The 72,089-nt window shown below is 38.0% G+C and overlaps 2 protein-coding genes, 1 long non-coding RNA gene and 1 pseudogene across 3 annotated transcripts; all 4 read left to right on the top strand.

The window, feature by feature from the left end:
- Positions 1–35,934: 35,934 nt before the first annotated feature.
- Positions 35,935–38,816, top strand: LOC110870264. The gene is made up of 5 exons (XM_022119455.1): positions 35,935–36,052; positions 36,167–36,415; positions 36,810–36,925; positions 37,721–37,763; positions 38,518–38,816. Exons 1-5 carry the CDS (start codon positions 35,935–35,937, stop codon positions 38,814–38,816), a joined length of 825 nt encoding a protein of 274 aa, XP_021975147.1.
- A 10,334-nt stretch (positions 38,817–49,150) lies between these two features.
- Positions 49,151–65,571, top strand: LOC110870265 (annotated as a pseudogene).
- On the top strand, positions 51,039–52,875 carry LOC110873234. The gene is made up of 3 exons (XR_002554984.2): positions 51,039–51,293; positions 52,408–52,457; positions 52,609–52,875. It is a non-coding gene; the product is annotated as an uncharacterized LOC110873234 (long non-coding RNA).
- Positions 65,572–68,567: 2,996 nt separating the features above from the next.
- On the top strand, positions 68,568–69,868 carry LOC118489149 (senescence-specific cysteine protease SAG39-like). Its single transcript, XM_035986794.1, has 2 exons — positions 68,568–69,023; positions 69,151–69,868. Exons 1-2 carry the CDS (start codon positions 68,591–68,593, stop codon positions 69,741–69,743), a joined length of 1,026 nt encoding a protein of 341 aa, XP_035842687.1. The 5' UTR covers positions 68,568–68,590; the 3' UTR covers positions 69,744–69,868.
- Positions 69,869–72,089: the final 2,221 nt, after the last annotated feature.

Below are 72,089 nucleotides of genomic sequence, written 5' to 3'. Positions count from 1 at the left end.
AGGTGCATAGACTTCGTTATAGTCGATTCCCTCTATCTGTCGAAAACCTTGAACGACTAAACGAGCTTTGTTTCGAATAACCACTCCACGGTCGTCTTTCTTGCATTTGAAAACCCATCGAGTGCCAATTTTCTTGTAATTCTCAGGTCTTTCAACAAGCTTCCAAACACCAAGCTTTTGAAATTGCTGCAATTCTTCCTGCATGGCTTCAACCCAAGCACTATCTTTCAACGCTTCTTTCCACGATTTTGGTTCTTCTTGTGACACGTAACACGCGAAGGACCAGTCATTTTGTTGGCCAAATTCTCTTATAGCTGAATACAAACCAGCATTCCGGTTGTTTCTCAGCTGATTACGCGTCTGCACACCGCGATGGACATCTCCTATTATGTTCTGCTGGGGATGGGTATCATGAATTCTCATTTCAGGATTATCTGGCACACTTGCATTGATACCCAAATTGGTAAGATTAAGATCAACAACCAACTCCACACCAGGAATGTGGGTAGAGGTGGATGCATTCCCTTCAGCAGTGTCTACATTCTGCGTATGAGGTGTATCACCAGAGGCACCTTGAACAGGAGCAGCTGGAGCCGAAGATCCTTCAGCTGCATCATGATATTCATCATCTTCAGAAGAGTCATTATAATCAGCAGCATCTTCATAAACCTCATTTTGAACCATATTGTTGACAGACGAAGAAGCTTGAGGGTCAACAACAATAGGTCTAACCAAAGGCGAGACAGCAGCGTTGTCACTTTCCAACAACATCCTAGCCGATGCTGATTCTTCGTCAAAGGTTGGCAGATTGAAGGAGTCAAATAGCCCATCATAATCGAACATCCACGGATCACCCGGAGCCCTAACAGGACTCGTGTACCTTTGAACCCTTACTTCACTCCATAGCTCAATCTTTTTGGTAGCCAGATTCCAAACACGAAAATTCGGAGTAGCATATCCAAGGAAGAAACCCTCGATAGCTCTTGCTCCAAACTTTCCATCCGGTTCAATCATAGTACATGGAGCACCAAACGGTTCTAGGTAAGAAAGATCCGGTTTCCTTTTCTGAAGGAGTTCGAAGCAAGTTTTGCCATGTCTCTTTACTGTAAGAACTCTGTTTAACGTGTAGCATGCAGCCGATACAGCCTCCCCCCAGAATTGAATAGGGAGTTCCGACTCTACTAACATTGTTCTTGCAGTTTCTATAATCGTCCGATTCTTCCTCTCTGCGACACCATTTTGTTGTGGAGTATAACAAGAACTGTACTCATGAAGAATGCCTTTAGAAGTACAAAACACATCCATAACTTGATTCTTGAATTCGGTTCCATTGTCGCTTCGGATCCTCTTCACTTTCAACGAATAGAGATTCTCCAACATTGTAAGAAGATCCTTGAGGATGCCAGGAGTTTGACTCTTGTGTGCCATGAAGGATACCCAAGAAAATCTAGAGTAGTCATCAGTAACTACTAAACAATAGGCATCACCGAACGTTGTCTTGTGCTTCATAGGTCCAAAAAGGTCTATATGAAGACGTTCGAGAGGCATGCTGACAGTGTTGATTTTCTTCAAAGGGTGAGACTTCTTTGTTTGCTTCCCTTTTTGGCACGAGACACAGATATCTTGTAAATGAAAACTTCTCACAGGCACACCATTCACTAGATTATTTTTCACCAAATGGTTCATCTTTCTCAAGTGAATGTGTCCCATTCTTCTGTGCCAAGATAGAGACTCCTTTTCCGTGGCTTTTGAGACAAAGCAAGTGACTTGTGCAGATGTTGTAATCGCTTGGCTCATGTCGAGAATATAAAGATCATTAACTCTCGGAGCCGATAAGAGAATCCATTCTTGTGGAATTTTGAATCCAGGTTTCAGCACATAGCAGCCGGCATCATCAAAATGCACTGAGAATTTTTTATCGCAGATTTGCGACACACTGAGAAGATTATGATCAATTTGCTTTACATAATTGATCTTATCGAAGCACACAAAACCGTTTGAGATACTTCCCTCTCCAGTGATGAATCCGCCTTTGTCTCCCGCAAAAACAACATACCCTCCTCTAATGTTTCTCACGTCGTATAGGAGCCGTAAGTCGCCAGTCATGTGCCTGGATGCTCCACTATCAACAATCCAATGACTATTAATAGTTCCTCCTAGAACATCCTGCACATGTCATAAAAACATCAGTTGAGGATGGGGACCCAAGCCTTAGTGGTCTTGGGTCGTCCCTGAGCATCTCGAAACGTGAGCTCGATCTGTTGATGGTTTTCAAACACATTAACTCCCCCTGAACTATCACCCTCTTTAGATCTCCAAGTTTGTCTTTGTTTACCAGATTGTGTATTTTGTACAGTTTCTGACTTTAATGGTTGTGACAAACTAGGTTTTCTTTTAACCGTTTTGACTTCAGATTTTAAAGCTTTTTCAACAGCTTTGATGTTATGACGTCGTTGTTTCGTTTCTTGTTCCTTAACAGTTCTTTTATCATGTTTTGGAGAAACAGGACGACGTTGTGAGTGACCTTGTTCAGAAGGGGTTCTTTCAACAAAATTTGGTTTGGGCAAGTTTGTGTAGTCTTTAATGATGTGCCCAAACTTCCCACATTTGAAACAAGTTCTCCTTTCAACAAACTTAGAAGAACTTGATCGACTAGCAGATGTCGAACCTGTAGAACCTGAGGTACTTGCTCTTTCATCACACCCGTTTGTGTGTTGGGTGTAATTGTTATCACTGTTACGTTTCAAAATCTTGACTTGTTGTACAAAATCAGTGTTTGATTTGTTTTCAAAAGTCTCAATTTTATCCGTACCTTTTGATGCTACAAACTTAACATCTTTTGCTTTCTTCTTGTAGCGAGCTCCTTTTGATTCAACCTTAGCCTTTGGCTTTGGAGCTCGTTGTTGTTGTTTACCCTTAAAGGCAATTGGTTGTTGCTTTGTCGGTGACTTTTGGTTTCCAAATTGTTTTCTAATTTCTGATTTTGGAACAGGATCACATTGTGTTACCACAACTCCTGGAATGGTCTTTCCCAAAAATTTATTCGTAGTATCTTCAAACACTTTGTCAATCAAAGATTGATTGACATTTTTGATTGGAAAAACTTTGTTTGAATAAATTTTACTATCCCCGACCAAGGTATACAACACATTATCACCTTTAACGGCAGACATACTTTCCTTGTCATTCCTGACATCTTTGATAGCTTTGACAGGATCTATCACTTGCTTGGCAACAGGTTGCACAACAGGAGTAGGAGGATCACAAAGAATATGATTCTCAATTGGAATTTCTACTCCTCTCATTTCATCAAGTGATTCATCCATGTCATTCACATCTGATTCATCATCTGAAGAATCATAGTCCTCAATGGATGGAGGACTTTGCTTCACGGATGATGACGTTTCTTGTTGCTTAGAGGATGAATTTTCCGGTTTGAACCCTAGGCCAGTAGCAAATTCCTCAACATCTAGAGGCACACTGGGTTCATACCGAGGCATTTCCTCCTCATCAGGCATCTTGGTATACTTGTTCATCAAAGGGGGCGGACATTTCTTGTACCCTTTGCCTTTCTGATTTCCCTTTGGTTGTTGAACATCGATGATGTGATCAAGCACAAATTGGGAGTTAGAATAACTATCCAATTTCTGTTTGATCGCATCATGCTCGCATTGGGCTATGGCTAATTGCTTCTTAGTTTCTTCCACAATGTTAATATATTCATTTATACTTACTTGCTTGTGGTAAACTACTTTGTTAACCTCGGACACATTTTTCTTTAATGTTTCTATTACAGATTTAAATCCTTTTTCATTCCGAGTTAAAGCCATGTTCGCCTCTTTGCATTTCGACAGTTCAATAACCAAATTCTGATTATGACTATGAAGCTTTTCTGATTCAAGCTTCATATCAGCACATAATTTACAAACACTAGGAGCAGGAGGTTTAGAATTTACCTGACTAGAAGAGGAAGAACCGTTTGCCATAAAGGCAGTTTGAAAAGAAAAAGCTCCATCTTCAGAAAATAACTTCTCCATTTCCTTTGATGCAGTAGCCGCCTTCCTAATCAGAATTGATTTCTGACATTTAAGCTCATCAGCTTCATTCAGTAGATCTTGAATATCATCACCTCCTTCCTCATTCACATCAGACTCTGAGTGATTATCCCCAGAAACAGAGCCTTCTTCATCATAACTTCCTGAATAACCAGAACTGTCATCACTTCCAGAGGACTCTTCTTTATGAACCTGCTCGATGATCTTTGCATAACAAGCTGTTCCACTTCTCTGATCATCTTCACCAAACTGCACTGACCAGTCACATCCCTCATCAGCTTGTACAGCCAAAGCCCGATTGGGATTTGAAGTTCCAGGCTGGCCCTGATTGTTATTCACTGCCACCATCCTCCTCTCACGGTTTTCTTGCTGGGCATTCACATTTGTAGTACTCGTCTGATTTCTGAAAGGGTTGTGATTGCCATGTTTTGTTGGTAGAGTGCACTCACGTTTGAAGTGCCCTTTATTACCACAGTTGAAGCATGTAACGGCGTTGATATCAAACCCATACTTCGTATCCTTCTTTCCTTCCAACGAAGTTCTACCAGTACGAGCCATGAAGTCTTTGGCCCTTCTAACCGCACTAGCAAAAGCCCATTTTATATCCATCAACTCCATTTCTTCCTTGTCGATCTGTTGATAATCTTCATTGGTCATGTTGATGTTTCCAAGCTGACCTGCTACCAAACCACAGTAAGCACTGACCATGGTGTTGATAATTTCCATATGCTCCTTAGCAACTTCAATGCTAAGGTGTGAAAGATTTGAATTGTCGACTCGGATTGTGTTAGGATTTTGGGGTTGAGGTTGAGGATTGCTTGTATAATGAGCTTGTTGTTGTTGTTGTTGAGGTTGGACTTGTGGCTGTGTTGGAACAGGAATGTAAGACCTCGGATCAAATTGAGGTTGTGGTGGAGCAGCTGTTGACTGAGGAAACGGAAAGGAACTTGTGATGGACACAAATGCAGTCTGCATTTTAGGTTGCTGAGCTGCAGCGGATCTTGCCAAAGCATCGAAACCTGGAAGGTACATTTCTGTATTCTGAGGAGCAGGAGCTCGCTTTGCTTTCCTGATTTCTTCATCATTTTTATGTTCCAGTTTCTGAATGAACTCATAGATGTTAACCGTGTCTAGAGTTCCAGTATGCTTCAACAGCTCAATAAAGGAACTCCACTTTGGAGGTAAGGCGTCAGCAAACCTATTCACCATGTCTTGTTGAGTAGAAACAACCCCATAAGCACACATTTCACTAATCAGATGATAGAAACGTGTTGTCATATCATTTAGAGTTTCGTTTTCCAAAAACTGAAACGATTCAAACTCTTTCTTCAACAAATCATGACGAGACTTTCGAGCAGCTGCATTGCCTTCTCCTCTAGCTACTAAGGCATCCCACAACGTTTTCGTGGTCTTGCAGTAGGAGAACTGATGATAGATATCTTTGTTGAGTGCTTGTGTAAGTGTAGCAAAGGCCTTTTTCTTCAATTCATAAGCCTTCTTGTCATTTTCGAGCATGTTAGCATAACCTTCTGAAGTGGAAGCTGCAACTTCAAGATTAGTATTGAACGCATTGATGAAACATGTCCAAAGATCGGTGCTTTGCCCTTGAACATACGTGTGAAAACGGTTTTTCCATGATGGAAAATCGTTCATATGGTTCAACTTCGGTGGACGATTGTTGCTTCCTGTTTCGCTTTCACTAATCAAAAGGTTTTGAATGCTTTGACTTTGATTGGATACCAAAGCCCATTGACTTGGACTGATTGATGGCGGTGGAAACATACTTTTTGCCCAAGCTGCAGCAGACGTTAGTTCTTGACTAGATTGTGAGTCCAAACTCCAATCCCAAGGACTTGTACAACTCATTTTGATCAAATACTAATAGATAACCTACACAAACACAAACTGTTAAATGCAAACAGACACGAATTGAAAGATACAACCTTGTTCGAAAGATCAAGATTTGTTCGAAGGATCAACAGTGTTTGAAAGATCACTGTTGAGTTTCGAGCAAAGACTTCGAAAGATTGACTACACGAAGGATCCTTATCTTTCGAAAGATGATTTCGAAAGATTCTCCTTATATTTCGAACACAGATCTCGAAAGATTCACCAACACGAAGGATCCTTATCTTTCGATGAGTAACAGTAGCTCGAAAGATGTATCCTTCGAAAAGATTCCTTGGCTCGAAAGATAGAACACAGGCTTCGAAAGATATTCGAAGGATGGGTATCTGTCGAGCCTCCTTAATCGAAAGATGATCTTTCGATGTCGAAGGATGTCTTTCGATGAGCTCTGACACAACTAACACAAAGTTGACGGGTAGGTGGGAAAGGTGATGGGTTGGTGCACAACTTTCGGCAGAAGGTATGTGCAGACACAACTTTTCACCAACTTTGAAAAGTGACTTGAAAAATGTCCCAAAAAGGAAATATCTTATCCAGAAACCAGTACCGGAATTCAGCCGGAAGTTTGGCCGGAAAACAACAAACTTTTTAGAACAAGATTTTAAGTTACCCAACCCAACCTTGAACACTCCCGAAAGGTTTAGAACGCGTTTTTCAGTTTAAAGATGCAAGAAAACCACCAAAAACGGGTGCTAAACCAAGTGTCCAAACACACCAAGAACTTAAACAAACCCGGTTTTAAACAAGGTAAAGAGCCACGGCTCTGATACCACTTGTAGGTCCCTCTCGGAGGATGACGAACCTAAACCTTGTTATACCAACCCACTAGCGAGTGCGGAATCCAAGCTAGCAAGCAAACCGAGATGAAACAAGTATAAACACAAACACACAAAGGTTCACCGATTAACACCACTGTATTAATACGAATGAAGGTTCCGGTTACAAGCACAATGTTCACAAATGTGTTTTGCAAACTCTCTAAGTGTGTGTGTGTGTTTCGGACAGAGTGCTCTCAAAGTCTCTCTATCCTTCTGTGTGCCTCTTTTTTTTCAACATACACTGCATGGGTATATATACCCATACACAGCAGGTCTGACCGAAGGATCCGATAGATGTCACGAAGGATCATCTATCGATGTTGAACCAGTCGAAGGATCAGGAATACTGATCGAAAGATCATCTTTCGATCAGGCTTCCATCGAAGGGTTCACAGTGACCTTGAAGGACTATCTATCGAGGTCCATCCATCGAAGGTTCAACTTTCGAGCTCATCGAAGGATCTAACTATCCTTCGATGAAATATCCTTCGAACCAGACATGTTACATAAACAAACTGTTTGGCCAAGTCAAACTAGGAGGATAGTTGACTTGGTCAAACTTACAAGCCTAACATAGACATCGTTTTACATCGAGACTGGATACAGACAAAGTACAGACACAAGTGCACCAACAGTATTAATGTTGGAAAAAGCATGTTTCTTTGTTTACTTTTAATTTACATGATCAAAAGAGCTTAAACGAATAAAAGGAACAAATTAACAGCTGAAACCAGCACAAATACAACGAAGAAGATTGACATGACCCGTCGAAACCCCATCCACATCCAAAACAACAAAAATAACAAAAAAAGAAGCTTAGGCACGGGGTCGTGCCCAATCAAGATTCTCTGCAGAAAAAGACAACAACAAAAGACAAACTAACACGGGGCCGTGCCAACTCAACATGGGCCATGGTTAACTCTAGGATTCGCAGAATCTGTGATAGTACACTCACCACGGGGCCGTGCTCTGTCACCACGGGTGTGTTAGTACAAAGACCTGACATCTGCAGTTAATGAAGGGAGAGAAAGAGAAGACCATGGGGACATGTCAGACCTCTGTTTTCAACTATAAATAGAGGTGCTTCAAGAGAAAGATATCCCTTGGCAAACCACTTCTCTCACACTTGCCATCAGTCCACCACCACCACCCACCACCATCATCCATCTTTCATCTTTTAGAGTGTGTAGTAGTCTCGGGATCTAAGATCGAAATTGTAAGAGTTCTTGTCAAACAAAGGTCATGCTTGGCTAAATCTCTTACATCACTTGGTGAAGACAAATCTTTTATGTATTACTTTTGATTTCCAATCTTTGGCAACTTTTTAATTGGGTATGTATTTGTAACAACTGCCACTAAAATCAATAATTAGGACAATAATTAGTCAATAAGAAAACCCTAATTGAGACACCCAAGTAATTCTGCACTAGCCCTAAAATTTTCAGAACAATCAGAATCAGGATCGGGGCCCCTAAAACTCGAGGGGGGCAAACCCTAGTCTAATATTTATCTAAAATGAACGTTGCATAATTCTGATTTGTTGAAAAGTTGAGTCACCCAAGCTACAACCGAGTCTAGGCAGCTTATGAATTAGACTGCTTAGCTTACGGACCGTAAAGGTTCGGGCTTACGGTCCGTAAGGGAGCCTCAAAACTTGCTATAAATAGCCGACCTTGGGACTTGCACATGGGAATTAAAACGACGTAAATAGCTGCTGTAGACGTCGAGTTATAGCTGTTATATCACAATTAAACACACACGATCACGAGGTGCTGCCGCAATCAGGGTAATAACTCGATCGCTATTATGATTCAACGTCCGATCGATTATAACTATCCAACGATTGTCCGAGTGCTGCTCAAATTGAGCTTGTACTTTGTTATTCATTGTGATTTCAACTTGAATGTTTGAGTGCTGTTCGAATTCGGACTATGCTCTGTCATTCGTTGTGAATCCATTGAATTGTTAAGTATCGCACTTGATAATAGTTGTGAGGGTTTAATCTCGTGAATTGACGTAACTGCTGAATTAGTTACTAATCCCGTTTGTGTGTGCATTGTTATTTAAATTAGGTTAAAAGGCTAATCAGTAAAGCTTATACTCTGCTCGTAAATCTGCAAAGTGAGTCATTCTCTTTTTATCAACTGTTTTACAAAACTCCAAATTATTTTCAAAGGTTATAATTACAGGGATTAAGTCTATGTAATCACCAAGTTACAGCCGGTATGTGGGGTTTTGTATACATTACTTATTTCCCGTCACACTTGGACAAACGGGTGGCCAAGGGGTGATCTGACCACAGTCACAGACACCATTGGACAAACAGGCTAGCCAATGGATGGTCGAGTGACAAGTACTGTGGGTAGTTGGTTTGATATCAGAAACATTGTAATTCCCCTTAATACTGTAGATTATAACAAATGTGTCGTTTTCAGTAAACTGAATGATTCACTCAGTATTTCCCCGCTGACAAAACCTTTTTCAAACATGTTTCAGGTGATATGATATGAGCAAAGAAAAGTGCCGTGGAGCACTCCCAGCTTAGAAAAGTGGCTCAATGTAAATAAATAAATGAACATGTTTTGAAAGTAAAGATTTCCCTGAGAAATCACATTATTGTAAATTTCGGGAATTTATCCCTAAGTTATGAAACGGGCAGTTTGAATTATTGAAAGATCCTGTTTTAAAAAGACTTCCGCTGTCGCCTAAATTGAATACCACGGGATTCCTGTCCCGCGGCTCCTGAAACGGGTCAAACCGGGTCGGGGGCCGTGACAGTATTAATGACTTTAATAACTAGTTTTTTATATTGAATGTGAATTTTATTTAATCATTTCTACATGTTTTGTTGATTCACTCATTTGTGTCTTTACGGTTTATATAAAGCGCGTTAACTGCCTGGAAGGGGGTTAGAAGGGTGATGAGGTAAAGTTCTTGCCTCGTTCAGTATATAGAACATGCGAGTACTTGATTCAAGCTTATTAGGACTTCCCTTGAGGCAGATAGCATCAAATCAGGGGAAGTAAGAACAGCTTGTAAGCCCTTATAAATAAACTACTATTAAAACTTTATCCAGCCTTGCGGGACTGTATCCATGTTGAGTCAGACCAATATGGCTGAGGGTAACGTCGCCTTCACAAGAGGGGCCTACCACTTTTCGCATTAATAACTTATTTAATTATCTTTCAATAATCCGGCCTTATGGGACGGTATCCCTGCTGACTCGGACCAATATGGCCGAGGGTAACGTCCCCTTCACACGAGGGGCCTACCACTATAACTAAGATAATCTTTTAAAAAGCTCAAAGTGCGGAAATCATCAAAGGATGCATAAATAAGGAGTTAGAACCAAGTGATTCCTTCTTGTCTATTTGTTTTTTCCTTTCATTTACGTTTTTATTTTTAGTTTATCTTTTAAAACTTTCAAAATTTTTTATCAAAATTTGGTTAGACTAGACGTTAACGTTAAGGTGGTATTAGAAGTTATTGTTGTCACACCCCAACCAATGGCGGAAACATCGGGATGAGACGAAGTGTGAAGATTGCTAGAGACATCATAACGCTATTTGTGACAATATTTAATAAACCGATTTCATTTCATAATTCATTTGTCAACGTTACAAAGAAATCAAATAACGTCAAGTTCAAAGGAATTAGAATACAACATAATCAAAATTGATACAACGATTAAACCTAAACGTCTATATGTGTATCTAGGCATCAACGCTACTTCATTTCATAGCATCATCATCCTCAACCTGTAACATGTTTAAAATAAAGTTCAATGCAAAAGCAAAGGCGAGTATACAAGTTTAAGCATAAGTATAAGTATAAGTATAAAAGTTTAAAACGAATCCACATGGCAACTTAGTTTATACGAGATCAACCTATCGTGGCATGCAATATTTCTAGCCAACCTCTGTTTACGCAAGTAAGTTTAATTAATTCAACATGACCCAAGTTTAAGGGGGGCGGTGCGTTACTCCTATAGCGCTATACATGTCGAAGGGAGGCTCGTGAGAGCTAATGACTAAAACATATCACATAAGTATGGTCCACGTAAGCATCAAGTATCATAACATAGTATTCATGTATAAGGATTGTTTTGTGCATTGCATAAAGAATAAGTTTAAGTGTAGTTTAATAGTAAAACATGTTACACCCCAAAAAGTGGTAAACATAAAAAAGGGGGTTGCGAGTATACTCACAAATTTGCATATGCTTTCCGATTATCCAGTGTGACGAAGTTGATGGGGTTAGAAAGTTGAATGTGTAGGGTTAAAGTTCTAGTATGCTTAGAGTCGAGATTCGGTATTTAAAACAACATAAAAGTAAGATATGAGAATAGCATGTGAAAATAATCATCTTCAACACTTAACCCTTGTATGACACTTGGTAACCACAAGGGTTATGATAATGTTTTCATGAGTTGAACACGCATAAGAATCACAACAAGGTTTAGGTCTTAGGTGATGTTCTACTACTTTAACATATAAACACAAGTTCAACATCAAAGGTTCGAATGAGTGTATATATTTACTTAGGTTAGGTACTACATATTATTTAGTCCAATAATTCAAGTAGGAGGTATAAGATTAGGATCTTCATTTAGGCACCTCGTATTATCATAGATGTCATGTATGGGGTAGAAGGACATGCTTCCATTTAGGAACCCCTTGAATGTTCACCACTTCACTTGGTGTAACAACAACCAAGGAGGGTCACGAACTAGGATTTGCACAATAACATAAACAACCTAACTATAGAGAAATCATCAAATCATGTGAGGATTGTATGTAGGACAACCCAAGTCGTTCCATAATCACTCATGTATCAAAGGCTATGTTTGACATGATTTGTGGGTTGAAACCCTAAACAAAACACCAAGTTTATGAGGTTTAATCCTCTGATTTTAAATGTCTCAACCTTGTTTTTAAGCTTAACCAACCATGGGATAAGTTGTAAGCATTAGGACATAGGTATGAGATGTGTTGAACACAAGTTACATAGGTTTAAACAAGTTTTTGATGAACATAAAAACAAACAGAAAGTTTATGGACGATTTCAGGGCATTTCCAGGTCTGATTTCTCCAAGGAGAAGTCTAGGAATCGAACCCCATGATTATCCAAGTAAGTAGGAAAAAGAATCAAGTGATTTCGTTAAGAAATGAGTGAGTTATGCTCATTTTCGTGAAGGGGTGTCAATCTGCTCGAACCCTTGCTTTCAGCTACGGTTTGGAGGATGTTTTGAGAGTTTTTAGTGTTGCAAAAGTGGTAGGGAGGCTGGTTATAAGTGGTATTTATAGGGGGAAGGATTAGGGTTTCAATGGGTTGGGCTTTGGAAGTGTTTAGAAGGGGTTACACCTTGAAACTAGCCCACAAAGCCCAACTATATGGGGCTGAATTTTGCTGAATTGGGGCTGCCATATTTCTTTATTTTTTTATTCTTTTAAAACATTATAATGAGTAATTTTGTTAATTAAGTTGTGTAATAATATGCAACAATGTTTCCCCTAACTTGTAACAAGGTGAAATATGAAATAAAACATGATTTAACTAGGTAAAAAGTGTAATGTACAAGTATGTAACATGTTTGTAAGTGACAAGTATATGTCACATATTAGATGATTAACCGTTGTATAAATAAGCATATTATTAGGGGTTTTTAGGTAACAATTTGAGGACAAGCATGGACATGCATCGTGAATAAGTATCGTATAAGTATGAATTACAAATAAGGATTCGATGTACAATGAATTCCAACGTATGAACATGTATGAATATGTAGATGGCGAATTTAAAGAAATACGAATTTTATTTATGATCCAAGTCTCGGATTTTACAACGAAAAGACGACTACAATAATACAAGATTTCCAAAAATAGCATTACAAGGCGAGCTTTCTAATTATGGAAAGTATGAAAAAGCAGGGCGTTACAGTCTCCCCTCCTTTAGGAAATTTCGTCCCGAAATTTATTTAAGAGGTAGATTTAAAGAGTTTTGGTAACAGTTCGAGACTTGAGATTTTGAAACGTTTTGAAAAGTACGAGGTTTTGGGAAGATAAAGATAAGTTTGTAAAATGATTTGTCGAGCCGAAATGGGTTTGAGGCATAAGCAGGGGTAAACAGGTATAGGTAAAACGATTTGTAATGGCTAATAATTAGAAAGTTCTAAGGGTAATAAGATAAGTTAGGATTTGAATGCTTAAACGAGCTTGATTGTGAACGAGGTTCGTATGAAAGGAAGGAAATAGGAGCATGGGGCGAACAATTGACACTAAATGAACGCAAGTATACGAATGATATGGGCATTAGATAGATGAAAGTAGCATGTTAAGTATGAAGTCTCGTCATGGATAATCGGACATAATAATGTGTTTGTGAGTTGCTTAAAGCTTGTATTAGGTCCAAGAGGTCTGTAAAACACTGAATTTCCCATGGCACGTTTTACAAAATTTTGGTAACATGGTGAAAACACTTATATATAGGAAGTACCAGCGGCGTATCCACCATGTTTTGACCATGTTACGTCCGTTTCGTCTTCGGTGTCATGTTACGTTCCGTGTATTACCATACGCAGTAGCACACTCTATGGTTCTCATACGCCTATCACTATAATCCCGTGTGCACCCGTGATTATTTTGATCGTCGCATGATCCGCATAGCTTGTACTAGTTGTGTATGCATCGGGGTATACATAAAAAAGTTTAGAATGTGTATGTACAAGAATATAGTATATAAGCAAGTCCATGTTTAAGTATGTGTGGGACCCACGCAAGCGAATCCCTCAGGTTACGCTCGCGTATAGGTACGAATGTATGAATCATGAGTAAGGATGAAAGTATGAGCATAAGTTTAAGTATGAATACGCATGTATGTATGAGCATAAACATAAAATGTGTAAGTAGTATGTGTACAAGCAGAAGCGTAAAACGTATAAGTAGTATGTGTATGAGTACAAGCATAAAACGTATGAACATAGGTGTAGGCATGAAAAATAAATATTGCGTATATAGTGTTCGTTGGGACATCACGGATCTAAGTGTAATAAACATTCAAAAGGTCGAGTACGTAGATACGAATGATATAAATGATGTTATCACGAGGTATCGACCAAAATGTGTACGATGATATGCATGTATAGTTGTTTAAACGAAACGTTGAGTTTATTGAATCAAATTTAGATTGAGCTTGGTTTGAAAGGTAGAATATAGTTTGCATATGTAAGAGGATATAAAGTACTTATTGATCATGCATATCGTATTTTGTAATGAATGGAAATGCTACCTTTGTTTTAAAAGAGTTTACGAAATCCGAAGATGGTCGGTCCCCATGGAGTCTTCTTGCCCACGTGTTTTGAAAAATAGGTGTAGAAAAAGGTAAGTTCGTTTCATCAAAACAAGAAATTTTGGAGTTTTTGTGAATACGTTGATCCTTGGAAAAGGGATTTATCAAAGGTCTTAGTGTTCATTTTAAAGGGTTTTGACAAATGGTTCGTTGATGTTGGAAATATTCTTTGGTAAAACGATCTCATAATATCTATAAGATCCTATAGGTAATTGAGAAAGGTTGGTTTGGTTTCAATTAAGAATGGAAGTCTCTAGTATGACGATATAATGTGAGCAAGTTTTAGTGATTAAGTCGAATACGAAGTTCATGGGCAAGAGTTTCATTGGGCCGATTAAATTGATAGGTAGCATTTCGTAAGGTTTTGAAGTTTGCGTAATAAAATGTTTTAAGACATGATTAAGAATCTCGTGTATATGAATTGAGTACGTTTTGACAAATCAATGTATTTTGAAATTGGTATGAGTGTGTATTTTGAATAATGATAAACAATTTGGGTATAAAATATGATCGAGTTTGCATAATAAGATATTTTGAAGAGACGTTTTGGTAACGATCACCTAGGTAAGGGAATCACCCCTAACTCATTGGTGAGGTCGTTTTTAAGAAAAAGGGAGTGGAGCTAATCGTCAAGGTAAGGAAGTCACTCCCATCTCGATGATATTTCTCCACTTGTCGTTACAAGGAAAACGAATTTAAATTATATGAAATCATGCATATGTATAAATGTATGGAAAAGGTTCAATATGTTGTGTGTGTGAAAAGAGAAATCGAAAGTAAACTCGAGTTTGAAAGATTGCATCGTATAAATAAATAATAGAAACACATTTTGACCAAAGTTTGGAGTGTTCCGAACGGAACTTTGACTAACCAAAGTGGTCGAAAAGTCTTTTGAATTTGAGGAGCATGCTTTGGCCTAATAGGTAAAATACTCTCGCCGACAAGTCGGTTAACGGTATTTACCCTTCCGGTTACTACATGTCCCAAATCAATCGAAATTTCGAGACTTGGCGGGATTTATGAAAAAATCAAGGAGTGGAACTAGTCGCCAAGGTGCGGGTTTCACCCCTAACTTGACGGTTTCGTATCCTAAGTGTGGTTGGTACTCGTCGGGTCAAAATTTAATTTCAACACTTTGACGAGGGTCCACTAGAATTTGAAATTTGAACTTCTCCATCAAGGTGAGGATTTCACTCCTAACTTGATGGTGAATTTCGTGTAAAAAGAAAAGGAAAGTGGATGGACTGAGAGTTGTTCACCAAATTATGGGTTTCACGCCTATTTTGGTGAACTCGTCTCGTTTGTGTAATATGTTTGTTGTCGGATTTAGAATAATCGAGTAAAACGCGTGAGGAAAAGTGTATATTAAAGATTAAACAAACAAGTATAACATGTCAAGAACATCACAATAAAAGTGAAATGATGAAACGAATATTAACGCATAAAAAGTATGTCAAGAACACACATAAAGGATAAAATGAAGAAACAAGTATTAACACATAATAAAATCAAGTATAGCATGTTAAGTGTTAACCCACAAGTGACACATATGCTTACAAGATCAAAAGAGAATAAATAAAAGCAAATAAGATAGCATGCTAGTAATTTCAAGTAAAACATACGAATAAAGCTCTAGAACTATAGACTAGGTTAAAGCATTCCTACTTTTCCTAATTCCCTATAGTTATGGCTCTGATACCAATCTGTCACACCCCAACCAATGGCGGAAACATCGGGATGAGACGAAGTGTGAAGATTGCTAGAGACATCATAACGCTATTTGTGACAATATTTAATAAACCGATTTCATTTCATAATTCATTTGTCAACGTTACAAAGAAATCAAATAACGTCAAGTTCAAAGGAATTAGAATACAACATAATCAAAATTGATACGACGATTAAACCTAAACGTCTATATGTGTATCTAGGCATCAACGCTACTTCATTTCATAGCATCATCATCCTCAACCTGTAACATGTTTAAAATAAAGTTCAATGCAAAAGCAAAGGCGAGTATACAAGTTTAAGCATAAGTATAAGTATAAGTATAAAAGTTTAAAACGAATCCACATGGCAACTTAGTTTATACGAGATCAACCTATCGTGGCATGCAATATTTCTAGCCAACCTCTGTTTACGCAAGTAAGTTTAATTAATTCAACATGACCCAAGTTTAAGGGGGGCGGTGCGTTACTCCTATAGCGCTATACATGTCGAAGGGAGGCTCGTGAGAGCTAATGACTAAAACATATCACATAAGTATGGTCCACGTAAGCATCAAGTATCATAACATAGTATTCATGTATAAGGATTGTTTTGTGCATTGCATAAAGAATAAGTTTAAGTGTAGTTTAATAGTAAAACATGTTACACCCCAAAAAGTGGTAAACATAAAAAAGGGGGTTGCGAGTATACTCACAAATTTGCATATGCTTTCCGATTATCCAATGTGACGAAGTTGATGGGGTTAGAAAGTTGAATGTGTAGGGTTAAAGTTCTAGTATGCTTAGAGTCGAGATTCGGTATTTAAAACAACATAAAAGTAAGATATGAGAATAGCATGTGAAAATAATCATCTTCAACACTTAACCCTTGTATGACACTTGGTAACCACAAGGGTTATGATAATGTTTTCATGAGTTGAACACCCATAAGAATCACAACAAGGTTTAGGTCTTAGGTGATGTTCTACTACTTTAACATATAAACACAAGTTCAACATCAAAGGTTCGAATGAGTGTATATATATACTTAGGTTAGGTACTACATATTATTTAGTCCAATAATTCAAGTAGGAGGTAGAAGATTAGGATCTTCATTTAGGCACCTCGTATTATCATAGATGTCATGTATGGGGTAGGAAGGACATGCTTCCATTTAGGAACCCCTTGAATGTTCACCACTTCACTTGGTGTAACAACAACCAAGGAGGGTCACGAACTAGGATTTGCACAATAACATAAACAACCTAACTATAGAGAAATCATCAAATCATGTGAGGATTGTATGTAGGACAACCCAAGTCGTTGCATAATCACTCATGTATCAAAGGCTATGTTTGACATGATTTGTGGGTTGAAACCCTAAACAAAACACCAAGTTTATGAGGTTTAATCCTCTGATTTTAAATGTCTCAACCTTGTTTTTAAGCTTAACCAACCATGGGATAAGTTGTAAGCATTAGGACATAGGTATGAGATGTGTTGAACACAAGTTACATAGGTTTAAACAAGTTTTTGATGAACATAAAAACAAACAGAAAGTTTATGGACGATTTCGGGGCATTTCCAGGTCTGATTTCTCCAAGGAGAAGTCTAGGAATCGAACCCCATGATTATCCAAGTAAGTAGGAAAAAGAATCAAGTGATTTCGTTAAGAAATGAGTGAGTTATGCTCATTTTCGTGAAGGGGTGTCAATCTGCTCGAACCCTTGCTTTCAGCTACGGTTTGGAGGATGTTTTGAGAGTTTTTAGTGTTGCAAAAGTGGTAGGGAGGCTGGTTATAAGTGGTATTTATAGGGGGAAGGATTAGGGTTTCAATGGGTTGGGCTTTGGAAGTGTTTAGAAGGGGTTACACCTTGAAACTAGCCCACAAAGCCCAACTATATGGGGCTGAATTTTGCTGAATTGGGGCTGCCATATTTCTTTATTTTTTTATTCTTTTAAAACATTATAATGAGTAATTTTGTTAATTAAGTTGTGTAATAATATGCAACAATGTTTCCCCTAACTTGTAACAAGGTGAAATATGAAATAAAACATGATTTAACTAGGTAAAAAGTGTAATGTACAAGTATGTAACATGTTTGTAAGTGACAAGTATATGTCACATATTAGATGATTAACCGTTGTATAAATAAGCATATTATTAGGGGTTTTTAGGTAACAGTTTGAGGACAAGCATGGACATGCATCGTGAATAAGTATCGTATAAGTATGAATTACAAATAAGGATTCGATGTACAATGAATTCCAACGTATGAACATGTATGAATATGTAGATGGCGAATTTAAAGAAATACGAATTTTATTTATGATCCAAGTCTCGGATTTTACAACGAAAAAACGACTACAATAATACAAGATTTCCAAAAATAGCATTACAAGGCGAGCTTTCTAATTATGGAAAGTAGGAAAAAGCAGGGCGTTACAATTGTGTCCTTGGATGACCTCGGTATCTTACCATCACTATCCTACGTCTACGATGGGTGCACTTGCCCTAACGTGTGTAGAGTGAGAGTATTGTATCGTGTTTTATAAATTTAAAGCTTGATCTACGAGTAAAAAGTGCTTAGAATATTCTAAAATTTACACGCACACCCCACAAACGTCAAGTTTTTGGAGCCGTTGCCGGGTACACAAGGATTTTGAGAAAGCTTAAAATTAGTGGCCTAATCAAATTCTGTACATTTTTCAAAACTACGTGTAACAACTGTCACTAAAATCGATAATTAGGACAATAATTAGACATTAAGAAAACCTTAATTAAGACACCCAAGTAATTCTGCACTAGCCCTAGAATTTTCAGAACAATCGGAATCAGGGCCCCTAAAACTCAAGGGGGGCAAACCCTAGTTGGATGTTTATCTAAATAAAACGTTGTTGAAGGCTGATTGGCCAAAATTCTGAATCAGCAAGCCTAGTCCCGTGCATGGCAAGTCTAGGACATTTAGGTGTCCCTTACGGACCTTAAGGGACCAGGCTTACGGTCCGTAAGCGAGGCCAAATTTTGGCTATAAATAGCCGACCTTGGGTCTTGCACTGAACAATTGAAACGACGCACAAATTCTGCCTGTTCGTCGAGTTAGAGCTATAATACCACAATTAAACACACACAACCACGAAGTGCTGCCACAATCAGGGTAATAACTCGATCGCTATTACGATTCAACGTCCGATCGATTATAACTATCCAACGATTGTCCGAGTGCTGCTCAAATTGAGCTAATACTTTGATTATTCGTCGTGATTTCGACTTGAATATTTGAGTGTTGTTCGAATTCGGACTATGCTCTGTTATTCGTTGTGAATCCGATTGAATTATTAAGTATTGCACTTGTTAATCATTGTGAGGGTTTGATCTCGTGAATTGACGTAACTGCTGAATTAAGTTACTAACCTATTGTGTATGCATTATTATTAAATTAGGTTAATCAAGGCTAATCAGTAGGCTTATACCTTGCCCGTTAAATCTGCAATGTGAGTCATTCTCTTTTTATCAACTGTTTTACAATACTCCAAATTGTTTTCAAAATGTTATAATTACAGGGATTAAGTCGTGGTTATCTTGACCGCTGGTTACACTACTACAAAAAGAGGTATTTGCTATGAAATTTTGCTATGGAAAAAAATGGTGGCAAATTGCTACGAGTTTGCTACGAATTAGCTACGAGCACAGTTTGCTACGAATTAGCTACGGATTAGCTATGAACTTCCGTCGCAAATGAATTTCGTAGCAAAACTCATAGCAAATCCGTAGTAAAATTAATGAAATTAATATAAATCATATAATGTAGCAAAAACGGTAGCAAAATCCGTAACAAAACCATGAAAATAAGTATTAAGAAATAAACTAAAAAAAGTAAAATCAAATTTGTAGCAAAATCGATAGCAAAATTGTGAAAATAAATTTAATAAAAAAACTTAGTAAAATTAGTAGCAAAGTCCATAGCTAAATCATAAAAATAAATATTTAAAAACTAACTAACTGGGGTTTAATAAGAATGGTAGCAAAATTGGTAAGTAAATAGAGTCCGCAGAGAAATTGGTAGCAAAATCTAGAAAAATTCTTAAAAACTAACGTAGCAAAATTGGTAGCAAATCCATAGAAAATTCATTGCAAAATAAGAAAAAGAAAGTATTCCAAAAATAATTTACTAATATCCATTGCAACATCCATAGCAAAATACGGTGCAAAAAAAAAAAAAACAATCAAAATTAATTAATAATAGTGGTAACAAAATCCATAGCAAAGTAACAAAATAATTATTCAAAAAACAATAAAAAAGACGCGTAAGAAAATCCATAAGAAAAAATGGACAAAAGAAATATTAAAAAATAACAAATAGAGTAAACTGCAATTTTACCCCCTAAGGTTTAGGGCAATTGGCATGTCTACCCCTAAGGAAATAATTGCAATTTTACCCACAATTTAAAATTACGATTTTCCCCCATTTCAAAATTAAGATTTTGCCCCTAATTATAATTTATATTCTTGCCATTTTTTAACTTTTGACAAATTACGATTTTACCCCAGTTAAAAATTATGATTTTGCCCCCAGTTCCAAATTACGGGCTTCCCATCGTTTTAGTTTTTTAGCAAAACTATGGTTGTGCTTTATTTTAATTGGTTGACTCTATATAATTTATATTCGTGTCTGGCAACTCCCTTACACTCGCTCATTGTTTTGACAAATTTCAGTTTTGTGTCAGCTAAAAATTATAGCCTTGCCATTGTTTTAGTTTTTTTATCTAGCAAAGCTATGATAGTGTTTTGTTTTAATTGGTAGAGAAATATTTGGTCTAGCCGCCCGCAATACGGGCAGGGCATAAAACTAGTTCATTTACATATATAACTAGTGTTAACCCTGCGTTGCGGGGCGTGGGTCGTAATACCATGATAAGTAGCAAGCAAACAACGACCAAAACCTGGAAAATCGTAAAAGAAAAACACGAATTTATACCGCCACGTTACATTCAACACTAACATAGCCAAATGCAAACAACGACTAAACTATGGAGGACTGATATATAAGTCTCGGATGCATGGTATCTGTGACTAATTTAATTGTTACAGATTATATTAGAGACTGATTTCTTTGTGGTTGATGTTTGTGATTGATATTCAGTCACTAATATCTATACACCTAGGGACTAAATTATGGAGGACTGATCTATAAGTCTTGGATGCATGGTTTTCGGGACTAGTTTATCTGTTACAGATTAGGGTAGATTACATTTTTCGTCCTTTATGTTTGTATCGGATTGCAATGGATAGCCTTTAACTTTAATAATTACAGTCACAGTCCTTTATTTGTAAAACTCGTTACACCATACGTCCTTTGGCCCTAACCTGGTTAAATCTTTTAGTTAAATATGGCATGTGACTTGCACATGAGGGTAGATTAGTAATTTTAGTAATATATTTAAATTAACAAATAAACAAAACACATGTCTTTGTTTGAGAACTCCCCTCTCTATCTCTCCCCAACCAATCCCCACTATCACTGTTAGAGCCACCACCACCGTCACCACCATTATTGTCACCTCTCCACTATCCTTTTGTCATTGTTCCTCTTTTTCCACTAAGACTTGACTTGGAACATAACGATGCTTAATATCAACCCAAAAGTCAACAAGCCAACATAACGACATTTGTTAGAATATTATGTGTAGGAACAATCTTGATCAGATTGGTTTGTGTAGGGACATGTTGCTAATTGTGAGATTGTTGTGATATATATATGATACTATGATAGTGTCACACCCCGATTTCCACGTGTCTCACCGGTGGGCCCGGTGGGGGATTACCGTGACGATGTTGGCAACAATATAGTCAAACCACACAATTATATAATGCACAGCGGAAGCTTAAAGATAAATAAATATATTTCAACCTCTGATTGTAATATCAAATGTATTACAGAAGTCGAATGTATCCACAGCGGATCAAAATAAATAAATATTGTTCATTCAGATACGGCATCGAGTTTGCGAGACTATTCGTGATGCTTAGGCAGCTAATACCAGCCAATTTCGTCTAGCACCTGCACTTAATCTTTTTTGGGGAAAATACGTCAGTTTACACTGGTAAATACATTCAACTGACACATTTGAAAATGGTTATTAAAATTGATTTGAATGCACAAGGCACAAACTCTCTTATAACTTGGGAAAATTATAATAAAATCTTGTGAACGTTTTACATGTTCTTTTATGCGTTCAGTAGCCCGGGTCGTGCCGGGTTAAAGATTTATAGACACACCACGTTTGCGTAAAACCGTAGTATAAAAACCAACGGCTACGTCTTTTAATTTAATGTCGACACTTTATACCGGGTGTACGCCTACACCGGGATGTCGATGGTCGTGGCCATTTCGTAAAATGATGCCAAGGATATCCGGGACAACGGTCATTAACCCCCCAAAGGCTTTTAAGCAACAAAACTGTTTAAATGAGCCGATCATATTATTTAATTAACCACCTAAGCGATGGAAGAATATAATGCTCAATCAAGCGGTATTAATATACCGTAACCCAAGCCCATATAGGGGAAACAAGTTAAAGTATTTACCTTTGCAAGTATATTTCCTTAATTTGGATTAAATCACCGATAGCTTTTACTGGGGCTCCTAATCTGGAACGAAGGTTTTAATTAACCTCTTAGAATCCTAACGAGTCTTTATAATGGCCGTAGCCTAGACCGGTTGGTTCCGATATATATAGATATGGTTTAATCGCGCGAAAAGGCAAAAACCGAGAATGGAGTGTGATTCTGTCCCAACAAGTTCAGAGACTTGTTTTATATGGGTTAATGGTTCACACTCTGGATTTTGGGGTTCAAATGATATTATTTGACCCGTATTGGCTAAATTATGAAAACTAGTTTCATAAGCCGAACCGTGCGCGCAATAGGCGAAACGGTTAACTATGAGAGTCATACGCTTATTTCCTAAGTCAATATGCCTTAAATGGGTTGCGGTATCAGTAGGATACCTTCCGTGACGCCCGTAACGAGTTTAAGTCAATATTATGCCCCGTAGGGGCTTTCCGGTCATTTTAAAGACTTTTAAAAAGGGCTTTTCGAGTTCTACAGGAAATCTGAGTTTCCCGAACAGCTTATAAAGCTTAAAATACTTTATTTATTATTTAAAATCAGTAGCAACTGGAATCGGGTCAAAAGACCTTGTAGAACTCATGTTTTGGCCGAAAAGGGCATATTCGGTATTTACCGAACCGTAGCCATAACCGTAGGTTATGAGCGGGGTAAAAATTATTAAAAATCTTTAAAATTCCCAAAATATTATTTTAATACAGTGGGTAAAAGTTTTGGTGACGAAATCTTGGTTTAGATAGGTGTTATGCTAATTGCGCCGTTTATTACAAAAATTTATTTAAATTGCGCTAATTAGCATAACTCTCATTCTAGACCTCGGATTGACGTGAAACTTTAAGGACATGCTCATAATTTAATAAGCAAGGTTTTGGTCCGTTCACGTGTCCGAAATACTCGTTTTAATTTCAAAAGGCCGTTACGGTCAACTTTTAGGCGAATGACGGAAATGCGCAAAAGACTCGGATAACTCATGAACCGATCACAGAGGTTGGTACCATCATGTAACCTGGTCCTAAGAGAGTCCTAAGGTATATCTATACCTCACTAAAACGGGTCAGAACTGAAGTCAAAGCAAAAGTCAAACTTTTGCGACATTCGGCTCCGAACCGGGTCAATATAGCAAATGATCGATTCAAACGAGCGCAAACAAGTTTATATACTTAATATCATGTTTTATAAGTGTCAAAACAGGTTTCATAACATATACATTACAGATTATGCATAAATCGCTAAAATAGCTTTCTGTTGACTTTTTAACCGCACGTTTGACTCGATATTTGACATAGTTAGAGTGGTGATCAGGGGGAACCCTTTTAGAGGTTTATTACCCACATAATTACCTACTCAAAACCACCTTTGATCCGTCATAAGACTGAACCATTTGCAAGTTATTGTAATGACAACCGTTAGTTACGACGGTTGTGTTTATGAGCTATAACTATGGAAATGCATGACCAAAATGGTTGTGAATGACTTACAGAAGTGTGTTCTTGCTTATAGAGCAGAGAAAAGGACTTGAGAGCTTAGAATGATCAGTAGATGAGTTGTTTGAGGTGTGGTGAACATATGCTCACAATGTGGCTATTTATAATGTTCAAAAGGCCTTTAGATCATCACAACTCATGCTACAACTGATCATGGATGATGGGCAGGTGTCCCTAAGTGTTATGGGTCGAGTAGGGGGCACCCATGCCTCATTGATTGATGTTTGGTCGTTCAAATGCTCCAAAAGGCAAGTAGTTACAAGTATTCTGCATCTGGGCGTCTAATGCGGCCCGCATGGAAGTTCCATGCGTTTATAATGCGGGCCGCCTGGGATTTAAATACCAGGCGAGTAAAAGAGGAGGCTCGCGGCCCGCCTCAACTTAACCACAAATGCAATGCGGGTCGCGTGGGGCCTGTTTTTCAGATTTTTAAAATCTTTTGAAATGATTACGAAATCCTGGTAATTAATAACGAAATCTTTCGTAATGATTTACCTGACCTTTCGGGTTTGAAGGGGTAACTTTGCGGTTTGGCCCTCGGTTATTTACCGATAGGGGCCTCGTGTTATTTACTCGCATTATTAAGTCCCCGGTTAATTTATTAATTATTTGGAAAGCCTTAACTTTCACTGTTGACGCTTTTAACCCTTCTCATACGAATTCGAGTATAACTCTTTCGTTTTAAAACGGAACTTCGCGGAATTTATACAGTATATTCTAGTGAGCGTATAATACTGTTACGAAGTTTTGGGAACGTTAAAGGGTCACTCAGAGGTAATATTAAACATGTTGACACAGTTAACCCCTGTAGCTCGTAACCTCTCACTTTCTTCCGCGTTTCGCTTCCGTACGATCTATGATTTATTCGTTTGAAGGTACAAGCGTTATTTAGGGTTACTATACAGCATATTTACCCTTGTTGACATTTATAACCCTCGAATTTGCATACTTTCAAGGTTTGTCAAAATTAGCCCTTTATTTATTATAGATGCCACGTGTAATCAAATGACACGTGTTAACACATCATTGGACACAAAAATTCGAGGTGTTACAGATAGGCACTTAATATGTTGGTGTGTGTAGGTACTTGTTACTAGCTGTTTGATTTTCCGTATGCATGAAAACACATTTAAAATGTCGATGTGCGTATGTAGAGGTTGTTATATATTGGAATGTTGTCTGTGTAGAAAAACACACTTGGCATATTGGTCTGTGTAGGTAAATACACATAACAAATTAGTGTGTGAATGTGTGAACGTGTAAAATGATATAGAAATTTCATGTGAGATATCAGTTAGATATTAGGGGTTAAATTTGAAATCAATATTTAATTAATTTGAATAGCTTAATTATAGGGTAGTAATAAATTAATTAAATTGTTCAAATTACCTTACTACCCTTATAAACTAAAACATTCTAATTGGTTGATTTTGTTCTTTTTATTCTTAAGCTATGTTTTCTTCTCATTTGAACCCTCCACTCTATAACTATGGGTATAATAGCTTTTATTAGGTTATATTGGGTTATAATATGCTATAATGTGTCATAACTTATTAGGTATCATAATGGATATTAATGGGTTATTTTTTCTTTTGATGTTAATGGTGGAACGGTTGAAGGAAAAAATAGCGGAGTTGGAACAAGATAAGATAGAGAAACATGCTATGATGGAGAAAATTGAAGAAGGTGCGAGATTGTATGCCGAAATGAATGAGAAAATTCAAATGTTGTCGCAAAACCCGCCACCAACTTAAAATGCGTTGAATTTTATTATATTGCTTTTAGATAATTTGGATTTCTATCGTGTCAGGTTTGGTTATGTTTGAATTAGTTGGATTTTTATCGTGTTGCATTCGGTTATGTTTGGATGATTTGGATCTTTAGTATGACTTTAATATTTATTGTTATGTTTGAATTATTATGTTATATGGTTTGTGTATTTATTTTTAGTTTCAATTTTTTATATTTATGAAGTTTGAATATAATATTTATAAATGAAAAATAGAAACAATATAAAAAAATTATTTAAAAAATTCCAAGCAAATAGCGTAGCTAAATTTGTTGCAAAGACCTTCCAAAATTAATAGCTATATCCGTAGCAAAGACAAGCGAAATTCGTAACTAAATTCTGTTGCAGAATCGCAGCTTTGTAGCTAAAGTTTGTAGCAAACCCAATAGCAAAAACGTAGCAAGTTTCGTAGCAAAAACAAATGTAAAAGGTAGCAAATTCTTGTAGCTAAACGATAGCAAGTTGGTAGTTAAATTTTGTAGCAAAAACATTGCAAATTATCATAGCCAACCCATTCGTTGTAAATCTACTCCGTAGCTAAAAACAACCGTAGCTAAAAGTACTCGTAGCTAAAATGTTCCGTAGCTACAAGTATCCGTAGCTAAAAACAACCGTAGCTAAAAACATCCGTAGCTAAAAAACCATAGCGAAATTTCGTAGCAACCTTCTTCATAGCAAATTCGTGGCTAAAATACCGATGACATTTTTTGTAGCTAAATTCGTCGCAAACATAATTTTCGTAGCTAAAGTTCGTAGCAAATAAATTCGCGACGGGACTTGTAGCTACGAACCAAATCCGTAGCAAATTCGTAGCAAAAAGGGTGTTTGCTACGGATTTGCTACGGATTTGGCCGTAGCAAATGCCTATTTCTGTAGTAGTGTTAGTGGGGTATTGTGCACATTACTAATTTCTCACCGTTAGGCAATAAGCCCTAACATGGATTAGGCTGTTAAGACCTAACAGTGACAAAATGTCACTAATTGGGTGACTGGACCCAATAGTGGTATGACCATCGTCACACGGGTGGCAAGACCAGATATTAATTAAGATACTGCCATAGTAATCGCTCTTATGGTGTAATTTATAACTATGTGTCGTTTTTATTAAAATGAATGATTCACTCAGTATTTCCCCGCTGACAAAACCTTTTTACAATATGTTTCAGGTGACATACTGTGATTTCAGTACACGTGCTACGGAGCACCATCAAGCTTGAAATAGTGGCTCAATTAAATAAATAAACATGTTTGTAAAATAATGAAATTATGAAGTTTACGGGATTTATCCTGAAATGTAAATAAATAATATTCGGGCAATTTTTCAAGTTTAAAACGTTCCTGTTAAGACTTCCGCTATAAAAATAAATACCACGGGATTTTCTGTCCCGCGGCTCCCGAAACGGGTCAAACCGGGTCGGGGGCCGTGACAGAAATAGGTGGTATCAGAGCCACTGATCAAGCCACTGATTTAAGCTTACTATTGATTTTAGCTTATTAAAGTAATTGAGAAATACTTAGGAATTTCTAATTATTATTAGATGATTATGTGTTTTATTATCTGACTAATTATATACAGCATAGGACAGATCTTTATATGCTAGCCAACGTAGCAATTAACACAAATTTTAAATAAATTAGACCAAAGTTTTAGTACACTTTATTATTCATAGTCTAGAAATCTTATTTGTTTTGGTAGTTAAATAGTATGAAATGATATTTCAAAGTTGTTATAACTTCTGACTTAGTAACCATGTTATGTTAAACAGCATGAGTGACTTGTCTGACGTCCTTCAGAACTTAAATCTTTATCCAGTAAGAATAGAAGTTTCCAGAGATTTCAATAAATATATACCAGACATAGAGGAACCTATAGAATTCAACACTGTACCTCTCGAAAAACCTACCCCTAAGAAAATAGAAATCGGGGAAAGCTCTAGGCAAATTGAGGGGTTACCATCCTAGGAAGAATTTGATTTTTCATTGACAGATTATAATTTTATCAAATCTATTAATGAAAAACAACTAGTAATAGATGTAGAACCAGCTATTTCAAACCCTTCGATCCACCCGCAACCTTTAGGAATAGACGAATGGTTGACCAATGAAATACAGATTCAAAACTATCCCTATAAGCTTTTTCCTCAGTTCGATCCAGAACCAAAATCCACCAATAAGTAACCGAGAATACAGCTAAACTCCGCCATTTTGACTAAAGAATTAATGAATATTTGGAATAGGATCCAAGAGATTGAGAAATAGATCTCATAGAAATACGATTAGAGGGAACACCATTACTAGAATATCATTTGACATAAGGATAGGGAATTTATAAAATTGTGGTTGTGTAATAGAAATAGTAAAACCAGTATGTGTAAAATAAATAATAAAATGGCTATATATAGAAGCTTGATATAATAAAAAAAAAATTTAGAAATTTTGGTTTATTTACATAATTATGTGCAATTAAGGGTGACATTGAAATTACTTCTGGTATACTAATTATTTATCTATAAATTAGTTATCTGATGGAAAACACTAATAATGAACCTATCAACGAGGTCAATCAATCCGAGCAACAATCAGGGGATCAATATATGACTAGGCAGGATATAGAAAATATTGTTGCTCAAGGGATAGCTGACACTATTCCAACAATGATAGCTCAAGGGATAGCCAACGCTATTCCAGCAATCGTTGCTGCTGTTAAAAACCCAATAGAACCACAGCAAATCGTTCCTAGCAAACGTATTTCTGAAAATAACTTCAGTAATAGCGTAAACGGAGGCAATAATCATGTTAATCATGATGAGGAATTACGACAAGCTCCGCTCTCTAAGAAAAAGAAAGTTGCAACGCCTGGTTGCACTTACAAGGAGTTCCTTGCCTGTAAACCTGTAGAGTTCGCAGGCAATGAAGGGGCAACTGCGGCACTGTGTTGGTTAGAGAAAACCGAGGCAGTGATCAGGATAAGTAAATGTGTTGAGGAAGATAAGGTTATGTACGCTTCGCACCTTTTCAAGGAAGAAGCGTTAGAATGGTGGAATACAGTGTTACAAGCTAAAGGAAGTGACGTGGCCTATGCCATGAGTTGGGAAGAATTTAAGCAAATAATAGAAAGAAAATTCTGTCCCGAATATGAAAAAGAGCAGATGGCGAATAAGTTTTTAAGTCACCGAATGGTAGATGTAGATTGTCGAGGGTATACTGCAAAATTCTTTGAGTATGCCAGAATTGTACCTACTTTGGCTTCGCCAGAACCGGTACTTATCTCTCGCTATATCTGGGGTTTGATTAGCGAAATTCGTGATATTGTCAAAGCTGCGAGACCCCGCACGATTGATGATGCGGTAGAATTAGCTAACACTTTAACCGACGGACTGATATGCACTCGGGAAGAAAATAGGAGGAAGGAATTAGCCCAGAAAATTTCCCAAGAATTTCATATAGGTACTAGTAACAATTTCAAGAAAAGAGAAAACGGGCGATTTTCCACTATTTCATTTTGCAATACCTGCAAAGGGAAGCATTTTGGAAAATGCAAAGGATGCTGCAATTACTGCAAAATTCCAGGACATCTAGAAGAGGATTGCAGGAAAAAGAAGGCAATAACCTGCTACAATTGTGGAGAACCCGGACATTTTCGAACAAACTGCCCGAAATTAGGCAACCCAGCAAATGAAAAGACGAAACCTGCAGAAGGGACTACCAAGAAAAACGCAAGAACTTTTCAATTAACTACTCAGGAAGCTGAACTAATTCCTGACATCATAATTGGTACGTTTTAGTTCACAAACGTTTATGCAAGTATTATTTGACTCTGGTGCAAACCAAAGTTTTATAAATACTTCATCCTGCCAAGCCATTAAATTACCCTTAACCAGCCGTAGGCAGACTTTTACAGTTGAGACGATAGATGGAAACTCTGTTAGATTAAATAAGATTTTGCGAGAAGCAAAGATAAAATTTGGACACATGATGAAACATGAATGAATTCACTTAGATCCTGCTAAGATAACAACAAATTACTAAATGGAAGATTCCGGAAATCCCTAAAGAGAAATTAGGAATTCTGTAAGTTTAGATAGATGCTATAGGCAGTTTATTAGGAATATTTTTTCAAATAAATATATCCCTAACTAAGCTAAAACAAGTTAAGAACTTAAACCAGAAAAGCCTTTAAGCATAAAGTTCCATTCCTAACCTTACCAGAAGAAACAGAAAGTTTTAAAGTATACGGTGATGCTTCAAAACTAGAATTTGGATGTATAATAATAATGCAACACAAAAATGTAATTGTGTACGCATCAAGGCAATTGCAAAAGCACGAAGAAAGCTATACCACTTGTAAACCTAAAAATTAGAAGCCATAAGTTACCCTTAAGATTAGGAAACATTATCTGTATGGAAATAAGTTTACTATCCATACGGGTCATAAGAATTTAAGATACATATTTGAACAACCTAAGTAACTACGACTGTCATATTTAGTATCACGAAGGAAAGAAGACGGTTAGAAAAGTGATACAAATAAAAGTCGTTGGAGTTCGGGTTGGAGACAAAATACTATTGAAAGTATCTCCTTGAAAAAGAATTGGTAAGAAAAGAAAGCTAAGTCTAAGATACGTAGGACCATTCCAGTAATTCAATGAATAGGACAGTAGCCTATCATTTATAACTACCAGAAGAAGTAGCAGAGGTACATGATGTATTTCATGTATCCAACCTTAAGAAATGTCTATCAGACAAATCCCTGGTAGTACCTCTACAAGGTAAAGATGTAAATAGCAAATTTTAAATGATAGGGAATCTATTACAAATAAGATAAGAAGATCAAGTTTTTCAAAGCACAAAAACAACTAGTGCTGTTCACAGCCAAAAGAGGACCAGAATACACGTAAAAGCTAGAATCAGAAATAAGGTGAAAATACCCTCATCTATTTCAGTAAATCTCGAGGACGAGATTTTTCTTAAGGTGGGGAGGATGTAACAACTGTCACTAAAATCGATAATTAGGACAATAATTAGACATTAAGAAAACCTTAATTAAGACACCCAAGTAATTTTGCACTAGCCCTAGAATTTTCAGAACAATCGGAATCAGGATCAGGGCCCCTAAAACTCAAGTGGGGCAAACCCTAGTTGGATGTTTATCTAAATAAAACGTTGTTGAAGGCTGATTGGCCAAAATTCTGAATCAGCAAGCCTAGTCCCGTGCATGGCAAGTCTAGGACATTTAGATGTCCCTTACGGACCGTAAGGGACCAGGCTTACGGTCCGTAAGCGAGGCCAAATTTTGGCTATAAATAGCCGACCTTGGGTCTTGCACAGAACAATTGAAACGACGCATAAATTCTGCCTGTTCGTCGAGTTAGAGCTATAATACCACAATTAAACACACACAACCACGAAGTGCTGCCACAATCAGGGTAATAACTCGATCGCTATTACGATTCAACGTCCGATCGATTATAACTATCCAACGATTGTCCGAGTGCTGCTCAAATTGAGCTAATACTTTGATTATTCGTCGTGATTTCGACTTGAATATTTGAGTGCTGTTCGAATTCGGACTATGCTCTGTTATTCGTTGTGAATCCGATTGAATTATTAAGTATTGCACTTGTTAATCATTGTGAGGGTTTGATCTCGTGAATTGACGTAACTGCAGAATTAAGTTACTAACCTATTGTGTATGCATTATTATTAAATTAGGTTAATCAAGGCTAATCAGTAGGCTTATACCTTGCCCGTTAAATCTGCAATGTGAGTCATTCTCTTTTTATCAACTGTTTTACAATACTCCAAATTATTTTCAAAATGTTATAATTACAGGGATTAAGTCGTGGTTATCTTGACCGCTGGTTAGTGGGGTATTGTGCACATTACTAATTTCTCACCGTTAGGCAATAAGCCCTAACATGGGTTAGGCTGTTAAGACCTAACAGTAATCGCTCTTATGCTGTAATTTATAACTATGTGTCGTTTTTATTAAAATGAATGATTCACTCAGTATTTCCCCGCTGACAAAACCTTTCAGTACACGTGCTACGGAGCACCATCAAGCTTGAAATAGTGGCTCAATTAAATAAATAAACATGTTTGTAAAATAATGAAATTATGAAGTTTACGGGATTTATCCTGAAATGTAAATAAATAATATTCGGGCAATTTTTCAAGTTTAAAACGATCCTGTTAAGACTTCCGCTATAAAAATAAATACCACGGGATTTTCTGTCCCGCGGCTCCCGAAACGGGTCAAACCGGGTCGGGGGCCGTGACACTACGCGCCTGTTTTCAAAACTTTTTAATTTACAGTAGGTTTTCCACAGGGCTGTGCCACTTGGCCACACCCCCCGTGCTGCAAGTATTCAGTAAAAACTTTTTCAAACGCCCAGATACAGGCTTGCCCGCAGGGCCGTGCCAGTGCAGCACGGGTCGTGGTCATCTCTTTATTAAATTTTATTTTTCTGTTTTCTGACCCCGAGAGTCGTTAATCTTTTGGGTATCTTCCAATACAATGGATTACTACTCAGAAGATTACAACTACTACTATATTGAGGATGATTATGAGGAATCATATTGTACCATTTGAGGTGAATGCCGTTCGGTATAACATTGTTACCTTTTTCAGCAATCACCCTCATACACCACATATGAAGAACCAAGGTTTGAGCTCCCAAGGCCAAGCTTTGACTGGGATACCAATCCGTTTGAAACATACGACACACTACCAATAATCGTTCCTGAAACCGAAAGCCTTATACAAAGTCTCAAGAATCTTGAACTCTTACTTAAGAGATCTCGCAAAAAGGAGTAGACCGTTTGTACTAAAGAGGTAATAATCGAAGAGGTAAAAATAGAAGAACCACAAAATGAAAAACTCGCGCATGAACTAAACCACAAAGAAGGTAAGTCTAAAAATGATGATTTCAAGAAAGAACAAAAATTTCAAGAAATTCACATTTTACAACCTTCTTTTGAAAATCATTGTTTGGTACCTTCTTATGCCAAGTTTTTGAAAGAGCTAAACACTACTACTAAAATCGAAAAAATAGTTAGCATTAACTTAACAAATGATCAGACTTCACTAATACAAGATGAACGCCATGAACTAAACCTAAAACCGGTACCATGTTTGTTTCAAAACATCCTCGTTAGTAATGTGTTAATTGATAAATATCTTTTTGTTAACATAATGCCAAACTACATTTTCGAAAAATTGTGTGATAGTGATTTTTCTTCTCTTAAACTCCCTATTTGTCTCTCAAACCGAAAAATGATAAAAGCCACGGGAATGGTTGAGGATGTCTTAATTCAAACAAATCAAATGGTAATACCAACCGACTTTATCATCCTAGATGGTGCCCCCTTGTGGTGGGACAACCGTTCATAAAAACCCATCAAACCTTAGTCAACCGGAAGCAAACTAACCTACCACTTCAATTGGGGGCCGAGAAAAGGTACTTGACCAATCAATGAAATATCCAACTGGCAATGTCGACCCCTTAATTGAAGATGAAACGGAGCCACCCGATTCGTAAGAAACAGAGGAACAACTCGTCGAAGAGGAGGACGTCATCGAACAAACCTTTTCGGCCATCGAACTTAATAAAGAAAAAAAATAAGCGGTCTCTTGAAGACCCACCATCACTTGAACTCAAGGAGCTACGAAAAGGTCTAGAATACACATTCTTGGATGAACATGTGTCACGGCCCCCGGCCCGGTTTGACCCGTTCCAGGAGCCGCGGGACAGAAATCCCGTGGTATTAACTTTTAGGCGACAACGGAAGTCTTTTAAAACAGAATCTTTTAATATTTAAAACTACACATTTACATAAATTAGGGATAAAACCCGTTAATTTATAATAAGGTGATTTCACTAGGAAATCTTTATTTTTTCAAAACATGTTTCTCTATTTATTTACATTGAGCCACTTCTCTAAGCTGGTAGTGCTCCACGGCACTTTTCTTAGCTCACAACATATTACCTGAAACATGTTTGAAAAAGGTTTTGTCAGCGGTGAAATACTGAGTGAGTTCATTCAGGTTTTATAAAATGACCCTTAGTTATAAATTACAGCATAAGAGCGATTACAATGGTTTATGTCTTATTTTTATCTGGCGCTGTGTCACAATGGTGACATGTCACAATGGTTCAAATCACTATTTGGTCAATGAACCCAAATAGTGATGATTATCCTAGTAGGTCAATGAACCTAACTAGGAGAAAATTAGTAATGTGCACAATACCCCACTAGCCAGTGATTCAAGATATCCACGACTTAGTCCCTGTAATTATAACTTTTGAAAATAATTTGGAGTATTGTAAAACAGTTGATAAAAAGAAGAATGACTCACATTGCAGATTTAACGAGCAGTGTATAAGCCTACTGATTAGCCTTGATTAACCTAATTTAAATAATAATGCACACACACAAACGGGTTAGTAACTAATACAGCAGTTACGACAATTCACGAGATTAAACCCTCACAACGAATAACAGAGTATAGCCCGAATTCGGATAGCACTCAAACATTCAAGTCGAAATCATGATGAATAACAAAGGATAAACTTAATTTGAGCAGCACTCAAACAATCGTTGGATAGTTACAATCGATCGGACGTTGAATCGTAATAGCGATCGAGTTATTACCCTGATTGCGGCAGCGATTCGTGAATCGTGTGTGTTAATTGTGGTAAACAGAACAGAATTCAATGCATATAATGAATTCCTTCGTCGTTCAAACGCAGAATATCAAGTGCCAATGTCTGCTATTTATACCCAAAATTTGGACATGCTTACGGACCGTAAGACTATTCCCTTACGGTCTGTAAGGGACACCTATTTACTATAGGGTAGCCACGTTTGGGACTAGGACTGCTGAGTTGACAGAAATTTCGAATGAAATTTTAACAACGAGTATTTTAAGATAATCGTCAACTAGGGTTTACCCCCCCCCTGAGTTTTAGGGGTCCTGATCCTGATTCCGATTGTTCTGAAAATTTTAGGGTTTATATAGAATCACTTCGGTATCTCAATTAGGGTTTCCTATTGGACAAATTATTTTAATAAATATGACTTTTGATGAGAGTTGTTACAACATGGTAAGCTCCCTGTGATCATTTCTTCAAAACTAACCCTTTTGAAAAAGAAAAATTATGAAAAACTTTTGAAAAAACATAAAAAAAAAACAATCGCATGGAAACTTATGGACATCAAAGGCATCAGTCCTTTCATGTGCACGCTCAAAATTTTAATGGAAGATGACTACAAACGGTAATACAACCACAAAGAAGAGTAAATCCAAACATACAAGAAGTGGTTAAAAATAAAGTCATCAAGCTACTAGACGACGAACTCATCTACCCTATCTCCGATATTCCTTGGGTAAGTCCCGTCCAACTCCAACTGGTACCAAAAAAGGGAGGTATGAAGGTAGTAACTAATGAAAAAAATGAACTTATACCAACAAGAACCATCACCGGATGGAGGGTTTGTATTGACTATCGCAAATTAAATGAGGCAACAAGGAAAGATCACTTTGCTTTGCCATTCATCGACCAAATGCTAGAAAGTTATCCGGTCATAAATTTTATTGTTTTTAGATGGTTTCTCCGGGTATTTTCAAATTCCCATAGCACCAGAGGACCAAGAAAAAACAACTTTTACATGTCCCTATGGAACCTTTGCTTTTCGACGTATGCCTTTTGGTATATGCAATGCCCCAGCAACATTTCAACGTTGCATGGTGGCTATCTTCCACGACATGATAGAAAAAACATGGAAGTTTTCATGGACGATTCTTCTATCTTTGGAGATACATTTGACCAATGCCTTGATAATCTTGAACGAATGCTATCCCAATGTGAGGAAACTAACCTCGCCCTTAACTGGGAAAAATGCTATTTCATGGTAAATGAATGAATAGTACTCAGTCATAAAATCTCAAGCAAAGGAATGGAAGTTGATCGGGAAAAAATAGATACTATTTCCTGATTACCTTCCCATCCTCCGTTCGAGCCATTCAAAGTTTCCTAGGATATGCTGGATTTTATAGGCGATTTATCAATGACTTTTCAAAAATCTCAAGACCTCTAACAAACCTACTTGAAAAAGATGGCCCATTCATCTTTGACAAGCAATGTAATATAGCTTTTGTTGCACTAAAGGAAATGCTAGTCAACACACCAATCATGATAGCAACCGATTGGAAATTATCTTTTGAAATCATGTGCGATGCGAGCAACTTTGCAGTTGGAGCTATCCTAGGACAACGAAAAGAAAAACATTTTCACCCAATATACTATGCAAGTAAAACTCTTAACTATGCCCAAGAAAATTACACAACTACCGAAAAAGAGTTACTAGCCATAGTATTTGCTTTTGATAATTTTCGTTCCTATCTTGTGCTGTGTAAAACAATAGCCTATACGGACCATGCCGCCATTCCATACCTTTTAAAAAAACAAGATGCCAAACCACATTTAGTCCGGTGGATTCTTCTCCTCCATGAAGTCGACATTGAAATAAAAGATAAAGGAGGAGCTGAAAACACCACCGCCGATCACTTATCTCGCTTAGAAGATCCCGCTTTGGAGTTAACTCGGGAAGAGCTCATCAAAGAAAAATTCTCCTCAAATCCTTGGAAATGGTCGAATATCAAGAAGAACCATGGTGCGCCGACTATGCTAACTATCTTCCTAGTGGCATTTTAGTGAATGGATGGTCAGATCATCAAAGAAAAAAAATTCTTTGTCGATATCAAACACTATTTTAGGGAAGATCCATATTTTTTTAGAATATGTGCCGACCAACTTATCCGAAGGTGCGACCATGGTCAAGAAGCAAGAAAGATTCTTCGCCATTGTCACGAAGGACCATACGGAGGACATCATGGAGCAACGAGAACCACACGTAAGGTATTCGATTCAGGATTTTATTAGCCAACGATCCATAAGGATGCACACAATTTAGTTAAAACATGTGACGCTTGCCAACGAACAGATAATGAAATGAAATGCCTCAAAATGGCATTCTTATTTGTGAAATCTTTGATTTTTGGGTATAGATTTTATGGAACCTTTCCCACCGTCAAAAGGGAACAAATATATTCTTGTGGCAGTCGATTACATGTCCAAGTGGGCCGAAGCCGAAGCTCTTCCAACTAATGATGGGAGAGTTGTGGTAAAATTTCTAAAGCGATTATTCTCTCATTTCGGAACTCCAAAAGCACTTATCAGTAGTGATACAGGTAACTATTTTTGTAATTACCAATTAAACAAAATTTTAATAAAATATGGGGTCTATCACCATCTTTCAACCGCTTACCATCCTCAAACCAACGGTCAGGCCAAAGTAACCAATCGAGGGTTAAAAAGAATCTTAGAGAAAACTCTAGGCCAAAATAGAAAAGATTGGGCAGATAAATTAGATGATGCTTTATGGGCCTTCCGAACAGCCTATAAAACACCAATAGGCACTACCCCATATAAGCTCGTCTATGGAAAAAATTGTTTGCGCATAAAGCATACTGGTCATTAGAAAACGTAAACCTAGACCAAGAAACTACTAGTAAAAGTTGATTCTAACAGTTAAATGAATTAGATGAAATGAGAAATCAAGCATACTTCAACTCCGAAATTTATAAGGAACGCATGATAAACCTACATGACAAAATAAGTAAACCTAAAGAATTTCAGGAGGGGGATTAAGTGCTCTTGTTTAACTCAAGATTTCGGTTATTTCCCAGAAAACTCAAGTCTAGGTGGTCATGACCTTTTTCCATTACCCAAATCTTTCCATATGGCGCCGTAGAAATTAAGCGTCCAAACGCTGAACCTTTCAAGGTAATTTGACAAAAGCTTAAGCTTTACAGAGGCTTTCTTGAGGATAAAGAAATTGAGATAACACTCTAAGAGGTAGATAATCAAACATTAATTGTAAATATGTATATATTTTTTCTTTTTAACTATCTTGTAGGTACATTTGGAGAGCATCATCCGTAAGATTGAACGCGAAACAGGTTAGTACCAAAAAGGGAACCCTCAGAGAAACGGTCACGCACACACGCACAATAAAAAAAATGTCGGCCACGGGGCCGTGCCTACCCGGCACGGGGCCGTGGCAATTCTGCAGACAGGGTATATATAACCCTTGTTCTTCACTTTTTCAACACAAACCACGACCCGTTTCTCTGGAGCAGCCGGTTCCTACCCCTTTTCCGCCGATTTTTGATGATCTTCTAACCAAATCCGTCAACATGGTATGAAGCTAACATCATATTTAGATAGATTAGCACTTTGCATGTAGTATAACATCAAAAATTTGGGAAAAATCTAGGGTTCTTGAACTAGACCCGTGCCAATCCCAAATTTTTGCTTAGATCTTATTACTAGTAGTTATTAGAAGTGTTTTGAGAAGTAAATAACCAAACATTGTCAGAAAAATCAAATTGTTCAAGCAATTCTTCATAAACCCTCGTTCATTGGAAAAAGATCAAATCGAAGGGGTAAACAAGCATTTTATGCAAAATTGATGCTTGGTGTTTTGTTTTCGGGGCAAACCGCACAAGATGAACCAAAAATTTTGAATTTTTCGAAGCCGGCTCAAAAACCTTGATTTTTGGGTTAAGAGAAGGATCACCACGGGCCCGTGGGCACCCCAGATTCCAGACACGGGGTCGTGTCTAGAAGGAACGGGGCCGTGTCTAGACCCCCTGATTTCAAGTTTTGCATAATTTTTAACACACAAATTGTCTTACTGGTTCTTTCTTGCAGGAATGGCACCACATAAGTTCCTGCGATTCAAAAGTGCTGAACTCGAGTGTCAAAACCAGTTTGCAGTACTAAAAACAAGGCACGAAGAACCACCGCGACAAGTGTGTTATGATACACTTGAGACTGTGGGGCAAAGAGAGAGATACGATGCTCTGATTACTGCTCCATTACGTATCTTTTTAGAGACCCGACTCAGATCAATCCATGAATACAACATGGAATTCTTAAGCACGCTTACTTTCAACAAAAATGAGCAGGATCGGTTTGACTCTGATGCTGTTCAGTTCAGGTGTGGGTGAGAATGGTATAGCATTTTCATGGCTCAGTTCGACGTGAATATTGGGCTATACACTAAAGAAGACACAACCGAGCCAAACTTCACGGAAGCTATTAGTGAACTCCCAGATAACCTAAGATAAGTTGTGTGGGCACTAATTGGGGAGGGCCATTATAACCCGAGTTCTATAAAGAGCACAAAAATAAGAGACCCTCTAATCCGGTACATTCATCGAGTCCTTAGTGGCTCTCTGTGCCAAAGGAAGGATAGTGGTGGGGTGGTGAAACTTCGGGAGCTTACGTGCCTACATTGCATCTTGAATCACCAACCCATTGATGTCGCCCACATGTTGTTAAGGAACATGGCCTCTAATGCCACCGACGATGCCCGGATGCTAATATTCTTCGGAGGATGCATCGCCAAGATATTCAAGAACTATATTAGGCACACTCCAACTATATTCCACAAAGGGGTGGGCGTGACACGAGCCGACCTAGCCTTATTCCGAAACTTGGGCCTTATCATCGATTGCAACAATGGCCTCATGCGCTTTAAAGATGCACATGGCCGGGTGTGGAACCCAAATGACCCAGACAGTGTCCTTGCAATCGAAGACAACCCCGACCGTCCTCGACACTCCGGATCCTTCTCGGGCTCCTCCTTTCAAGAGGGAGGAGATTTTCCCAACCTTCACAATTGATACAATATTATGTAGGAAACACTCCAAGTGTCTAAGAACGCCTATAGCGTGGGACAAAGCTCATGCAGCCGGATTGGGAGCATGGAGCAATATTGTTAACATACAGAACGATATTACATACATCCGGGAGCACTTGACGTATCAAGACGAAGAGGCAGAGAAGGAAGGCAAGGACATGGATTCGGATTAGGAAATGGTGGTAGTGGGAGACGGATCTACCCTTCAGGTTATCTCTCTTTAAGCCTTGAACGACTTGGTACTTTCCAGACTGCGTCCCGATGAACAATTTGCTTCTCTAAACAATTTACTTTCTTGCATTTTCTTTATTTTCGTATGTTGGTGGTTGAACAAATTAAACGCTCGTAATTTAGGAACAGTTGTTATGTCGTGTTGCATTATTTTTATTGTGGTAGGATTATAGCTCACAGGTTCCTTGGGAGGCTTGGACACACTAAGCATAGTGGTCCTCAAGCCCAAAAAATAGAAGCCAAGTAACGAAACCCAAGTTCTTAACTATCACAGACATTTACCACAGGGTCGTGCCCACCAAGCACGCCCCCGTGTCCACCATACTGTAAGTTTTCTGTTACACTTGTTACTGGCACTTTGGCCACGGGGCCATGTCCATCAGGCACGCCCCCGTGCCCAGTTACGAGTAACAAAAAAAATGTTATTTTTACCCCACTTTTTGCACATTTAATCCAAACAAATCCTATTTGGGACACATTAAGAATAACGTGTAATTTAAGTGTGGGGCGGGGATGTTAAAACCTTGAATCTTTTGTCCTAAAAACAAGCCTCACACAAAACTCACCTTGGAAAACCGCTAATCACCCCAAACTTTTTTGTTAAGTTTTTTTTTTTTTTTTTTTCTTTACTTATCTTGGTTTACTTTGGGAAAACTAAGTTCTAAAACTTATGTTTTTACTAACTTACATCCGACAACGTCGTGATAAAAAGAATCAATTAAGAAAATTATAAAAACGAGCATAACAAATCTTTGAAAAATTTGATTACATATATACTCTTACACCATACCCTTTTTCCCACAAAAAAAAAGTGAGTTTTAAGCCTTTACCGAGCATACAAATACATATCTATACTAATTGCTCAATTTTTTCGTTTCTTGTGTGAATACTCCGTTTGGTTCTTACAAATCTAGAACTTGCCAAAGCAATACGTTCCCAATCCTTACCGACATAAATCCAAGTAAGTAAATGATAGTGGCATTAGGACTATAACCCATTTTTCATTCAAAACCTTTGTCTTTCTTTCCATCCCTTACCAAAAAAATACCCTTAGCTAAACCTCTTTGAGCCTTAACTATTTCATTTCTAAACCCGCAAAAATATAAACTTTTGCAAAAACAACCACCCACATCCACAAATTTTAATTTACACCTTTTATTTATTTTTTTTTGTAAAAAGTTCGGTTATAAAATTACAATATGGCTTAGTTTTAACTTTAGTAAAAAAAAACATTGGCTAAAGTTTTTCTAAGCCACAAAGCAACAAGGGAAATTGGCATGTAATAATCCCACATAGACTTTATTGGCCATTAATAATCCCACCTCAGAATATTCCCCCCACCAGTCCCACCTTTCACCTATTTTTCCTACAATGGCCCCCGTTAAAAAAAGGCAAATTGGAAAATAATAGTCCCACCATTGTGAAATTGGCCAATAATAATCCCAAGTCAGAAATTAGCCAATAATAATCCCACCTCGTCCATTTTTGGAAAATAATACTCCAAATGCTGACGTGGCACTTTTGTCGTTTAGTGACTGTGGATTATTATTTTCCAAAAATGGACGAGGTGGGATTATTATTGGCTAATTCCTGACTTGGGATTATTATTGGCCAATTTCACAATGGTGGGATTATTATTTTCCAATTTGCCTGAAAAAAACTTAACGGAGTTAAGTTTTTTTCCAAATTACAAACAAATTTTTTAGGGCTTTTGATTAGAACGACGATACGAGTCCACTGATGTAAAACTTGCCTCGAAACGGTGTTCCAAACGATGAAAACGATGCTTCAATTCGGGTGTTTAAATTTCCAATTAACCAAAATCAAGTCACTTGGAGCACCATTTCCAAGTAAGTTTTACATCAATAGATTCGTATCATCGTTCTGATCAAAAGCCCTAAAAAATCTGTTTGTAATTTGGAAAAAAGTTTACCTCCGTTAAGTTTTTTTAACGAGGGATCATTGTAGGAAAAATAGGTGAAAGGTGGGACTGGTGGGGGGAATATTCTGAGGTGGGATTATTAATAGCCAATAAGGTCTAGGTGGGATTATTATAGGCCAATTTCCCAAGCAATAAAAAACCGACACTTTTTACGCTTTTAACCATTTTACCTAGAAACACCTACCCTAGCCAAAACCTACCCTTTTAAAAGCCCTCTTGATATTTACGAGGATTAAACGTCAAAAAGGAGTAGGTTTGATTGTTTGTTAAGCCTATAGTAGGAGTAAGTTCCACACCAGGTCCGAGCGCTTTCACTTAAACATCTTCGGCCGAGTGTTGAGTGACCACTTGTGAGGTGTGTAAATTTGCATATAACTAAATAGAAGTTTAGAAGGGCATGTTATGCCCAAAACAAATAATTTTTCTTGAAATGTGTTTTAAATAAATCATTACGAATAAGATTGTAAATAAAATAAAAATAAAATAAATTTAGAACTTGGATTCCCAACACTCTTAAGATAAACCCAAAACTTCTCTTCTACCAATTCCGTTTGGGTGTGTAAGCCACATTATAGAGTTTTGCTTGAGGACAAGCAAAGATTTAAATGTAGGGATATTTGATGTGCGCATAATGCAACATATAAATTATATCAAACAAGGCATAAAATCAACACTTTTTCTGTACTAATGTTGGAAAAAGAAGAAGGATTGACACGACCTGCCGAATCCCCATCCACATTCAAAACAACAAAAATAACAAAAAAAAAAGATTAGGCACGGGGCCGTGCCCAGTCAGGATTCCCTGCAGAAAAAGACAACAGCAAAAGACAAACTAACACGGGGCCGTGTTAACTCAACATGGGCCGTGGTCAACTCTAGGATTCGCAGAATCTGTGATAGTACAACAAGTACACTCACCCCGGGGCCGTGCTCTGTCACCACGGGGCGTGTTAGTACAAAGACCTGACATCTGCAGCTAACGAAGGGAGAGAAAGAGAAGACCATGGGGTCGTGCCAGGTGGGCACGGGGCCGTGCCAGACCTCTGTTTTCAAATATAAATAGAGGTGCTTGGTTCAAGAGAAAGGCATCCCTTGGCAAACCACTTCTCTCACACTTGCCATCAGTCCACCACCACTACAACACCAACACCCACCACCATCATCCATCTTTCATCTTTTAGAGTGTGTAGTAGTGTCGGGATCCAAGATCGATTGTAAGAGTTCTTGTCAAACAAAGGTCATGTTTGGCTAAATCTCTTACATCACTTGGTGAAGACAAATCTTTTATGTATTACTTTTGATTTCCGATCTTTGGCAACTTTTTAATTGGGTATATATTAATGACTCAAATAACTACTTCATTATATTAATGGTGAATTTTATTTAATCATTTCTTCATGTTTTGTTGATTCAATCATTCGTGTCTTTACGGTCTATATATAGCGCGTTAAATGCCTGGAAGGGGGTAAGAAGTGTGGTTGGGTAATGTTCTTGCCGCGTTCAGTGTATAGATCCTGCGAGGACCCGATTCAAGCTTATTAGGACTTCCATTGAGGCAGATTGTATCAAATCTGGGGAAGTAAGAATGGCTTGTAATCCCTTGTAAATAAACTACTATTAAAACTTTATCCGGCCTTGTGGGACAGTATCTCTGCTGACTCAGACCAATATGGCCGAGGGTAACGTCGCCTTCACAAGCGGAGCCTACCACTTTTCGCATTAATAACTTTTTAATTATCTTTCAATAATCCGGCCTTGCTCTAACGTGCATCTACAATGGGTGCACTTGCCCTAACGTGCGTAGAGTAAAATATTGTATCGTGTTTTATAAATTTAAAGCTTGATATACGAGTAAAAAGTGCTTAAAATAAGCTAAAATTTACACGCATACCCCACGCACGTCAATTGGACCCATGAAATCATATAAACTTAGTGTCAAAACAAGTACTTAGACAAGATATATTTTCATATATTCATACTTTTTTCATTTAAATTCCAATTCGAATCCTTCGTCAAAATCCGAATAATCACACACCTTTGTTTACCCATTGTAGGGTAACCACGGTGTTCCAACCCGCAACTCGTCAACTCTCGGTTTTATTGGTAAGCTACGCAAAACCGTGAGTATACTCGATCCCTTTTCCGTTTTACACACTTTAGGTGCAACATGTACACTTTATACAAATCATGATTAAACTTGTTATAATCACACTCTATCCATTTAAACATGAGACTTGTATTATTCTTGTTATCGCATGCTAGTATACTTGTGCCTATATGCTCATTAACTTTGCTAGTCTACCTTAACAATTATAGCGCTATAGGATTGACGCACCGTCCGTATTCTTGTGGTATTGTTAAGTAATCTATTTTACACCTTTGTCGTTTCGGCGACAATGGTAAGCACGATTGCGTTAATCTCGGGTTTGACATATAGTTAACACTTGTTAGTATGCTAGTAACATTATATGCAAATTACTATGTTGGATACGAGCAAACTTTTCACTATTATGCTATGTTATAAAACTTGTATACTCGTCAACTTTTTGTTGATAATTATTTTAATACATGTTGTAGGACGCTAGTTGATGTTGATGAAGAAACATATTTAGGGTGGATTTAGAAACACACCTATATCTTGAACCTTTGTTTTGTTTCATGTTGTTCGTTATTTGCAACTTAATGTATTTTCCGTTCAAACAATGTACTTCCATTTTAGTATTTATGAAATTTGAATTAATTAAATATTGTCACAATTAGTGTTATGAAGTATCTTGCAATCTTGTTTTCATCTCACTCCAATGTTTCCGCCATCGGTTGGGGTGTGACAGATTGGTATCAAAGCCATAACTATAGGGAATTAGGAAAATTGTCATGCTTTTGACCTAGTCTATAGTTTAGGAACCATAGTTGACCATTCTTGTTTATGCTTAAAACTACTTGGATTCTCCCTACTTGTTTCTTATCTATTTTCTTTTGGTCTCAAATATACATGCCTTTCCTAAGGCAACCATAATATACATGTGAAGACTTCAAGACACTCTTACTTTACAAATGAGGAAATCATACCAAAAATAGGCGTGAAAACCCATAACTTTTGGTGAAATCCCTCAATCCGCGTTTATCGATTTTTCATGAAATTTCACCATCAAGTTAGGAGTGATATCCATATCTTGATGGCGAATTTCCCTCTCATATTCTATTGGAACCTTATCGACGACTCGAAATTTATTTCCTTGCTTCGTTCGATAAGTACTAACCACACTTAAGGTACGATGTTACCAAGTTAGGGGTGAAACCCACATCTTGATAACTAATCCCATTCCTCGATTTTCAATCTCGCCAAAGTCTTGAATCCTTGATTGACTAGGGACATGTAGTAACTAGAAGGGCAAATACCGTTAACCGCTCCTCGGTGAGAGTATTCTACCTATTAGGCCAAAGCATGTTTCCCTAACTCAAAAGGATTTCCGACCACTTTGGAAGAGTCTTAGTCTCGTTCCGAGACATTCCATGTTTTAAATTGAATCCCTTTTATGTCATATCAACTTTAATGTGTTTTACATTTGATACACTTTTCATTTCAACATTTAAGGCACGAATCACGCTTTATTCGCAATCTTAAACGATAATAATCCTTCGTGAACAAACTAAATTTATACTCTTTTCGTCAATATTTGTGATTATGCAATGTGGATTCTCGCTTTGCTTATGTGAACTACTTGAAACTTATGTGTTACGTGACATATTACATGCTAAATTATGCAAACTACATTTTCAAAAACATTATGATCAAGTCTCATCCTTTTCCTCCGTTTCGATCTTTTAGACGTCTTCCAACCATTTCTCTAACTCAAAGAGAGGTTCCAAGTCGAGCTCTAACAGGAAGATGCTTGCGTTCATGTCCAAGCAAATGGCCCAAGTGACACCCGACATTGTGAGCAAGGTCACCGCAGCCAATACCCCCAACTCTTCGGTCGATTCCAAAGTCGACCAACCAAAGCTAGTCACTATCAACTACAAGCACTTCGTTGCTTGCAACCCACATACATTCACCGGCACTGAAGGGGTCACAATGATGCTCGAGTGGTTCAATAGCATCGAAGTGACATTCATCAACAATGAGTGTCCTGAACACCTGAAAACCCAAAGCGCAACCGATATCTTCCAAGCGAGAGCTCTAATAGGAGTGTCGCGATCCAGTCAAAGATAATATTTATAAACCCAGTTTACCCTTAACTATGAGTTAGTGGTGTGTGGGGTCGATCCACGAAGAGTTTGTGGTTTCTGTATGGATGAGATTGATTGTCAATGTTGTCACATTTTATGAAGCTTGCAATTTGGTTAGTTTATTTGTTTGATTGAAAAGAGTGTCGGATTGAACCGACAAGTTTTATATTAAAATAATTAACTACGAAAACTAGAATACTTGTGATTACGTGAAAACTTTTTTGATTGATTTAAACAATAATTGGACAATAAGGTTCAAACCGGTTCGGTAATTAATTGAAGACCTAGGGTTTCTACACGTTTTAGGTTTAATTCAATTGCATATATGATTAACAGATTTCATGTCGCGTGGCTTTGGTGCCAAGAGCTATCAACGTCGTAGACGACTTACCGCAATGAACTTCGTTACCAAGAACATGTAAATCCTACCAATTGATAAGGCATAAGTGCACAAATTCATTTCGCAAAGTCAAATTTTATAATGATTCGACAATTCACAAATTCAACTCAAATTATACACGACAATTATCAAAAGCTTCAAAATCATAACACAATTTGTCACAAATCAAATCTCAAAACAATGTTTTACCCTAGAATCATACAAAAAACCTATACCAAGGTGAAACCCGCAAGGATTAGCTGCTCATGGATGATGTAACTCGATCACCGGATGATTAAACCTCGAACACCAACATCTTGAAGCCTTGAGGATGAGCATGATGAAGGTTAGGGTTGTGGTGGATGGTTATGGAGAATGGATTGGTGGGATGATGCTGATTAGGGTTAGGAAGGTGAGGATGGATGACCAATTCAGATGATGGTGGATGATTTGGCTGGATTGGAATTGAGTTTGGGGGTGTTCTTGGCACCAAGAAATGGTTCTAACTTCAATAATTGCGTAACTCCCCTCAAAAGACCCCAAAAATTAGGTTTTTACTCGTTCAAACACGCAAGAAATCAAAATTCCCTGTCGACCACTAGGAAGAGGCATTGCCGACGCCACCTAGCGTCGCCGACACAGCCCTGAATCATCAATTTTCTTCTTCTGACGCTCTAAACTGCTGCCCACGCCATTTCCAACGACGCAAGGGCGTTGCCGACGACCCTGGTGGTGTCGGCAACACAAAGAGGAATGTCTCGTTTTCTGTTGTGTCCGTTTCGCATCCCCGGTTGATCCCGTTCACTCCCGATGTTTCGTATAGCTTTTGAATAGATCCTTAAACTCCGTTAGACCTGCAAAATACAATTCTAATCAAAAGTAGGTCATTCGAAACTAAAAGTTATGTAAAAACATAAACTTAAACACAATTAACCACCGGTTCTCAACAACGTATCAAGCTCTTGACTGGTGGACAAACGAGCGCAACATCCGATCCAATGAAGACGCCTATGGCCTCCCTTGGGCCAAGGTTAAGCAACCGATGATGACATAATTTTGTCCTCCGCACGAGCAACAAAAACTCGAGGAAGAATTCTGGAACCATAAGCAGGTGGGTGACGATAACCTTGGTTACACCACCCTCTTCAAACAGTTGAGCATCATTGTACCCCACCTAGTCCTCACGCCTAAGCGAGCGATTATGAAATACCTGCAAGGCCTTCACTTCTGCCATCCACGATGTCGTCCAAGCCACAAGACCCGACACCATAGAGTTAGTCTACCGCTTAGTTGCTAGTCTCAACGACAATCGAGTGAGAGACAAACATTCCGCAACCCCATCACCACCAAACCCGTTAACCAAGTCACCACCGAACCCAAAAAACCCAACAATCCTCTTTGTAGTAGGTTTTTTTTCCTTAGAAATTTAGTTTGTATATTTTTTTTTGTGTAATTTTACTTTAAATATTTTATTATTTTAATGGCTTTTTGTTGTTTTTTAGTAAACAAAAAAGAAATATAAAATGATTGGGAAATGATGAAATAAAGTTAAACCATGAGAGACTATTTCACCCGAAACAAAAGATCAGAAAGCTCAACACCCCATGTATTTACATACACCACTGTGGGGTAGTTAAAGTCTAGATGCCTATGTGGCAATAGCGTGATGCTTTAACTAGCCCCTTTTAGTTAAACCACTACGCTCATGATAAGAAATGTTGAAGTAAAGATGTACATATCTATCTTTATGTAAAGGTGGGTAATATTGATTTTATCTTTTCTGTTTTTTTTTTGTTATATATATATTTTTTTGGGAAACCAAAAACGTAATATAAACTCACTATAGAGTATTGATTTTCATTAAAATCATAGTAATCAATTATACATTCCTACCGTCACACTTTCGTATGTATATTTGGGAGATTTTACATATGGCTTTACTTCACGTGATCGTATTTATTTTAATTATGAGAAACTTAAATTAACAAATTTGAAACGACGATGACATAATGTGGAGGAAATGATGATACTTCAAATTGTCACAAGGTCCAGTCTTGATGATGATGATTAGTGGATCGTTCAAAGAGACCTAAAGACATATTACACGGAAAGCTAAAAATTACTTAAACACTGTTAACGTGATTAGCTTCTAAAGTTTCAACGATATGTATCATATTTATCCTTTAAGCAACTAACTGATTGCTTCTCGCTAACTTCAAATTTATAGACCGAACAAGTTACTACAGGTGGTATCGGCTCATTTGGTTCAAGTACGTTTGATTAGTTGAGATCATCCATAAACAACTCTACGATTGAATTAAACTGTCATGTTTTCCTTTTACGTTTACAATGTTAGAAGCTTCAAAGCTAACTTAAAAGTTAAAACATATGAAGTCAGAGAATTAATAGTAGAAGGTTACAACGAACAAATTTGTATGCTATTTTCAAACCATACTTTAATGCTAATTTACACGAAACACTTGACTAAATTCCAAAACAGTGGCAAGAGTATATTCTGTAAGGTTGCCACATTACCTATCTATGTATATGTGAATAAAACAAAAGAGTGCACAACGGATTTAAAATAGAGCAATACGGTTCAAATTAGGAAAACCAAAGTTGCTTAGATTGATTAGTTAATCATCAAATGTTCTAAACAACATACAGAGTACGTTACTAGCTCATATGAATTTATATATATTTCAAAATCAGGCCAACTTGTCTTTCACGTACTTCAGTTTTATATTAACAAAAAGCACCAAATTACCCTCTTCCTATATAAAGCCAAGCCCAGGGTATACTAGAGTTCAATCCAACTCGTTTCTTTAAGCTCTCTCATCTAACTACTAGCTGCACTATGTCATCCAGAAACCGCACTTCCCTGGCTTGTTTGCTTTTACTCTTCTTCTCGGCTTCTTTGCTTTCACATGTTGCCTCGCGCTTGCTCTCCGAAAACTCCAGCTATGAAAGCCATGAGGAATGGATGGCTCGTTATGGACGCACATACAAGGATGCTGCTGAGAAGGAACGACGTTCAAAGATTTTCCATGACAACGTCCAGTACATACAGTCATTCAACAATGCTGCGATGAACAAAGGTTACAAACTAGCAGTCAACGAGTTTGCGGACCTTACCAATGAAGAGTTCACAACAGCTAGGAACAGATTCAAGGCACATGAATGCTCTCCTTCAACCTCTGCTTTCAGGTATGAAAATGTTACAGCGGTTCCATCATCGATGGATTGGAGAAAGAAAGGTGCGGTGACGCCTATTAAAGACCAAGGCCAATGTGGTAACACTACTAGAAAACTGTTACTATTCCTACCAAAATTTCCTACGCATTTCCTACGAACGAATATGGCGACACTTTTCCTACGAAATTCCGACGAACAAGAATGGGTCTTAGTTTTGTGACAAAAAAAGCTACAAAATAACAGACAAAAAAAGCTACAAAAAAAGATATAAATAACAGCCTCTTGCCATTCATTCCAGCCATTCCAGATCAACTCAGATCACCCTTGATCTCTGATCTTACTTCTCCTCTCTAGAACTTGCTCCATGCTTGTTCTATTCTCGGCTCACTACAATATTATCGCACTTAACATAGACATTCTGGGTTGAACCCTTCAATCCAGAATTCAAAGTGAATAATAACAAAGTGATCCGCCTCCACGTGCTACAAACGTGGGGGGACCCCACGACCTGCGTTAGGCTAATCGAAACCTTGAACCCTTTTACCCCTGAGATATCGCTACAGGCCTTGGTCTTGTATTTGTTGTATCAACAATACATAAAGGACAAAACTTATAATTTACTCTAAAATTTATATGCAACTTTTATTTTGAAAGGTTACGTAATTCAATGAAAACAACAAAAAAAAATATAGAAAGTAGTGGTGTGAATTTATGGCATGACATGAAAACATGACTTGAACCTAACATGAAATTCATGGACTTGGATTTAGTCTAAACGCGACGGGTGGGTCGGGTTAGTTTTTGGTTGAACATGCGAACGTGTTTAGGTAAATGGGTCAGATTCGTGTCAACCCAACGGTTGAAGGGTTGACCTGTTTATATGTCATAAATTAAGTTGGTTGCATATTATATGCCATAATTTACAACTGATAAAGAAAAACCGACATAAAATCTTATAACTAAAATGTAATTGTTTTTAGGGAAATTAGCATGTAATAATCCCACCTAGACCTTATTGGCAATTAATAATCTCACCTCAGAATATTCCCCCTACTAGTCCCACCTTTCACCTATTTTTTCTACAATGGTCCCACGTTAAAAAAACTTAACGGAGTTAAGTTTTTTTCCAAATTACAAACAGATTTTTTAGGGCTTTTAATTAGAACGACGATACGAGTCCATTGATTTAAAACTTGTCTCGAAAAAATAATATGCGAAAAAATTCAGGTTAAACGGGTTATGTTTGAGTCACCCCATGAATATTAAAGTCGTGTTCGGGTTCATATGTCCGAGTTTAGGTATGGGTTCATGTAGAATTTTTAGTTTAGGTCGGGTTAGACTCGTCAATCTCTAAAGATGAATCGTTTATCACCATTGAATTTTTTGATTTGTAAATCGAAAACCAACCTAAATTCCAAACCTTTTCTCTTGAAGAAGTTTTTTTTATATATTTTACTGTACGTATAACTTTAAACTATTATAAAAAGATATTTGTATGCTACCAAAATAAAATTTCACATATTTCAGAATCCCTCCAAACTCAAAACTTATCCCGCCCAAACTAAAATTAGTTTTCCCCCAAATTCCCTCTCTTTCCAGCCCTAGCCCACAAAATCCCCCATCCACTTGAAGGCATGAAGCCCCTCGTCTCTGGTCTTTGTACGCGCCACCACCACCAGCAACGCAACCAACACGAACTAAGTATCCCTTCTATCTCTAATAGTTTTATGACATGATCCTGAATCGGAAGTTAACAACCAGAGAGCAGTGCTTGTAGAAGAAAATGAAGGGCCACGACATGAGAGGTCGTTTTCGGTAATCTTTACTGAATTCTATTTGAGTATTTAAGATTCCATATGTATGAAGAAAGTTAAATTTCTATAACTGATGGAATAGGATTTAATCATTTTAATTACTAGAGTTGGTTTTGGATGGAACTAATTTCATTTCTGAATTTCTAATTCTAGTTGCAGGGAATTGGAATGTTTTTTTTTATATGTCATTCATGAAGATGCCCTATTTTTTTGAGGTACATTAGCTTATATAGTTTTGAAATTATCCAAAATTAGTGATCTTTAGTTATTTAATTCTCATTGATATTGAATATACGAAAATACTGAGTTGTGCTATCATGGAGATGGTAATCTCTAGAATATTAATTTCATGATTATATAACAGGTTAGCATATCACTAAAAATTAAATAAAAAATATGTATTCAATTAATATTTGTAAAGTTTTTTACTTTTCAAATGATTGATTGTGTTTCATATTCAATTCTTAATGGGATATTTTTACACCTTAGGGTAGGGATGGTATCGGTTACTGTATCGTACCCCTTAGTACCAAAACTGAATATGTATAAATCTTAACACCGAATATCATATCGTATAAGCACATTCTAGAATGGTATGGTACCGGTATTGGTAATAGTATTATGGTATTGTCCAAGTTAGGACCGCATCTAGATTTTACTAAGGACATTCAACAAATGAAACAAAAAGTCAAACATATTCAAGTTGGTGTGTCGTTTTTCTAGATCTTGCTGATGGTTAGGGTGAAGGGGGTGCACACCTAATAGGTGAGTGCCCTCTCTTACGCCAAACCAATCCCCGTGTGCCACGTCAACTCCCCTCTTAAACTCCCCTAACACCCCCATTTGATGGCGCCACTCCCCTATTAGGTGAATTGGTTTTTTTTAAAAAAAAAAAAAAAAAAAAAAAAAAAGAAAATACCTGATTGGTCCCCTCTCTCCTCTCTCCTCTCTCTCTCTTCCCCTCTCATCGGTGAGCCGCCACCTACCCTCCCTCCTCTCTCTTCCCCGATTTCACCCACCGCATCAATGGCGGCACCCCCCGATCCGGCGAAACCACTCCCCGATTGCCCTCCCCGAAGACGCCCCTCTCACCCTTATTACCCAGGATTATGTGGAACAACTAGCGGAGAAGATTGAAGACTGAAAGCTTAACAGGTGATTAGTTTGACAACCTTATTTTTTAAATTAATCTTGTCACTTTTTAATAATTAGTTCAATGTATACTAGATGTATCAAATATATTTGACTTATATCGATAAGTCCGTGTGTTACATGTTTTGGATTGTAATTTGAGGTCTTCTTGTAGGTACAGAGTAAAAAAGTTTCTTCGTGTTATTATCTTATGTTCTATTCTTCAAGCGCTTGTGAATAAGAAAGCAAATGACCTTATAAATGGGATTATGCACACAAGAGAGATTACGGATAATGATATATAGATTTTGTTGAAGACGTTGATGTTGAATATTTTTTTTCAAGAGTTAGGTATTCCATTAGATTAGCTTTATAAATAAATTTTGGAATTGTATGTAGTTTAATTATGAAATTTAATATAGTTTGTTATACATTTAGCAAAGAATTGTAATTTGACCGGTTATTCCAAATTGAATGTGTATTCATTGATTTGAAAAAGGTTCGAATTGGTGTATATATATTGGCTTGATACGGACAGGTTTGGAATTGACAAAAGACGAGGTTCATTTGTTTAAGACAGGGTCTAGTTTGAACCACGTCTAATAAAACCCCATGTTCCATTTTGTAGTAGTGTGTATCCCGTAGGAAATGGGTAGGAAAAACACGAAACAAGTTTAGTCACATTCCGTTGGAATTGTGTAAGAAAAAAATATAATTCCGTAGGAAATACGTAGGAAAAAAGAATACATTCTGTTGGAATTGTGTAGGAAAAGAAACTAATTTCATAGGAAATGCGTAGGAAAAAAGAATAGATTCCGTTGGAATTGCGTAGGAAAAAAAATATTTTCGTAGGAACTGTGTAGGAAAAACGATTAAATTTCGTTGAAATTGTGTAGGAAGAAAAAAAATTCGTAGGAATTATGTAAGAAAATTAAAAAATATAAAAATTATATAATAAAAGTAAATATAATTGATTTAAACATAAAATTTTAAAAATGAAATATTCCGTAGGAAATACGTTGGAAAATTAAGAAAATTAATTCCGTGAGAAATGTGTAGGAGAATTCTAACGAAACATTTGTGTGGGAAATGGGTAGGAGAATTTGTAGGAAATGCGTCAGAAAAAAATTACCCACGAGCAAAATTCCTACAACCCGTTTTCGTGAGAAATCCGTGGGTAAATGCAGTTACCCACGGATTTCCCACGGAAATTGACGTGGGAATAGCAGCAGTTTTCTAGTAGTGTAAGCTGAAATTATTTTGGGAATTTTTACAAATCTGACATGGTCCAAGTACTAGGATCATGAGGATGTTATTAACAGAACCACATTTCATGCTTCTGACATCAATATTCATGATGATACGTAGGGTGTTGCTGGGCGTTTTCGGCTGTGGCAGCTATGGAAGGAATAACCCAACTGAAAACAGGTAAACTGGTGTCTCTATCTGAACAAGAGCTCGTGGACTGTGACACTAGCGGTGTAGATCAGCGAAAGTGCGCTGTTAAAAGCTGTGGCCAGTCAGCCCGTCTCAGTTGCTATTGATGCTAGTGGGTCGGACTTCCAGTTCTACTCCAGCGGTGTGTTTACAGGAGACTGTGGCACGGAACTGGACCATGGTGTTACTGCGGTTGGTTATGGGACTAGCGATGACGGGACTAAGTATTGGTTGGTGAAGAACTCATGGGGAACAAGTTGGGGTCAAGAGGTGTAGGTCCCTTTTTGTCGGAGGATGACGAACCTCAAACCTTGTTATACTAACCCACTAGCGAGTGCGGAATCCAAGCTAGCGAGCAAACCGGGATTAAGCAAGTACAAACACAACACACAAGGGTTCACCGATTAACACAACTTGTATTAATGCAAATGATGGTTTCGGTTACAAGCACAATGTTTACAAACCTAACTTGTAAACTCTCAAAGTGTGTGTGTGAGTTCCGGACAGAATGCTCTCAAAGCTCTCTCTTTCGGATGTGTGTGAATCTGTCTAAGTGTCTCTGTCTAAAACTCAACACTGCATGGGTATATATATACCCAGCCCAGCATGCCTGATCGAAGGATCTGATAGATGGTCCGAAGGATCATCTATCGAAGACCAAGTATTCGAAAGATCATCAAGGACCTCGAAAGATTACCTTTCGAGGTCTATGATTCGAACCATATCTTTCGATGAGGTCGAAGGATCCACATTATCCTTCGACCTCTTATCCTTCGACACAGTACATCTTTCAACTGTTGACTAAGTCAAACCAGGAGGACGGTTGACTTTGTCAACTTACAGGACTGACAAGGACATCGTTTACAGACCGAATACAGACAAAGTACAGACACAAGTGCACCAACAAACTCCCCCTTGGCTGTAGCTTTGTCTTTATCTTCTATAGTTGTAGACTCGTCTCGAACTTCGACGGTCTTTGGTCTTCGAGTTCTCAAAACTCTGATGTCCTTTCAAGTCTTCAATGTCGGAGGATCTTCAAAGTCTTCACATCTTAAAAGCAGAGAGTGTATCAACAAACTATCCGTATCATGTAGGAAGTGTGTTGACAAACTCCCCCTTAACATAAGCTCCCCCTTGAGTTATGCTCGTGAAATGACTTTATCTTTATGAAGTGAGATCCTTGTGGTGTTGATGATGGCCAGCGGCAACTCGATCATCTTCATCTTTTGAGCGCCTTCTCGTCGTGTCTTCATTCCAGAGCTTGTCATCGACCATGTTCTCCTAGCCTTTAGAATCTGCACATGCAAGAAATCTAAACGCGTAATGAGAACAACTGCTTGGAACATAGTTATAAACAAATGACACACGAATGACCATGTCACAATCAAACACCGTCCGACAGTTTGAAAGTTTAATAAATTTTTCAATTTTAGCCTTTAACTTTCAAAACATGCAAAATTTCGACCGTTTATGAAGATTTAGTCAGTTCGGTTTTCAGTCAGGTTTCAGGTAACGAAGACTCGAGTTCCAACATCGTACGATCGAAAATAAAGTAGAAAGAAAATCTTTTTTGCTTTTATAAAGTTTATATTAAAACACGCCTAAAATCTTTTTGGTATTTTTGAAAGTAAAAGACAACAATTTAAAATCCTTTGAGTGTTATCAAACGACATCACCGCTAATGTCGTGCTGATATGCACCAAACGACGAAACTGTTTAAAAGAAAAACAATAAAAGTTAAGCAGTAAATAAATATTTACAGACATTCTTTTTGCGAGTTTCGAGGGTAAGAGAATCATATCAGTGTACGGTCATGCCAAAACACTCTTGTTGTTCAGTTAATTAACATTAAGATAAGCATCCTATAACAATTATCGGTATTGTTGTCCACTTAAGCTCAACTTATCAGATGTAATCATGTTTAGAGGATACGTTAATGTATGATTTATACTTACCGACCGGTGTTCATCCACATCACGACACATTCCCGTATCAAGGTATGCACGAGAGTTCATCTTACCGGTGAGTATACCGATTATCATCTGTTTGAACGTATAAAATGTGAGATACTCACTTATTTTGATTTGAAAACAAGTCCTATGTGATATAGTCACTTATTGATGAGGAACTTGATTTTCATATGCATGAGGGCACAGGTGCAAGTCCGTGAACAGGTCAGTACTTCCGTACAGCAGAGAGACGAACTTGACACCCGGATAAATGTGATATTTTATCACTTATTTGATTTGGACATGTGATTGTTTATCACTTATTGAGGTCGAATGCAGTATGCAATATGTACACGTATGTATAGTATCATGGAAGATCTAGACTTGCGTCCCCGTTATTTTTCGGTAAAAGATACAACCATGATACCCAGATGATAAGCAACATAAAGACCGAATATCTCAGAACCTCGGCAATCTATCAAACGAAATTTCGGTACTAAGACCATGTGCCAATGAATGGTTCCCACCTGGTCTTCAGTCGATTAAGATTTATATCACCCTGCACACTTTAAAATGATTGTGAGCCTACCGATACATCTTATATAGAGCTGCTTATCGTTTTGCATTTAAGGTTTAAAGAGGTTAGGATAGACCACTGATGTACTATCATTTTCTCTTTTGCTCGCCAGGAAACTCATTTTTGTTTTTCTATTGTTTTTGTGTTTTTGAAATTTTTCGATGTTTTTGGATTTTCAGATTTTTGGATTTACTCCCCCTAAAATCAATAAACTAAGACAAATTTAAAACACAAAGGTATTTACAAAAATGATTTTCCGATGTTGGTTTTACTCTTGCTTGACCTTAATGCCGTTTACCAATAATAAGAAGTCAAATCTAGATTTGTCAAAAGCTTTGGTAAATAAGTCGGCACGTTGGTCATCGGTGTGGACCTTAACAACATCGATTAGCCTTTTCTCAAAGCAATCACGTATGAAGTGATATTTGATTTCGATGTGTTTGGTCTTTGAATGCTGCACAGGATTTCTAGTGATATCTAAAGCAGCAGAATTATCAACGTAAATAGGAGTAGTTAGGAATTCAAAACCGTAGTCCCGCATTTGTTGTTGGATCCAAAGAACTTGGGAGCAACAACTTGAGGCAGCAATGTATTCAGCTTCGCATGTTGATGTAGCTACACACGTCTGCTTCTTGCACTGCCATGTGACTAGGCGATTTCCTAAGAACTGACATCCAGCCGTTGTGGATTTGCCGTCGATTTTGCATCCGCCAAAATCAGAATCACTGAAAGCTACCAATTCAAAGTTATTATCCCTAGGGTACCACAGACCGGTGTCAGGGTACGCCTTCAAATAACGAAAAATCCTTTTAACAGCAGCAAGATGTGAGGCCTTCGGGTTAACTTGATATCTGGCAAGCAGGCATGTTAGGTACATTATGTCTGGCCTTGATGCTGTGAGGTACATAAGAGATCCGATCATAGCGCGATAGTTTGAGGGACTAACAGCTTCTCCCTTCAAATCTGGAGTAATTCCGTGATTGGTTGGCAATGCGGTACCAATGGGCGTTGCATCAGACATCTGGAACCGGCTCAAGATGTCACCAACATATTTAGTCTGATGGATGAATATCCCAGACTCTGTTTGTTGTACTTGTAGGCCCAAGAAGAAAGTCATTTCCCCCATAGCACTCATCTCGAATTTATCCTGCATAATGCGCTCGAATTCCCTACACAAGACATCATTAGTAGAACCAAAAATAATGTCATCAACGTATACCTGTACCAGAAGAAGATCTCCATCTTGTTCCTTGATGAAAAGAGTACAGTCGATAAGACCTCTACGAAAACCGTTCTCCAGCAGATAGTGTGATAAGGTTGCATACCAAGCTCGTGGTGCTTGATGAAGACCATAAAGAGCTTTGTTGAGCAACCAAACCCGATCGGGATGGATAGGATCTTCAAAACCTGGAGGCTGTTCGACATATACCTCTTCTTCAACCACACCATGTAAGAATGCACTTTTCACGTCCATCTGATAAACCTTGAATCTTTTGAAAGACGCATAGGCTAGAAAGATTCGAATTGCTTCGAGACGTGCAACAGGTGCATAGACTTCGTTGTAGTCGATCCCTTCAATCTGACGAAAACCCTGAACGACTAAACGAGCTTTGTTTCGGATAACAACTCCGCGGTCATCCTTTTTGCATTTGAAAACCCAACGGGTACCAATCTTCTTGTATCCAGCAGGTTTCTCTACGAGTTTCCAGACACCCAGCTTCTGGAATTGTTGCAGTTCTTCCTGCATTGCTTCAACCCAAGCGCTATCTTTTAAGGCTTCTTTCCACGTTCTTGGTTCTTCTTGTGAGACATAACACGCGAAGGACCAATCGTTTTGTTGCCCGGATTCTCGAATAGCTGCATACAAGCCTGCATTGTTGTTGTTTCGCAACATGTTTCTTGTTTGAACGCCACTCTGCACATTTCCAATGATGTTTTGTTGAGGATGGGTATTATGAATCCTTGTTTCTGGATTATCTGGAACTGGAACATTTATACCCAGATTGTTGAGATTAAGATCAACAACCAAATCAAGACCCGGAATTGACGAAGAGGATGATGCAGTAGCCTCAGCTGTTCTATGGGCATCTACTGGAGGAGTACCCTCTGAAGTACCATGAACTGCTGTTGTAGGAGCTTCCTGATCTGCATCTAGAAATTCATCATCCTCTGAAGATTCGTTCAATTCGTTTGCATCATGAAAATCCTCATTGTTGAGAGTATTATTGTTCACCGAAGAAGATGGTTCTTGATTAACAAGAATCGGACGAACCACCGGTGAAACTGTTGCATTGTCACTCTCGAAAAACATCCTAGCCGCAGCATTTTCTTCAACGGCTTCAACATTGATCGAATTGAAGAAGTCATCGTACTCAAACATCCAAGGTTGACCCGGATTTTTGACTGGCAAAGTGTGCCTTTGTACTCTGACCTCAGACCACTCCTCGACCCTTTTAGTCTCTAGATTCCAGACTCGTAAGTTAGGGGTGGCATACCCAAGAAAGTATCCATCAATTGCTCTTGCCCCAAACTTTCCATTAGGATCGATGATTGTGCAAGGAGCTCCAAACGGTTCGAGATAAGACAAATCTGGTTTCCGTTTTTGAAGAAGCTCAAAGCAGGTCTTGTTGTGCCTTTTGACTGTAAGGACTCGGTTCAAGGTATAACATGCAGAGGCCACAGCTTCAGTCCAGAATGGAATGGGTAGCTGCGACTCTACCAACATTGTCCTAGCAGTCTCGATCAATGTGCGGTTCTTACGTTCAGCGACACCATTCTGTTGAGGAGTATAAGCTGCACTAAACTCATGAAGAATACCCTTTGAAGTGCAGAACTCCGCCATGGAATGATTTTTAAATTCAGTACCATTGTCGCTACGTATCCGCCTAACCTTCAACTTATACAAATTCTCAATCTGAATGATCAAGTTTTTGATAATACCAAAGGTTTCACTCTTGTGTGCCATGAACGCAACCCAAGAAAATCTTGAATAATCATCAGTAACCACGAGGCAGTATTGATCACCCCGAATACTCTTGTGCTTGACAGGACCGAACAAATCCATGTGCAAACGTTCAAGAGGAACTGCCACTGTGTTGATCTTCTTTGTAGGGTGCTTCTTCTTTGTTTGCTTTCCTTTCTGGCACGAAACACAGACGTCTTGAAGATGGAAATTTTTGAGGGGAACACCATTCACCAATTCATTTGAAACCAAATGATTCATTTTGCGTAAGTGAATGTGACCCATTCGTCTGTGCCAAGAGATAGTGTCTTTTTCTGTGGCTTTGGAAACGAAACAAGTTGCTTGTGCAGACGTTGTAATAGCTTGGCTCATGTCAAGGACGTACAAATCATTTATCCTTGGAGCCGACAAGAGAATCCATTCTTTTGGAATTTTGAAGCCGGGTTTCAGCACATAACATCCATTAGCATCAAAGTGTACTGAAAATTTCTTGTCACAGATTTGAGAAACACTAAGAAGATTGTGATCAAGTTGTTGCACAAAATTGATCTTGTCAAAGCTGACAATCCCGTTAGATATCATTCCTTCACCCGTTATATATCCACCTTTATCTCCAGCAAAAGCAACATAACCTCCTCTAATAGATTTAACGTCGTAGAGAAGCTTCATGTCGCCTGTCATGTGCCTGGATGCCCCACTATCAACAATCCAATGACTACTGATAGTTCCTCCTGAAGCACCCTGCACATGAACTCAAATGAATTAGTTGGAGATGGGGACCCAAGCCATTGTGGTCTTGGGTCTTCCATTTTCATCAATGACAATAACTTCTTGTCTTTGATGGTTGGTGAATTGTGATGGTCCCCCTGATTCAGTAACCGATTTAGGTTTCCAGGTCTGTTTTGTTTTACCAGTATCTTTCTTTAAAATTTTAACTTCTTGATTGTTTGAAATTGTAGAAGTTTCTGGTTTTACAGCAACAGATTGTTTTTGAACCACATCAGTTTTAATTGCTTTTTCAATTTTCTTGACCTGTTGCCTTTTCTGTTTCTTTTCCCTTTCTTTTACAAGTCGGGGATCTTGTTTTGTGGAAACAGTTGGCTTATGGTCAGTTTTGCCACGGGGATCATCAACCTTTCCTTTTTGTTTATGAAGATATGGACAATTACGAATAATATGTCCAATGGTTCCACATTCAAAACATGATCTTCGTTCTACAAACCCCGAAGAATCATGTGATCGTCTAGCCGATGATGTTGAACTTTGTGAACCCGAGGTACTAGGTTTTGAACTACTTGGTTCATTTCTTTTCTCGACAATAGCTTTCTTGACAAAATCTAAGTTAGATTGATTTTCAAACTTTTCAATTTTGTCCGTTCCCGTCGATTTCACAAAGTTAACCTTTTTCTTCTTCTTTTGGTTCGGCTTCTTGTCAGCTTGAGCCGGTGCTTTACCTTTGGGTTTGGTGTGATTTTGCTGTGTTGGCACTGTTGGCAATTTCTTGTTGCCAAATTGCTTTCGGATTTCAGCTTTTGGAATAGGAGGACACTGTGTAACTGTAACTTTAGGTCCTGCCTTTCCCAAGAACTTACTCGTCGAATTCTCAAAGACTTTACAGATTAAGGATTGATTAACATTCTTAATGGGAAAATCTTTGTCTGAGTAAATTTTATCATCACCAACTAGAGTGTACAGCAAATTCACACTCTCCGGCTCTTCTGCAGAAGAAGACTCAGTTGCAACAGTCTTAGCGGGTTGCACAGGGGGATCACATAAAATGTGATTCTCAAGAGGTATGTCCTCATTTTTGGCTACCGCATCAGACTTTGCTGAGATAGTATCATCAGATTCATCATCAGACGAATCAGCATCCTCAATCACAACTGGAGGATCTTGATTCTGTTCAGCACTCACAAATGTATCTGCTGACACATCTGAATCTGAGGATACTTCCTTTTGGTATCCGAGTCCTGCAGCAAACTCCTTAACATCTAGAGGCACAGAAGGTTCCAAGAAAACCCTGTCCTCTTCATCAGGCATGGCATCATAATTATGTCTCACTGGTGGTGGACACTTCTTGTACCCTATGCATGTGACATCTCTCTTTTCCTTCTGAACATCAATGATGTGATCTAACACATAGCTAGAACTCAAATAACTGTCTAGCTTGAGTTGGATCGCATCACTTTCGGTTTTCACACAAGCCATCTCTTTTTGCATAATCTCAAGGCGAGATATATACAAATTAATATCAGTTTGTTTTCTTGAAACCATTTTAGTCAGTTCAGTTTTATCCTTCTTTAATGTTTCAATTACTGACTTAAATTCTTTTTCATGGTTTTCATAAAACATGTTGGCTTCTGTGCATTTAGAGAGGTCCACAGTCAATTTCTGATTGTGGAGAAAGGTCACATCATATTTTTCTTGCAAAGCGTCATGCTTACTTTGCAAGTCACTCAAATTCTCATTCACAGTAGTATGTTTGTCTTGCAAGTCAAACAAACTAGCTTGTAAAGCATCATGTTTGCCTTGCAACTCAGACATACTTTTCTCCATTTCAGCACATCTAGCATGCAACCTAGCACATTCATCACAATTAACAGCAGTGGGTTCATCGACACATACCTGACTTGATGAACCGTCGACATTAGCCATAAAGGCTGAATGGAGAGAAGACGAAGTATAAGCAGCTTGATCCACCAGAATAGATCTTCTTTGAGTTTCTGCTGCAGCTTCCTCCAAGAGTTCATCAATATCTGCATCGATTGCTGCATTCGATGTCTCACCCACATGATCATCACCAGAATTGGATGATTCTTCATCAACACTTCTACTGTACCCAGAAGAGTCTTCATCTTCAGACGATTCACCACCACTGGCAGAAGATTCTCCACCACTGGTGTGAACTAGCTCCTTCACAATCTGAGCAAAGCATGCTGTTCCATCAGGAGCATCACCACCCAACTGGATTGACCAGTCACAACCTTCATCTACCTGAACCGCAAGTGCCCGGTTGGTTTGGTTGTTGACGGGTACCATGGTACGATCATTGTTTCTGTTCTGCCGGTTGCCTTGGTTTCTGAAGGGGTTTTGATTCCCGTGCTGGGCGGGCTTTGTGCATTCCCTCTTAAAGTGACCCCTTTCACCACAGTTGAAGCACTTAACGGCCTGCTTATCGAACCCATACTTGGTGTCTCGCTTACTTTCCAAGCTGGTTCTGCCAGTACTTTCCATCCAATCCTTTGCTCTTCTCACAGCACTCGCAAAGGCCCACTTGATGTCCATCAAGTCCATCTCCTCTTTATCAATCTGCCTGTAATCTTCTTGTGTCAGATTAATGTTGCCAATCTGACCTTCTATCAACCCACAGTATGCGCTCACTACAGTGTTAAGCAGCTCCATGTGTTCCTTAGCTACTTCTACACTGATTTTAGAGAAGCTTGACGTGTTGAGCTGTACGGTACTTGACTTTGATTGTTGAGCAGCAGATGATGTTCCTCCATAACATGCATGTTGTTGTTGAGCAGGAGGAGGTGGAGGTGGTTGGATTGGATTTCCATACATGTCTGTGGTGGGAGGTGGCTTAACAGGAACTTGGATTGGATTGCCAAAACAATCTGTGCTTGTGACAAACGCTGTTTGAAGTGGAGCATGTGAACCGGTTCTTGCAGACGAAGAATTGGAAGTTCCACAGTACATTTCTGGATTCTGTGGCAATGGAACTCTCTTCGCCTTCAATGTTTCCTCCTGATCCTTGTTTTCCAAAAGTTGAACGAATTCGTTGATATTAGTGGTTCTCAACACTCCGTTGTACTTCAGGATTTCTAAGAAACTACTCCATTGAGGAGGCAAAGCATCAACAAACTTCTTCACAACTTCAGCTTGAGTTGTCACTACACTATAATTATCCAATTCCGTTAGCAGATGATAAAATCGGCTTGTCATATCTCCCAAGGACTCCTTGTCCATACAAGTGAAACCTTCAAATTCTTTCTTGAGAAGATCATGACGCATTTGACGTGTTGCTGCATTTCCCACTCCTCTGTTTTTCAATCCGTCCCACAACTTCTTTGTTGTCTTGAAGCTGACGAACTGATGGTAGATATCCTTGCTCAACGCCTGAGTGAGAATGGCGTATGCCTTCTTTTCCAGATCATACGTTTTCTTTTTATCTTCTGGAAGATCAGCAAACGTAGCAGAATCTGAAGCAGCAACTTCTATGGCTTGATCGAAATCTGTGGTGAAACGTATCCACAGTTCCGTATTTTGACCAAGAACATATGTTTTAAATCTTTCAACCCATCCTGGATATTCATTCAAATGCATCAACTTTGGAGGTCGATTCAAACTTCCTGTTTCACTTTCGCTTAGTAGAATACTTTGAATGCTCGGAGTTTGATTCGATACCAAAGCCCATTGATTTCCCTGAGAAGATTTCGATACCGGCGACTCGGCCCATAAAGGAGATGACCTTGTATTCGTGTATTTTCCATCGTCTGGAGCCGATGTACCCCACCATGAGGGAGTGACATTTGATCTTGTATATTCACCATTATCTGGAGCAGGATTCCACCAACTCGGATTCATGATAGATAAGCAAAATAAAAGCTAAGTGAGTAAACCGAAAGATATCACGGCCGAAAGATCCTGTTCCGAAAGATCTGAAATCACAGAAACTTGTTAACAATAAACTGTCCTCAATCGAAAGATCAATCACTTGTTCGAAGGATCAACAGTACTCGAAAGATTACTGTTGAATCTCGAACAATGATGTCGAAAGATTCAAGAACTCGAAGGATTCTCCTTTGAAAGATCCTTATCTTTCGAGTTAAATATCCTTATCTTTCGGACACTTATCCTTCGAAAAGATTCCTTTATCGAAAGATATGTTTCAGACTTCGAAGGATGGGTCGAAGGATGATGATCTTTCGAGCCTTCCTTGATCGAAAGATGGTCTTTCGATGTCGAAGGATATCTTTCGAGAGATTCTGACACAACTGTCGTTGATGTGACGGGTAGGTGAAAAGGTGATGGTTAGGTAAGTCAACTTTCGGCAGAAAGGATGTGCAGACTGTACCTTTCCCACCAACTTTGAAAAGTTGCCCAAAAAGGTAACCTTATCTCCAAACCAGTCACCGGAGATTTTGACCGGAATATGGCCGGAAATGACCAACACACTCAAAAACAAGTTTTTAAGTTACCCAACCCACTTACGAACACTCCCGGTAAGTTTAAAACACGTTTTCCAGTTTAAAAGTGTAGAAAAACCAACAAAAACGGGTGTTAAACCAAGTGTTCAAACACACACCAAGAACTTGAAAAACCCGGTTTTAAACAAGGTAAAGAGCCAAGCTCTGATACCACTTGTAGGTCCCTTTTTGTCAGAGGATGACGAACCTCAAACCTTGTTATACTAACCCACTAGCGAGTGCGGAATCCAAGCTAGCGAGCAAACCGGGATTAAGCAAGTACAAACACAACACACAAGGGTTCACCGATTAACACAACTTGTATTAATGCAAATGAAGGTTTCGGTTACAAGCACAATGTTTACAAACCTAACTTGTAAACTCTCAAAGTGTGTGTGTGAGTTCCGGACAGAATGCTCTCAAAGCTCTCTCTTTCGGATGTGTGTGAATCTGTCTAAGTGTCTCTGTCTAAAACTCAACACTGCATGGGTATATATATACCCAGCCCAGCATGCCTGATCGAAGGATCTGATAGATGGTCCGAAGGATCATCTATCGAAGACCAAGTATTCGAAAGATCATCAAGGACCTCGAAAGATTACCTTTCGAGGTCTATGATTCGAACCATATCTTTCGATGAGGTCGAAGGATCCACATTATCCTTCGACCTCTTATCCTTCGACACAGTACATCTTTCAACTGTTGACTAAGTCAAACCAGGAGGACGGTTGACTTTGTCAACTTACAGGACTGACAAGGACATCGTTTACAGACCGAATACAGACAAAGTACAGACACAAGTGCACCAACAAGAGGGGTACATCATGATGCAAAGAGATGTTGAGGCTAAAGAAGGCCTTTGCGGCATTGCCATGCAGGCTTCCTACCCAACTGCTTAATTTGAGAAAGAGCAGAAGTAATACTTATGTAATGTACAATGTATGTATATTATGTACTCTTAATTATACAAGGAATTGAAAAGGAAACTACACGTTATAAATTCCAACTTTTATAAGCAAGGAAATCCCATCCTCGAAGTTTAAGTTAAGCATAACAAACGAGTACGTCAGGTTTAATATTCACAACTAACCATGAATAAGAAGGACAAGGTAAAAGAGGTAATTAATAAATTCTTTTCTCCTCTCCTTTTAAATGTTTCATTTGTAACCTTATTGTTATTTACTTGTTTTCAATTCTCATTGAAGAATATACACCTACACCAAATCACGTTCTCGTTATTTTAAGTTGAATGAAAGTAACGAGCCAACTAATTAGGACAAAGGAAGTTCAGAGTGAAAAGAAATAAAGGACGTAAAAGGTTTGTGAACCAGATTTTACAATACTTTGCCTGAAGATATCGAATTAAACTTTTAGATTTCTGTTGTTAAAGATAAAAGATAAATTTAATTATACACTGATTTTGTAAAAACAATTAGAAAGTAATTAAAAGATAAAGAACGTAAAAGGGAGAACATAGAAAGAAAAATAGTTGTAAAGAAACAAAAATACATTTATATTGTGTTTTACTCCAAATTAACAGCTAATATTTTTTTCTCTAGTGGTAAGCATGACACGTACAAACACGTAATGGTTGAATCGGCTGTGGAAACCCATTTTGGGAAGGTTTCTTATCTTTGTGTTTAGTTGCAGCATACTCACCAAGAGTTATAGGAATTTGTTCCATATGATACTTCTCATCTTCGAACTCCGGTTAGGGAACTCATCAATCAACTTTTAACTTTTACTATCAGCAATTTTTTGTATCTAAGACTTACTGTAACCGAGTAACGCCCTTTCAACGTCATCGGGGAAAGTGCGTCAAACACCACCCCACGAGGCGTTATCCGGTTGTGAGAGGGGGTGTGGTCTAACCTGCGTGAAGAGGAAGGTTGATGTAATATGCGCCCCGCTCCAACATTAATATTTCTATTTTAGATGAATAAAATATTTTTCACCGTTTTAGACTGTATATACATATTTAGCTGCAAACTTTTTTTCCACGTCTCTTGTAAACTCTCGATCTAATTCGACATAATTCATAAAACATTTCATTAAAAATCTTGAGTTATTGGTTTCGAGTTGACTTGAACAACCCTTACCATAAAAATCCACCGTAACTGGACACCACGAAAAACACCCAAAGTCAAAATCCGCCCAACCTATTCACTCCACAACTAGTAGCGATGTGGTATTATCACCCTAGTATTGAATCCGAACCACATCTCCGTATGTTTATTCAAAGTCAAAAGACTCAACCTTACACCCAATACACACATACCGTACTTGAACAAATATTAACACATAAATATCATATAAGGGCAAGTCAAGAAAGCATGCCACATCACTCACACATCACCAATACAAATATAAACACGTCAAGATCATAAAAAGGTGGCGGTTCATCTTCAACCAATTACGAAATCAAAGGGCAAATCGAGAGTCTCGGTTGGAAAATAAAAGATTATTAGACCTTAGGGAACGAAAACCAATGCCTGTAGACTCACGGTTCAGGGGTTTAACACGGATCGTATATCGAATTTGGAAAAACATATAACTGAAAAAAAAATAAGATTTGCCGGCGCATCCTACGCGAAATGGAGGAGGTCAACGACGAAGACGAGTAGTGGTTTTTTTAAAGCCCTTTCATATGTTCAATTATTTTATTTTATCTTTTTTTTTTCTTTTTGTTTGTAATTTAATTTTTATTGTGCATTTTCTAAGATTTTAAATTCAGTTGTACATTTTTTTTAATACCGTTAATGGATTTTTTTTCATTTTATTTGTCTAAGTTAATTTAAAATAATAATAAGATTTATATAAGATTTCAATAAAAAAAAGTAATGATTAAAGAATGACTAGGTGTGATTAAAACCGGTGAAATCAATACGGGTGCAGTTAAATATTTTAAAACAAAGTGATTAAGTGATTTGCCAGCCGTTTTATGACCCGAGAGTTAAAAAAACAAACCATTACACTTAGTCTGATGAGTTTTCTAGTTTAACGTTAGGGGTGTTAAAACCGGTGCCGAACAACTAGCTCTAGAATGGATCATTATACAAGGTAAATAGCCTTTACGAATAAATTAACATCTAACACGTTTTTCTCTACCTGTAAACATGGACATGGACATGGACGACACTTTATAGTCAAGGAGGGTGTTTCGACTATACGCCCTACAAAACTCCTTTAAATTTTCTGGACCTTATCGATCAAGGAATCAACGAGTGCCCACAAAGAGTGCGCCTCTTGGCTGAATTTAGTAAGTTGAACCTTGGTCATAGACTCGATTACACTTCTCAAAGGTCAAAAACAACACCCCAGTTGTACATACGAGTTAATTATTTAATATCCACTTTTTCAACTTTAAGAATCCAAACCTAATCGAATTGTAGTTGTATACTACGTGGGAAGTACGTTGCTACGTGTTTCGTTGGCTAAGTAGCGAAAACGAACATATCAATATCTTCTCCTACAAGTGGATCGAAATCGAGTGTAGTTTTTCCGGTTTCTAAAGATCAATATGTACTTATGTTTTTCTTTAAGAGTTTTTTTTCTCAACATTTAAGCATTTATCATCTTAGAAGACATGCGAAGCTAACTTAAAATATATGAAGTCCAAGAATTACAACGGACAAATGCGTATAAACCATACTTAATTTTGATTTAGAGGAAACAGCTTATACATGCAAAAAACAATGTCAAGAGTATATTTTTTAAGTTAACATAGATTCTATGTACATGTGAATAAAACAAAAGAGTGCACAACACAACATATTTAAAATAGAGCAATACGGTCCAAATTAGAAAAACCAAAGTTGCTTAGATTGATTAGAAACTAATCATCATTCTAAACAACACATAGAGTACGTTACTAGCTCACATTAATTTATATTTCAAAATCAGGCCATCTTGTCTTTCACGTACTTCCGTTTTGTTTACAAAAAGGGCCAACCCCTATTTCTATATAAAGCCAAGCCCAGGGTATACTAGAGTTCAATCCAACTCGTTTCTTTAAGCTCTCTCTTATAACTACTAGCTGCACTATGTCATCCAGAAACCGCACTTCCTTGGCTTGTTTGCTTTTGCTCCTCTTCTCGGCTTCTTTGCTTTCACATGTTGCGTCGCGCTTGCTCTCTGAAAACTCCAGCTATGAAAGCCACGAGCAATGGATGGCTCGCTATGGACGCACATACAAGGATGCTGCTGAGAAGGAACGTCGTTCAAAGATTTTCCATGACAACGTCCAGTACATACAGTCATTCAACAATGCGATGAACAAAGGTTACAAACTAGCAGTCAACGAGTTTGCGGACCTTACCAATGAAGAGTTCAGAACAGCTAGGAACAGATTCAAGGCACATGAATGCTCCCCTTCAACCTCTGCTTTCAGGTATGAAAATGTTACAGCGGTTCCATCATCGATGGATTGGAGAAAGAAAGGTGCAGTGACGCCTGTTAAAGACCAAGGCCAATGTGGTAAGCTGAAATTATTTTGGGAATTTTTACAAACCTGATGACATGGTCCAAGTACTAGGATCATGAGGTTGTTATTAACAGAACCACATCTCATGCTTCTGACATCGATATTCATGATGATACGTAGGGTGTTGCTGGGCGTTTTCGGCTGTGGCAGCTATGGAAGGAATAACCCAACTGAAAACAGGTAAACTGGTGTCTCTATCTGAACAAGAGCTCGTGGACTGTGACACTAGCGGTGTAGACCAGGGATGTGAGGGTGGTCTTATGGACAATGCCTTTGATTTTATCGTAAACAATAAAGGCCTCACTACGGAGACCAACTACCCGTACAAAGGTGTTGATGGCACCTGCAACAGCAACGAGGCATCTAACCATGCCGCATCAATTACTGGTCACGAAGATGTTCCTGCCAACAGCGAAAGTGCGCTGTTAAAAGCTGTGGCCAGTCAGCCCGTCTCAGTTGCTATTGATGCTAGTGGGTCGGACTTCCGGTTCTACTCCAGTGGTGTGTTTACAGGAGACTGTGGCACGGAACTGGACCATGGTGTTACTGCGGTTGGTTATGGGACTAGCGATGACGGGACTAAGTATTGGTTGGTGAAGAACTCATGGGGAACAAGTTGGGGTCAAGAGGGGTACATCATGATGCAAAGAGATGTTGAGGCTAAAGAAGGTCTTTGCGGCATTGCCATGCAGGCTTCCTACCCCACTGCTTAATTTGAGAAAGAGCAGAAGTAATACTTATGTAATGTACAATGTATGTATATTATGTACTCTTAATTATACAAGGAATTGAAAAGGAAACTACACGTTATAAATTCCAACTTTTATAAGCAAGGAAATCCCATCCTCGAAGTTTAAGTTGAGCATAACAAACGAGTACGTCAGGTTTAATATTCACAACTAACCATGAATAAGAAGGACAAGGTAAAAGAGGTAATTAATTAATTCTTTTCTCCTCTCCTTTTAAATGTTTCATTTGTAACCTTATTGTTATTTACTTGTTTTCAATTCTCATTGAAGAATATACACCTACACCAAATCACGTTCTCGTTATTTTAAGTTGAATGAAAGTAACGAGCCAACTAATTAGGACAAAGGAAGTTCAGAGTGAAAAGAAATAAAGGACGTAAAAGGTTTGTGAACCAGATTTTACAATACTTTGCCTGAAGATATCGAATTAAACTTTTAGATTTCTGTTGTTAAAGATAAAAGATAAATTTAATTATACACTGATTTTGTAAAAACAATTAGAAAGTAATTAAAAGATAAAGAACGTAAAAGGGAGAACATAGAAAGAAAAATAGTTGTAAAGAAACAAAAATACATTTATATTGTGTTTTACTCCAAATTAACAGTTAATATTTTTTTCTCTAGTGGTAAGCATGACACGTACAAACACGTAATGGTTGAATCGGCTGTGGAAACCCATTTTGGGAAGGTTTCTTATCTTTGTGTTTAGTTGCAGCATACTCACCAAGAGTTATAGGAATTTGTTCCATATGATACTTCTCATCTTCGAACTCCGGTTAGGGAACTCATCAATCAACTTTTAACTTTTACTATATCAGCAATTTTTTGTATCTAAGACTTACTGTAACCGAGTAACGCCCTTTCAACGTCATCGGGGAAAGTGCGTCAAACACCACCCCACGAGGCGTTATCCGGTTGTGAGAGGGGGTGTGGTCTAACCTGCGTGAAGAGGAAGGTTGATGTAATATGCGCCCCGCTCCAACATTAATATTTCTATTTTAGATGAATAAAATATTTTTCACCGTTTTAGACTATATATACAAATTTAGCTGCAAACTTTTTTTCCACGTCTCTTGTAAACTCTCGATCTAATTCCGACATAATTCATAAAACATTTCATTAAAAATCTTGAGTTATTGGTTTCGAGTTGACTTGAACAACCCTTACCATAAAAATCCACCGTAACTGGACACCACGAAAAACACCCAAAGTCAAAATCCGCCCAACCTATTCACTCCACAACTAGTAGCGATGTGGTATTATCACCCTAGTATTGAATCCGAACCACCTCTCCGTATGTTTATTCAAAGTCAAAAGACTCAACCTTACACCCAATACACACATACCGTACTTGAACAAATATTAACACATAAATATCATATAAGGGCAAGTCAAGAAAGCATGCCACATCACTCACACATCACCAATACTGTTGATGCAGATTTTGTGTCCGATGCTTGTCGAATAGATTAGTTATTATTTTACGCTGAATTTGTAATAGTTAGTGAAACGGTCTATCGAACGTGTATAGACCCGCTCGTTTGAAGTGGTCAAACGAGAGGGTTATTCGTTTGACCGTGTGTGGTTGCAAGACAAATTATGGTTGTTTAATGTTGGTGTCGAAGGATAAGGCATCGAAGGATTGTGTATTCTTCGATGAGCTCGAAAGATATCCATCGAAGGTTGAAGATGGACCTCGAAGGATATGGCATCCTTCGAGGTATGTGTGTATCTTTCGAAAGCTGGATGGTCGACAGATGATCTATCGACCAGTCAGTTTAATCCTTCGACCGTGCAACCTGTGTTTGGTATAAATACCAACACCTTGTCATTTGCAACACAAGAGTGAGAGCACAAGAGAGTGTAAGAGTTTGAGAGGAGGTTTGAGACCTCACCGGGAGAGATCACCACTTGGTCTCTCCCCGGATGTATACTCCTTTGGTATTAGTTCGGTTATCATGTAATCGGGCCGACTTGTAATGTTTTACTACCGGATTAATACAAAGTTTGTTTGTTTATCATCTCTTATCTCTTCCATCTTTGAACATAATCATGAAAATCACGGGTTCGATCCCGAAACATGGACCTACAATTGGTATCAGAGCCATGGTGCCCGATTTAGTAAAACTAACCGTTTACTAAGTCACATGTGCTCTAGATCTGTGATTTTTGTGCGTTTTTGTTCAAGATGTAAAAATGGTGAAAATGAGAAAAACTCAGATCTGGACCCGAATATTCAGATCTGTGCTAAAACCGGTGTTGGGTTTTATGTTTTTCTTCTAAAAATTCAAGTTTTCTTCATCAAAAATA

This window comes from Helianthus annuus, chromosome 17 (assembly GCF_002127325.2).
Source record: "Helianthus annuus cultivar XRQ/B chromosome 17, HanXRQr2.0-SUNRISE, whole genome shotgun sequence".
NCBI lineage: Eukaryota > Viridiplantae > Streptophyta > Magnoliopsida > Asterales > Asteraceae > Helianthus > Helianthus annuus.
Note: the sequence above shows the minus strand (reverse complement) of the source record. Positions and strands in the feature narration are given on the sequence as shown.

Coding starts and splice junctions, on each gene's coding strand:
- LOC110870264 (XM_022119455.1), top strand. CDS start 35,935: ATGATAGCAACCGATTGGAAATTATCTTTTGAAATCATGTGCGATGCG. Junction 36,416..36,809: donor GAATATCAAGAAGAACCATG/GTGCGCCGACTA, acceptor TTTTGGGTATAG/ATTTTATGGAACCTTTCCCA. Junction 37,764..38,517: donor TAAGATTGAACGCGAAACAG/GTTAGTACCAAA, acceptor TCTTTCTTGCAG/GAATGGCACCACATAAGTTC.
- LOC118489149 (XM_035986794.1), top strand. CDS start 68,591: ATGTCATCCAGAAACCGCACTTCCTTGGCTTGTTTGCTTTTGCTCCTC. Junction 69,024..69,150: donor TAAAGACCAAGGCCAATGTG/GTAAGCTGAAAT, acceptor GATGATACGTAG/GGTGTTGCTGGGCGTTTTCG.